This window comes from Pseudorasbora parva, chromosome 4, assembly GCF_024679245.1.
Source record: "Pseudorasbora parva isolate DD20220531a chromosome 4, ASM2467924v1, whole genome shotgun sequence".
Lineage (NCBI taxonomy): Eukaryota > Metazoa > Chordata > Actinopteri > Cypriniformes > Gobionidae > Pseudorasbora > Pseudorasbora parva.
In genome coordinates, this window is record NC_090175.1 from 42,119,064 (window position 1) to 42,176,511 (window position 57,448).

The 57,448-nt window shown below is 36.9% G+C and overlaps 3 protein-coding genes and 1 non-coding gene across 8 annotated transcripts; 2 read left to right on the forward strand and 2 right to left on the reverse strand.

Moving 5' to 3' along the window:
* Positions 1-5,209: 5,209 nt before the first annotated feature.
* Positions 5,210-23,762, forward strand: klf3 (Kruppel like factor 3 (basic)). Of its 2 annotated transcripts, none has more exons than XM_067441854.1 (7): positions 5,210-5,385; positions 13,861-13,912; positions 14,792-15,202; positions 17,891-18,050; positions 18,204-18,345; positions 20,368-20,516; positions 21,828-23,762. In XM_067441854.1, exons 2-7 carry the CDS (start codon positions 13,880-13,882, stop codon positions 22,007-22,009), a joined length of 1,077 nt encoding a protein of 358 aa, XP_067297955.1. In that variant the 5' UTR covers positions 5,210-5,385; positions 13,861-13,879; the 3' UTR covers positions 22,010-23,762. The 2 variants fall into 2 exon arrangements, with proteins under 2 accessions (XP_067297955.1, XP_067297954.1); XM_067441853.1 differs by lacking the exon at positions 5,210-5,385 and adding an exon at positions 5,392-5,544.
* Positions 23,763-24,835: 1,073 nt separating this feature from the next.
* trnap-agg (transfer RNA proline (anticodon AGG)) lies at positions 24,836-24,907 on the reverse strand. Its single transcript has one exon. It is a non-coding gene; the product is annotated as a tRNA-Pro (tRNA).
* Positions 24,908-25,285: 378 nt separating this feature from the next.
* On the forward strand, positions 25,286-36,951 carry fam114a1 (family with sequence similarity 114 member A1). 3 transcript variants are annotated; one of them, XM_067441855.1, is made up of 13 exons: positions 25,286-25,435; positions 27,833-28,147; positions 28,548-28,632; positions 31,260-31,441; positions 31,670-31,804; positions 32,019-32,171; positions 32,280-32,445; positions 32,796-32,881; positions 33,159-33,365; positions 34,970-35,109; positions 35,192-35,264; positions 35,988-36,041; positions 36,414-36,951. In XM_067441855.1, the coding sequence occupies exons 2-13, from the start codon at positions 27,839-27,841 to the stop codon at positions 36,543-36,545; spliced, it is 1,722 nt and encodes a 573-aa protein (XP_067297956.1). In that variant the 5' UTR covers positions 25,286-25,435; positions 27,833-27,838; the 3' UTR covers positions 36,546-36,951. The 3 variants fall into 3 exon arrangements, with proteins under 3 accessions (XP_067297956.1, XP_067297958.1, XP_067297957.1); XM_067441857.1 differs by having other exon boundaries at positions 32,280-32,406; XM_067441856.1 differs by having other exon boundaries at positions 27,833-28,138.
* Positions 36,952-37,047: 96 nt separating this feature from the next.
* On the reverse strand, positions 37,048-51,476 carry si:dkey-192k22.2 (uncharacterized). 2 transcript variants are annotated; one of them, XM_067441859.1, is made up of 12 exons: positions 51,105-51,476; positions 47,677-47,865; positions 47,195-47,566; positions 45,994-46,095; positions 45,764-45,835; positions 44,932-44,979; positions 43,632-43,679; positions 43,448-43,486; positions 40,793-40,819; positions 39,631-39,690; positions 39,085-39,141; positions 37,048-38,969 (listed from the first exon to the last, which is right to left on the reverse strand). In XM_067441859.1, exons 1-12 carry the CDS (start codon positions 51,181-51,183, stop codon positions 38,926-38,928), a joined length of 1,137 nt encoding a protein of 378 aa, XP_067297960.1. In that variant the 5' UTR covers positions 51,184-51,476; the 3' UTR covers positions 37,048-38,925. The 2 variants fall into 2 exon arrangements, with proteins under 2 accessions (XP_067297960.1, XP_067297959.1); XM_067441858.1 differs by having other exon boundaries at positions 37,054-38,969; positions 47,677-47,868; positions 51,105-51,474.
* Between the last annotated feature and the right edge of the window lie 5,972 nt (positions 51,477-57,448).

Here is a 57,448-nt window from a genome sequence, read left to right on the forward strand (position 1 = left end):
CAATTGACTTGAGATAGACCGAGACCTCCACTTCTCTTCCCAGGAGGTTCTTATTCTTCAGAAACGGTTTTGGGTGTGGTCCAGGCTTTATCTGTCTTCAATAACCTTTTAAAGGGTAAGCATTGCTTCAGGGATGGGTTTTGGTCAGGTCTTGGCCACGCGTAGCAACATGAAATCAGAGCTGCCTTTGTGAAATATTTCAAAATAATAAATAACAGCTGTCATTCCTAATGCTCACCTTGTCATAACGGCCTATTTAACCTTTTGCGTACATACTTGCATGTGACAGAGATAACTTTTTAACCTGCATTTTGCTAAGAGCATCCTACTGGAGTTGTATATCCTAAGGAGAACATGTGAACAGAAAGTTGAGAAGTTCAGCAGAATATATAGAACACTTGTAGAAGATGTCAAGCCAGGAGCAGAGTAAGCACCTATAAAGTTAGCTTGAACACTGAAACTGAATATTAAAAAAAAAATCTAACATTTTTACATAAAACAGCAGTTTTCATGCCCAACCAGAATTAAATCCCTCTCTCTGACCTGAGTATTTGAATTAAATTATTCCATTTGTATGATGATTTTCATAAATTCTTACTGCTTGCAAACTTATGTGTGGTTGTAAATAAACTCTACAATGCCGTTTTCTCCTGGGGGTATCACTTTGTCAACCAAACCCCTTAGGTGACAGTAGTATAGTGTGCAATTCATCATTATAATAAACGGTGCGTTGCTGTGAAATAACTATAAAGTCACTGTTGAGGAGTTCCTGCTGACTAGTCAATTTCTTTCATGAAATTAGAACAGGTGATATCTGTTTTATCTAAAATGGTTACATATGATATTTGAAAGTTTCCATTCATAAACTAAAGTGTTTGAACACTAAAAAACAAACGTGTAGGATTTCATTTGAAACCATTTTCACTCAAAAAAATACCAATTAAATCAGTAGGGAATACCAAACACACACACACACACACACACACACACACACACACACACACACACACACACACACACACACACACACACACACACACACACACACACACACACACACACACACACACACACACACACACACGTTTGTTTTTGTGACATATGGGGACATTCCATAGGCGTAATGGTTTTTATACTGTACAGACTGTATGTTCTATCCCCCTACACTACCCCTAAACCTACCCTTTCTGCATTTTTACTTTCTAAAAAAAACTCATCCTGTTTGATTTATAAGCATTTTGAAAAATGGAGACATGGCCAATGTCCTCATATTTTACCCTCTCCTTGTAATACCTAGGTCATACCCATGTCATTATACACATTTGTGTCCTCATGTCACAAAAACATGCCCCACCACACGCACACGCACGCACACACACACACACACACACACACACACACACACACACACACACACACACACACACACACACACACACACACACACACACACACACACACACACACACACACACACACACACACACACATACATTTTGGCCTCCATGTTTTATAGGACTTTCCATAAGGATTTTTTTATACTGTACAAACTGCATATTCTAAAACTAAATATTCTCTAATCTGCTTTCCTCATCGAGACTAATGCTATTTGACATCTTGAGTCATATGATATGTATTCATAGATATAATTTTTCAAACTTTCTTGCTCTGCGATTTTTTGCCAGCACAATTGTAAAACGGGCAGAACCCAACACAACATGTTGCATAAAGTGATGCATTGTCTAACAGAGAACCCAAAGAAGAAAAACATATCCCTTTACTAAGCGGCAGTGCCAAATACTTTTTGCCCATTGTTCTGTAAGACAGAACTATAGCTTTTGTTTGACACATTGTGATTAACTGTTATACGTATTTGTGCCAATGGCTTGTGGTCTTCATGAAAAATTTTCAAGGATACATGAAAACATTCATTGGGTATTCAAGGATACATTCAACTGTACATTATGAACTTTCCATTCTTGGTGTTGATTATTAGTGTGTTGTTTTGAATGTGTTCACTTTATTGTCAGTAATTCATCCATTTCTGTTTCCTTTTTTTCATTAAAAATCTATAATGTTTAAACAAATCCAGTCAAGGACTTTCTGTAAAGCTCTTTAAAACAAACCTGTATTGTGAAAAGCACTTTACAAATAAATTACACTTGACTATTAAGAATCAAGCCAACAAAAATCAGCACTCATAATAAAACAAGTAAATACTACACCGTTTATTTGCATATGGTCACGATTCAGATCTTTGCACTTTATTTTTGTCACCATATTTTTTGTGGACTTCTCATTTTCGTCTTTTTTTTTCGACATAATTTCTGCTGTGGGGTTTTTTGTCAGTTTCAACAGAACATTCCACTGTGCATGTTCATGTTTTTTACAGAAAAAATAAAGTGGGTGTTTGGTTTCATAATGTATATGTGTGCCAAACGTGTTTGTGCTTGTAGATGCACTTGTGTTTGTTCAGGTATTCTATATGTTCAAACGGGTATTCTCTATGTTCAAGTTTTTCAGTATAATAGGTTCATATTTAAACAAAATGTTCACTTCTTTATAAATGGATTTTATTTATAATCTGAGCTTCTTCAGATTCCTCAGAATACAACTATGTAAATTGACTCCAAAATTACTTGTAAAAATACTGATCTGCTAATCTATGTGTTAAAGTCATTTTGTTATATTGTTATTGGCTCACAAAGCCCTGAATGAAATGAGATAAGAGCAAATGTTCCATCCTCCATGACATCATGAGATAGACTCTCATTGGCTGGAAGATATGAGCCTATGATGACATCATGTCCTTCATGAGATCATGAAAATAACTTTCTAAAAATATCTGAACAATCTATTTTGGGCTCACAGAAGGTGTAAAGCAATTAACTAATTTCAAGAGTGTTTAACTTTTATTTTGAACGTTTTGGTTGGCGTAAACCAGATGAAAACACAGAGTTTCTGGATGTGTATAATCTTTTCTATTACAGATTTTTGCCCTTGAATGACTTGATTGACCAGAAAATATTCTGGGCAAGGTGTTTACAAAGAGAAATGACGGTGCTCGCTATTGTTTCACTAATTAATCATTGAAAAACTGGATGTCAGTATCAGAATTCTGAAATTCCTGTCCACACACACACACACACACACACACACACACACACACACACACACACACACACACACACACACACACACACACACACACACACACACACACACACACACACACACACACACACACACACACACACACACACAAACACAAACACACGTCTGGTTCATTGTGGGGACTCTCCTTAGACGTAATGGTTTTTATACTGTATAAACTATTCTATCCTATTCTGTCCCTGAACCTACCCATCAAACATTCTGCATTTTTACTTTCTCAAAAAAAACTCATCCTGTATGATTTATAAACATTTTAAAAAGTGGGGACTGCTGGCTGGTCCCCAAAATATAGGTGATCTCTGGTTTTACTATATCCTTATGGGGACATTTTGACCCCACAATGTAATATAAACAAGGACACACACACACACACACACACACACACACACACACACACACACACACACACACACACACACACATAATTATATTACAATTATATTGTGACTATAGAGTTATCATAAAAATGACAGTCATAATCGTTTCACACCCTCATGAATCCACACACATGTGCACAGCAATAAATGAAAGTAAAATACAAAAGCACTGTCGTTTGTACAGTAATGAATGCATGCAAGCAAACAAATTTGTGTGCTTGGAGTTTTGCCAGTTCCACTTCCACACCCCTAACTGACAAAAGAAAAAGAAACTAAATTCACAGTTGTGTAGTATTGGTATTGCAGGTGTTTGCCAAATAGAGATAGAGAGAGGTGTGTGGGTGCAAGGTGAGAGTGTTGGGGGCGAGAGTCGTGTAGGGGTTTATTGTTATGGACAAATAGATAAGGTTGGATTAATAACTACACACCTTTATGTGACTGACAAAATCATTGTATTTTATATATATATATATATATATATATATATATATATATATATATATATATATATATATATACACACACACACACACGCACACATATATATACACATATATACACTGTAAAAAAATATTTAGAAAAAAAGTTACCTACACTGTAAACATTTTTGGTTGGTTTTTGTTGGTTTAACTTAAAAAAGTAAGTAACCTGGTTGCCTTAAAATTGTGAGTTTATTGAAATTAAAACTTTGAGTTGATACAATTAAGGAAATTTGTTTAATAAATAGAAACTCAAAATATTATTGTATCTGAACCACATTAAAAAATTGATAAATCATGAAAATAGCACAATTTGGCAAGTTTCACTGCGTCATCAGAAATAAAACACACACAATTACCCTATGTGCTGACAAAATCTTTTAATAATATTTTAATAAAGGTTGTCGAATCTCAAAACATGTTCATTGTATTAACTCAAAATTTTAATTTAGGTGAACTCAAAATTTTAAGGCAACCAGGTAACTTTTTTTCTAAATAATTTTTTACAGTGTAGGTGCCTTAAAATTTTGAGTTCATTGAAATTAAAATTTTGAGTTAATACAATGAACATTTTTTGAGATTCGACAACCTTTATTAAAATATTATTAAAAGATTTGGTAAGCATATTGGGTAATTGTGTGTGTTTTATTTCTGATGACGCAGTCAAACATGCCAAATAGTGCTATTTTCATGATTTATCAATTTTTGATAAATCATTTATTTATTAAACAAATTTCCTTCATTGTATCAACAAATTTTTTTTTTTTTTCAATAAATGGTGTTTTCATTGGTTATAAAAAAAATTGAAAATCGAGGGTAACGCAGGCAAAAAAAGGCTTACTTTTTCTGGATTTAAACATTCTTGGAATCATCTGGGATAATAGGCCTAAGTAAACAAGTCAACAAAATATATAACATTATTTTAGTAGTTTTGGGATATTTGATTCCAAGGATCTTACATATTGTGCCTTTAACAATAAAAAGTGTAAGTCAATTATGTAAGTCAATTGTCTTCTTCCATTGTTGCAGAACTTGGCGACCTTTATCCATGCTTGTTAGATCTTTGAAACTCTGTGAGGCGTGTCTTGTCAGGAAGGGAAAGAGGAGAGATAGAGAGAGACAAACAGAGAAGGAAGGAAAGGGCGGAGAGGGAGAGGCAGGCAGGCAGGCACACACACCCAGCCCTTTCTCTCCTCTTCTGCCCCCTCCTGTCGCCGGCAGCACGTATCTGGAGCCAAGAGCAAGAGCGCGCCCGTGAGCGAGCCCCACCCTCACCTCCCGCGAGCGCCTCCCGCCCGGCCTTAATCATGTGATAGACGCTGAATTCACTCAGGGCACTTTAAACGCTTGGACAAGTAAGTTGTTTCGTAACTCTCGGGATAGTTTATCGGCGTCTACCTAAATGCAAGTGTGTCATTTGGATGTGTGTTCATGCTATCGTGATTCGGGTTGTTGCTGCCGTCTGCCCTCCTTCATAACGGCGCACTTTTGACTTGAGGAATATTTACTGAAATGTAAGTTACTCTCTTTATTAAGTACCATCGACTGTCTTCAGATTAGCAAAAACAAATCCCTCTGCTGCTCCTGCTGTTGTAAACTAACATTTTAGTCCATCTTGTAAATTAACTTTTTATTTAACATAAACTATGAATTGTATGCATGTTGCCTATTTCAATATCTCCTGGCGTTTTTAGAAAGTGTACTTTTCTACAATAGTTCCGACAAACATTTAAGGGTCAATGCCAATTATTGATGTCCAAGATGAATGGCAACGATAAATCTTTTAAGGATCTTGTTTAACATATGTGTCTAGCTCTCAGAAATTGTATTTTTGTTTTCATGTTTAAATGGAGAAACATATTTAGAACTTATTTTGTAGAAAATCTTCACACATTTTCAGAATAATCGATTTACTCTAATTTCGAGTGGTGTAAAAAAAGTATCAAAATAGTTTTTTCTTGAAAAAACGCAAGTGGAGCCTACACAACATGATCAATAAACGCTTTATAAACATTATAACATAGGTGTTTTAATAATAATACGTTTTATTAGGGTTACTCTTTTTAACCTGAACAACATATTTTGTCAAACATTTTTTTAAAAAGCCATTTATACTGGCTACTTTTCTTTATCAATCCTTGAACAGTTTACACCACCTAGACATTTCACAAAGTCAAAATGACTTGAATTGAGAATTAGATCAGCAAAGAAAAATTCAAGACATTTTTTTTAATTTTATCAACTTCAAAATAACGAGAACCATGTAATTATCATCTAATGTGTTCGGTTTAATTATTGTGAGTTGTATTAATATTGCTCTTTTGGCACCTAGTGTGTTGTTGCTGAGATTAACCTGGTACCTGTGCTGTCACTGATGTAGTTTTACTGATACTGTGTTCTTGGCTGGACTTTAACTTTATCAGCACAAGTAACTGACACAATTTACAGTCTCTCAGTCCATTTACGATCAGTGCCAGAGCATAAATGCAAATGTAATTTTCAGGCAAATTAAATGCACTGTACAGCCATAATGTGCGCAGCATCATTTTTGATTAGCATTTTCAACAACATTTATTTTGTCACATTTCTGTGTTAGGAAATTAAGAGAATTTTTCCGCAACTCCTTATAAGATGTTTAATTATTAACAATAACAGTATTGCATTAATACTTGGCAGGTCTTCAGTTAACGTACAGTGTTATGACACCTTGATTCAAGACCTACACATTTATTTTTGAATATGCATTAAAGGGAAAGTTCACCCAAAGTAGGATTAGACCCCATTGACATGCGTTATACAAGCAACGGTTGGAGTTAAAAATCTTCATTTGTGTTCTACTGAAGAAACACCCCTGGGGGTAAGCAGATAAACATCACATTTTCAAATTATCCCTTTAATTTGTCAAGGCATTCAAAAAAAAAAAAAAAAAAAAAAACCATTTTTAAAGTCAAAAATATGTCTTAATGTGGTAGGCTACCACTCAATACGACAGTATCAAAATCATTATTTATCATGGCTTCAAGGCCATTTCCGGCTATTAATTGCTTTGGCTATATTTAGAGTGTGTCTAAGTTCAGCTATTCATAATTGGACAGCCTGCTTCTGCAATTTAGACTGTAAGATTAGGTGTACTGTTTGTGCATGGTTGACATAGCATTTTAGATGTAAAAATCAAATACAATAAAACTCATAGTCCAAGTCCCAGGGTCAGCTGTATTCTGAGCTTTGTTTCAAGGCTGAGGTTTGCGTCAGACATTCCATCTGGCATATGGAGCCTCTTTTCCTGTTTTCTGCTTTGAGGGGAGGCTGCCTAGGGGGAGTGAACAGACACACTAACACACACACGCCTGGACCCTCCACCCACTTACACGACTCTTTTCTTGGATCAATACTCTGATGCTATCGCAATACACACACAAACAATCCACTACAAAAGAGGATCGTTTTCAGAGCCGCATTCCATTGTTAAAATGCTCTCTCTCTCTCTCTCTCTCTCTCTCTCTCTCTCTCTCTCTCTCTCTCTCTCTCTCTCTCTCTCTCTCTCTCTCTCTCTCTCTCTCTCTCTCTCTCTCTCTCTCTCTCTCTTTCTCTCTCTCTCTCTCTATCTCCATGTCTCTCTTTCTCCATGTCTCTCTTTCTATTTTTCTTTAGAAATTGAAAAAAGGCCAGAAAGGAAACTAAGGCCCCACATGTAGCAGAGCTTCGCTGTGTTAGTCTCACTATGGAAACAATAGTGGCCTTCTTGCTAAATTTGGTCTTCAGTCTAAATTTCAGTCTAATCTGATCTAATCTTTTAGTCAGACAGAGGCCTACCTGTAAAGTTTTCCTTCTTCGGATCTCTTTCAATCTCATATCTCAAAGTCAAACAAAAAAGGAACGTTTTAGGAATGTTTTGCTGACGTTCCCATTAAGTTATATAAACATCATTTTTTTTGAGAATGTTTTGAGAACATTATTAAAGGGATAGAATTCAGGAACCCTTGTTATTAGTGACACCGCTGGCTGTTAAGTGAACTGAAACGGCAATCATAAAAGTAGCGCAGGAAAACACGGGGAGAGAGGCTCGTGGGAGCTCGCGTTAACATCACATCCTTTTGATTTTCCCGGCAAAAGCATCCTTCGCATAAAAATCAGTTTTCAGGCTTTTGACAAACTAGGAAGCCGGGCAAGGTTCATTTTTTACGTTTTGTTAGAAGCTGTTCACACATTGCCATACAGAAAGCGATTCGTACATGAAAATTCTTAAATGTAGAACATTTAAACTTAAAAATTAACTTTGAAATAATGTTCTGTTAACATTAGTGGAGGAAAGTTTGTTCATTTCTTTGACAGAACCTTGCCAGAACATACAAAGTTCTGAACATCCCCTGTTAGCTGGGCAAGCATTTCTCAGGCACCTGGCAGAAAAACCTATCTGTTATCTGAGAGCGGCGGTCATTGACGGGTTGTGTGCATTGAACCAGTGCTGTTTAGTTTGGTTTTGGGTTTTACATGGCTTGCTATTAGATTCTGCACTTTGTAATTTTGGTTTTCATATTTTCTCCATGTCAGCAAGCTGGACCATTTCTCTCCTCTAGGAAACTGCATTAGAGCGTAACACTGCCGTTCTGTGGTTTTTGTGTGTGTGTATTGTGTGTGGTGTGTCTTAATGGATTTGCCTACTTCACTGTTCTGCAATGTTTAGTAAAGAGCGTGTAATTAATAAAGTATTACACATGGTAGATTGGCAAGAAAGAGTCGAACAGTCTGAACTACTCAACGCTGAGGTCAAGAAAAGAATAGTGACACTAACTCTAAAGAGATAATATGACATGACAGAGATATTAAAAAGCAGATTGAGTTATCAACTTACAAAAACTGCAATTATAGTAAAATTACGCTTTTAAACAACTTAATTTAATAACCTGTTTTAAGTTTTAAGACCTGTTTTTAATAGGTTGTAGAGAATGATAATTATTGGTATTTGATGTGTTGTGAAGTCTTGCACTAGTTGGCACTCCGTAATAACCAGCATCTAGAGGAGTGTGTACCAACCTCTGCATTTTACGGCACTGTTAAGTTTAATTGACGGTTGAGTTTATGTGTATGTGTTTTGTTTTGTTAGCAGTGAAAGGATTCATGATTAATGTACAGATTCACTTAACTCTGCCAGCCTGGAGGACAGTTGGATTGTGACTGTGCTCTAACACGCTTATCATAATGTCTTTGAAAGAACTTCTTCACCCCTTTGAGGAAAAGCACAACAAAATCCATGTAGAAAAAAAAAGAACACATAAAAATAGTTTATGCGATATAAAACGGTCTCTCTTATTTGGAAAAGGACTGTTTGTTTGACTAAGATTACCTAAGAAGGAACTTAGCAGGCTTTGATCCTGCAAACAAGTTGAAAAAAGCAGTGCTATGATAAGTAAATGCTACTATTTAAAAGTTAAAGTTTTTAGGAAATTAATACTTTTATTAATCGTGTGAATGAAATGCAGATTAAAAGTGTGCTTTTGCTTTTAAATGCTGCATCAAAGTATCCTGATAAAAATGTTTTGTGGTTTCCACAAAATATTAAGCTGCACAACTGTTCTCATCATTAATAATAATACACTGTAAAAAATTATTTAGAAAAAAAGTTACCTGGTTGCCTTAAAATTTTGAGTTCATTGAAATTAAAATTGAGTTAATACAATGACATTTTTTTGAGATTCGACAACCTTTATTAAAATATTATTAAAAGATTTTGTTAGCACATTGGGTAATTGTGTGTGTTATTTCTGATGACACAGTCAAACATGCCAAATTGTGCTATTTTTATGATTTATCACATTTTTTATGTGGTTCAGATACAAAAATATTTTGAGTTTCTATTTATTAAACTAATTTCCTTCATTGTATCAACTCAAATTTTTAATTTCAATAAACTCAAAATTTTAAGGCAAGCAAGTTTTAAGTTAAACCAACAAAAACCACCACTAATTTTTTACAGTGTAAGAAATGTTTTTGAGCAGCAAATCAGCATATTAGAATGATTTCTGAATGATCATGTGACACTGAAAACTGTAAAAACAATAATCATGTTGAAAATTCAGCTTTGCCGTCACTAGAAACTTAAATAGAAAACCATTATTTTAAATTGTAATAATATTTTTTAGAATGTTACTGTTTTTTTGCTTTTGATCAAATAAATGCACCTTTGATGAGCATAAGAGACTTATTTCAAAAACCTTAACAGATCTTACTGAACCCAAACTTTCCAACAGTTCACAGAGGCCGTTCTTACAGGAGCTTGACTAACAGAGTCAACCCTTATTTTCATCAAATTCTTAAAGATGGTTCATGAAGTTTTACCCAAGTGAGGTTAGTTCAACCAATAATAAACAATTCTGTTATCATTTACTTATTCTCATGTCATTCCAAACCTAAGTAACTCCCCCCAATCGATCCATCCATCCATTTTCCAAAACCGCTTGTAGGATCACTTTCATTATTGGCTAAACTATTCATTTAAAACACTATAGACATTAAAGGTGCACTATGTAGGATTTTTGCAGTAAAATATCCAAAAACACTAGGCCAGTGCTATGTATTTTATTCATTTGAGTTGTTGCAATATCCATGTTTCCAACTATTTGTAAAATCTGATAAAATTGCTATTTTAAATATTGGAGCCGGGGCTTCTGAGGGAGTCGCCTGTCAATTGCGTCACCACTGCATTACCCTCGGTTTTATTTTATATGCAGAAGCGCTTTACTCTTACTGCAGTGTGCAACAAGTGTCACAGTAGCCGCCGAGCGAACGCATAGAGTAACATCATTACGTCATTTTAAACACACTTAAATGTATTTAATATGATAAACAGAGCTGCGTTACCTGACTGGAATAGCGGAAATGGTGCTGACGACTGTTTCCCTTCATAATAAATGTCCCGCTGCTTGCGAGCCATGTGTTTGCGTAACAATCACTCTAGCGGCCTTGCTCAGCTCCCTCAACACTCGGTCCGGCTCTGTTTCATAACTACAGTAACGTTAATAACCGCATCCATGAACATGATTTCTGTCATGAGTCCTATCCCGATTCTTTTCCACCGGCTGTGAGGTGAAGACCACATGTCCCAAGATTCTGCTCTCAAACCTGGCGTCATCAAACTACACCTTTGTTTTGAATCGGCGCCCTCTAGCAGACAGGAAAGTTACATAGTGTAGCTTTAAGTTGGTGTCTAGTTACAATATCATCCTCTTAGTAAATTATTCAAACTGATGTGATGAATTGCGTTTAACTCATCTGTTGTGTCTTGTATCTCTTTAGCTATATGGAACTGATGAATGTGATTTCACCTCCATGTTCCTGGATCAACATCTTTGTTGAACATTCCAATCAACTAATCAGATTTAAGGGATAGGTTTACAGTTTATATCAAGATTAGGCTTAGGGTTGGGGGCTTGATCTGAATTTAGGGGTACGTTATTGGTGTAGGGTTAGGTTTAGGGGTAGGGATAGGATCAGCACTAAATGTTTCAGACAGGAATGCTCAAAAAAATCAATGCAGGAGCGTGTCTTACATGGCAAAGTTACAGTATACTGTTCATATGTGGTTTAAATTAGCATGTCTGTATTTGTGTGTGTATGTCTTGGACCGACTTGTAAGGTCCAGGAGACATTGCGAACCTGCTCCATCTTTTCCATCTCAGATAGGCGTACCCAAATTTAGAATCAGGCAGATAGGAATCTATCTGGAATTCTTTTTACAACTGTTTCTATTTTTATTTTTTACACATTGTATTCTTTTTCTTATGCATTTGTTATCCCTATTTTAATTCATTTCTATGTAAAGCACTTTGAATTGCCATTGTGTATGAAATGTGCTATATAAATAAACTTGCCTTGCCTTGCCTTTCTAGTTATTTTATAGTATATGTTATAATTATTTTCTTAACCTACTCCTGACCCTGGGGCCAATGGGAGTGCTTTCCATGCCTGTGTGTGTGCGTGTTTGTTTGTTTGTGTGCAGACGCCATTGTCTTTTGCAATAGTAGTCCTATATGTGTGTGTGTCTGAAATCTCTGAAAGACTGAATTTGCTGGGAGTATATCTGGACTCAGTGAACCAAGTATGGATTGTTCTGCGTGTGCGTGCATGTGCATGAGCATGTGTTTTAACAGCACCACCCTGGGTTAATGATTGTAAAAAGACACTTTACATTAATCTCTCTCTCTCTCTCTCTCTCTCTCTCTCTCTCTCTCTCTCTCTCTCTCTCTCTCTCTCTCTCTCTCTCTCTCTCTCTCTCTCTCTCTCTCTCTCTCAGACTTTGGACTGTAAAAGCACTCACATATCATTAAGTCAGTCTCACGGCTCACTGATGAAGTGTCCCACATCCCGTTTCTGCTTTACTCCACGCACTCCACTCAATTCCACTGAAAACCTGACAATGAAGTCCTGAGGGCCATTTTACTTTACCTTTTGAAAATAGAAAATGGTGGTACCTATAGCACATGTAGACTTTAGCACCTGCATCTTTGTGGCAGACAAAACGCACAGATAGGTCGGCAAAAATATTTGTCTGTTTTGTTTTTGCAAGACCAGATGCTCATATAAGATATCTGATGTGCTGGTGCTGTGGTAGACCTTTCATCCCTTGCTTTTAGCTTCCTTCTTGTTAGCTACTGTATATTATTCTAATTCTTTTGGCATTTTTGACCTTGTGGACTTTTACAAAATAAACTTTCTTAAAATACACTCTTCACACTCTCACTGGTTCATTTAATTTCAACTTATAACATCAAACAGTACAGGCAACATGCCTTTTTTTTTTAACTCTTTTAAACTCTTGTTTAATAGCATAACGTGGTGGGAATTACATAAAAAAAAAAGAATAAATTTGTAAAAACAGACTCTTGCTAAGAATCATTTAAGAGATTCCTCATTTCATTTCAACCATGCTTTGAATACACAAACTTCAGATTGTGGTGGAAATGAACTGAGAGAGTTTATTTTATGTGATTCATTTGTAAAATTGATAAGCGACAGTAAAAGCGACAGACAATTATACTGTCCTAAAATATTTCATGGCAAATAAAGTCTGAAGGACCATGTGACACTATGTAATGGCTGCCGAAAATTCAGCTTTGCCATTACAGGAATAAATTACATTTTAAAATATAATAAAATAAAACCCAGTTATTTTAAACAGTAATAATATTCACAATATTACTGGTTTTACTGTATGTGTGATCAAATAAATGCAGCTTTGTTGAGATTTCTTCCAAAAACATCAACCTTTTGAACACTGGTGTATATTAACAGTTTATTATTCATATCTTTATGATGAATTTTCATATTTCAAGACTCAGAATCTGGGTCTGAGACATTAGTATCTCAAGTAAATATATATAAGGCATACAAAGGTTTTCATGCAAACTTCATGTAACACAAATGTAATGAGTTAATTCAAAACAAAAACATTGAAGCTGAAGATTCCCCCTTAGATGTGGAAAGATCAGGGAATAAATCATTATCTAAAGATGAAATAGTAGCATTTAGAAGCAATTCTATGATGAGGCCTCTCTGTTCTCCAAGACCATACTGGGGAAATTGGTCAGGTTGGAAAAAGCTTCCTAATCGTGTCGCAATCTTATGTACAACCACACACAAACAGTGTTCATTGCCCTGGGCATTTCAACTTGCCCTGTATTTTAAGCGGTTAGTGTTTCAGCACCTCTCTCATGCTTCTCTGCTTCTGTGTGCTTGGAATGAAGAATGACTTCCTGGTGGCTCACGACATGCCTCTGATCTGGGATTTTTTCACACTAACTGATATACTACTGTTTGTTTTGTGTATTTCCCAGAATTCCAGTGGCAGCAGCCATGCTCATGTGTGACTCGATAAATACAGACATGGTGAGTACAGTTGTTAGGGTGAAAATGTTCACAAATAAATGAGCTGTAAATAAATGGTTGATGTGATGGTACAAACAATTAGATTGAAAATAAAACAAAGGTTACTGGAGTATGTTTGATAAGAAAACTGCTCTAAATTGTCACATTTATTTCAAAGTGTTGTTTGCAGATTCTTTGTTAAATTTACTAGCAAATTTGTGAGTTAAAATTGTTTCTACGCCAGTTAGATTCCAGTTAATCCCCCCACCCCCACCCCCGAGTGAATTACCCTAAAGCAGTTGTTTTGGACTAATCTGAAATGTTTCTTCACTTCCTGATGCTTGTCTAGTTCTTTGTATCCGGTTTACGTGATTTTAAAGAAAACAATGCTTCACTTTCCGTTTCCAATAACAAATCTGCCTTACCAACTAGCGCACAATGGGCTGCCTGGCACATGGCCATCTGAACACCCTGGTCTTGGGCCATCGGAGTGTTTGTTCAAGTGCAGTATCCATGCGCAATCTTGAATTCTGGGTAATAGCACGAGACTCATTTATAGAGACTAATAAGGATATTTTTGAATTGCACGAGTTTATTATTAGGATATTACAAAATGTATCTCTAAAACTCATCTCTTGCTTGCTTTCTTTCTCTAACTGCAGATGGACATGCATTCCTTTCTTATTAGGTTATGAGTTTATATGGGGTGGGAAGTTAAATTTGACTCACACTCAGTCATTCAAAGTTAGTCTTTTTTGTCAGTTTATAGTCCCCAGACTTAACTGCTGCTCAGCACAGCTGCTTTATATGAGTGCTTGTTTAATTATGTACATGTTAATGTGTAAATATTCTAGCAAATTCACAGCGTGTTTAAAGTCTCTCTCTCTCTCTCTTTCTCAGTCTTTATACCAGACTTACCCCATCGCAATTAAACCATCATCTGAGGCATATGGAGTCGTGTCTTCCTTGGTCAATACTACCGCAGCCCAGCTGTACCATCCTCACCTCCATTACTCCAGCTATCCAGCACACTATTCCTACGGGAGCCCCCCTCACACGCACCCTCACTCCCAGGATGTCCATAACTCCCAGAATGAACCTGTCGACTTAACCGTCAGCAAAAGATCCTCAGTTTCGTCGCCTTCATCATCTCTGGCATCATCATCGCCTCGAGCCACTCCTCCATCCCTTTATGAGCGCGCCAGTCCAGTCTCACGTCCTCACCTCAGCTCCGGCTCTTTAACAGGGAGCATTTCTGGGTCATCTCAGACAAGGCAGCTGACCCCACCAGTCGCCCTTCCCATTCCTACGGTAAGAATAGGGGTGATGCTTTACCGTTGGTGCCATGGTACTGAATATTTACCGTATGCCATGATATTTACATGGTAATACATGTGTAAAATAGGATTCTAGGAAATAGGATTACCATACATGAAAATAATTTATAAATGTGTCATTTTATCAGCTAGTTCACATGATATATGACACTCATTTACAAAACAAAACAAAAACAAAACATTAATTTACAGACATTTATTTAAATACACATTTTTAATTTATGATTTAAAATACATATTATTATTATTATTATTATTATTATTATTATTATTATTATTATTAATTCATATTTTAACAAAACTGCTTCAATGCTTATTAATATTTGAAAAGCTATTGTCCACCAAATAAAGTTTTTGTGGTGTGACTAACATGCATAAAAAACACTGTACAAAATTATTTTTTAAGTTTTTAAAATAATTATCTTATTCTCACCAAGACTGAACAACTTATAACTGCTTTCTATTTTAGTATATTTTAAAATGTAATTTATTCCAGTTTTTGCATCATTACTCTAGTCCTCAGTGTCCCATGATCCCTCAGAAATCATTAGAATGTGCTAATTTGGTGCTTAAGAAACATTTTTTATTAACTTTAATGTTGAAAATATGCTTAATATTTTTGTTGAAACTGATAAAACAATATTCAGGTTAATTTGATGAATAGAAAGTAATAAAAAAAACTGGATTTCCTTTTTTTTATTATAAAAATGTTATGTAAATGTAAAGTACTGTATCTGTTGTCACTTTTGAACAGTTTAATGCATCTTGGCTGAAAAATGTTCTTTTACAGACTCAAAACTTTAAAAAAAAATATTGTATATCATACAGAGGACCCCTGTAATGTATGTAAATATGAGGACCACCAAAGTACTCAAAACGAAATAATTAAATGAATAATGAATTTAATCCAACAAAAATGTAATGTACCAGTTTATTCTGAAGCAATTAGATAATTAAATAAATAAGTAATTAAATGTATCCATTGATCTTGTAAAATTCCATGTAAACATTTATTGTTTAAAAATATTACATAATATTCATTTTCACACACTAAACTTTTTTTCACAATAAGGATATTTCGCCAATGAACAGACAGTGGGTGGTGCTTGGTGTTAATTGGCTAATCCTTTCAGATGAACAGCTTCGGTCTAGCCAGGTGAACTGAAAGATTTGAAATGCTTACTGGTGAATATGGCTGTAGGACTTGAACAAGTTAAAAACACACTGCTTTCATTTGCAGATGAAATAGAAGGGAGTGTTTTGTTTAGTGATGCTCCGTTATCTGAATTAGACGACACAAAGGATCCGCTTGCGGTAATAAGTGCATCACAGGATCTAGAAATTGATGACTGCTTATGAAACACTTTACAAATGATTGAACACAGTTCTGGTAAGACATTTAGTATATAAAGCATATTATATAACATGTACTTTAGACTTGACTAGGGCTTTTCCATCACTAGGGATTTTTTTTTCAAGATGTCCTCGCTGCAGCCTTTAGCCCAATGTAGATGTGTGCTTTTTCCCTAAAAAGTTAAGGTCAGTTTTAGGGTTAAGCAGGTGAACTGTCCGATCAACACATTCACGCAAGAGATCAGATATTGTCTTATTAGCACGCTGCAGTTGCAGATACATTGCACATGGAAAAATGTGAACCTGGTGTTCCGTGACTAATGTCACCAACAACGAAAATTGATTTGTCATGTATGCCCACTCTTCAACTTTAAACCAATTAGTGCCAAGCACCGCCCACTGAATCTTTGGGGAAATTGTACTTGGGAAATAGATGATTCGTCAAATAGGCGTTATATGTAAATTCTGCTTATTATTATGAGAAAAAAATAGATATTTAAATCTACACTGTGTAACTTTTTTAGTTTATTCATAGCTAAAACACTTAGTTCTTTCAAAAATATATGTGCTCATTACTGTATATTTACTTATTTTAAGTAATAAAGTATTCTCTTAAGTTTATAATATGCCATTGAAAATACATACGGTTGAGGGTTTCAAATGCCGGTCGCCATGTTGCCCCTCCATCTTGAAAGTACATTAGCCAAAGAGGGACATATCCGTAAATTTAAGCTTCGCCTTTCGCGTTTTAACACTCGATGGCACCGTGTCGAATGTGAAGAGGGGGATTGCCATGTTAATCTTGGACTAAATCGGCCACCGTAGGAGTTAAAACGAAATCAGAATTGAGAGGAACATAAACTATTATTCGCTGGATGGTCATATACCTTTACACTGCTCGATGGGGGAAAATATCACACAGTGTAGCTTTAAAACAGTAGTGGTGTGTGAAAGAGGAAATGGTCAAATATGTTAATCAATAAATGTTGTGTTTTCATAGAATTTTACAAAATAAATAGATTAATATTTTATTAATAATTATTTAATGAACAATGAATTAAAATCATTGTTTAATAATTATTTAATTATTTCAGAATAAACTGGTACATTTCATTTTATTGTTTTATTGAATTAATTATTTGTTTAATGTTATTTCAATTTGAGCACTTTGGTCGTCTAGTAATGCCCTGACATGTAATAAGGATTAATGAAGGCATATCATCAACTATGTGGCTTCTTGTCTAAAATTTCACGGCCAACAGACATTTCTTATGAAATATCTTATCCATCTGGGTTTTCTGGTTTACAGGTGACACAAGTTTTGACTCCCTTTGTATCGAGTCCTGGCATCATTCCAGTAATTCCTATGCTGCAGTCGTTATCTGTGCTCTACCCCTCGTCCTTGCACATGCCTCCCCCCATCATGATTTCACCCGTCACACCTGAGGATCCTGCTCATCACAAACAGTGTAAGGGCATGACATACTGTATCACACACAGGCATAATCGCATTTGAGCCTTAAGCAAACTGTCATGACATTTAATGGGTGACAGTTTTATTAATATACCCTTACATATTTCTGTTGCGCATTTGATTGATTTCTCTCGTCTCTTGTCTTCAGTCCCTACAATGAAGTCAGAGAATCCGCCAGACAAACATGAGCTCCTCAAGCCAATCAAATCAGAGCCCCACCCTGAACATGCTCAGGATCCCCGCAGCCAGGAAATGACCTCATCTGTCATTACGGTCCCACAGAGTTATGAGTAAGTGCTGCGCCCTCAAACACTTAATGCTCACTTTGATTTTCTTTATTAAATCACCATTTCATTTGTACAATCACGGGTAATACTTGTGCATGTTCGCTATGAGAATGTTAATGAGAAAGTTGGTGGCTTTGCCTTTGTGCATGTGACTGTGTGTTTATTTGCGAGACAGGTCACAGCTTGTCACTTTAGAGGGTTTTGTAGCATGTTTTTACGCACTTACAATAGTGTCCATCTATGCTCATAAAAACAACCTACTGGATTCCATAGAAGTAATTACACAAAAAAGGAAATGCTGCACGTACACAGTTTCTATCTATCTATCTATCTATCTATCTATCTATCTATCTATCTATCTATCTATCTATCTATCTATCTATCTATCTATCTATCTATCTATCTATCTATCTATCTATCTATCTATCTATCTATCTATCTATCTATCTATCTATCTATCTATCTATCTATCTATCTATCTATCTATCTATCTATCTATCTATCTATCTATCTATCTATCTATCTATCTATCTATCTATCTGTCTGTCTGTCTGTCTGTCTGTCTGTCTGTCTGTCTGTCTGTCTGTCTGTCTGTCTGTCTGTCTGTCTAAAGAAAGAAACATTTTCTTCTCTGCATTTAAATAGAGGAAGAAACGGCATGACCTCTTGAAATAGGATCTCATTTATAGTGGGTTTGGCCTACAATTCTCTTTCAATCCTGAAAGTATGTGTGTGTGTGTATGTGTGTGTGTATGTGTGTGTGTGTGTGTGTGTGTGTGTGTGTGTGTGGGCTGGTAATCCCTACGTTATGGGGACAAAATGTCCCCACAAAGATGGCAATATCAGAAATCCTTGTCCTTGTGGGGACATTTTTTGGTCCCCATGAGGAAAACATATTATAAATCATACAGAAGGAGTTTTTTTGAGAAAGTATAAATGCAGAATGTTTCCTGTGATGGGTAGGTTTAGGGGTAGGGGCAGTGTAGGGGGATAGAAAATACGGTTTGTACAGTATAAAATCCATTACGCCTATGGAATGTCCCCATAAAACATGGAAACACTACATGTGTGTGTATGTCTGTGTGTGTGTATGTCTGTGTGTGTGTGTGTGTGTGTGTGTGTGTGTGTGTTTGTGTGTGTGTGTGTGTGTGTGTGTGGTCTAACTCATATATGCCTATATCTGATGTTTCTCGCTGTGGGTCTGATAAAATACCCCAGAATGCACTTCAGAGACAGTGTGTCTCCAAGTATTCCTCAAACCCTCACAGGGTGGGAAAGTATCAGTACGTGAGAGTGCATGCTTGAGAGTTGTGTGTATGTGTGATGTCTTACAGTGGGTGTGGTGTTATCATCCGTTATGGACATACTGTGTGACAGAAAGAAAAATAAGTGGTGAAATAAAGAAAATGGAGCAGTGTTTGCAAGGAAGGGTGGAGAGAGCACTTGATGGAGAGAGGAAGGGAGGAGGAAGGTGGAGTGATAAATTTATATTGGGTACGGAGCCAAAGAACAACTACTTTTAGGAACAAATGTCTGTAAGTGGGAGAATAAGTGATCTACTGTAGACTGAGAAGCAGGATGTATTTAATTACAGGGTGTATTTAGGCAGAACTTACAGTAAGAGGTATTTCTTTTAGGTAAATGCATGGAATTTTTGGAAATTGTAAGTCCAGTCACTCAGACAATCAACAGCTTTTCATCAACAAGTTGCATGATTGGATATCATTAATCATGCTTATTCGTGCGGAACGAGTTACGCGCTTAAGTGCCTTGTGAGCGGCTTTAATAAAGAGTCTTACTTCAGCAAGCCAAGCGCTACTGATAAAAAGCACGAAAGAAGCCCATAACAAAAACTAAAAAAAAAATGTTTTAATGGGGAGCTAACAAAGGTCATCAATACATGCAATACTCAAGGCTTTGAGGTCGACTGTATGTTATGACTCTGACCCCTGGTGGTTAAAGCAAGAGCTGCACTCCAAACAAAGACCATTAACAAATACATTCTTCTGCTTTTTTCTTTAACAGGGTAAACACACACTCTGTGATTGTACGTCGAAAGGTAGAATCTCCAGACCCATTGAAGAAGCGTCGAATTCATCGCTGTGACTTCAACGGCTGCAATAAAGTCTATACCAAAAGCTCCCACCTGAAAGCTCATAGACGCACACATACAGGTACATATATGCACAGACTTTTGTGCATACACACACATTACATGAACCAGATCGGTCACAAATATACAATGCCGTTCAAAAGTTTTTGATAGGTGCGTTTGTTATGTTTTTAGAAGAATTATCTTATGCTCACTAAGGCTGCATTTATTATATAAATATATATATATATATATATATATATATATATATATATATATATATATATATATATATATATATATATATATATCTGTCTGTCTGTCTGTCTGTCTGTCTGTCTGTAAAATGTAAAATGTAAAATAACTGTTTAAAATGTAATTATTATTATTATAATATCTATCTATCTATCTATCTATCTATCTATCTATCTATCTATCTATCTATCTATCTATCTATCTATCTGTCTATCTGTCTATCTGTCTATCTGTCTGTCGGTCTGTGTCTAAAAAAGTTTTATTATTATTGATATTATTATTATAATTACACTTGTTTACCCTCATCTGAAATGATACCCTCATTCTATTATGAAAATATATATACGTATTTAGGCTTGATGGTTAAAACAATTAAAACACATTTTTAAGAGACACTTTTTGCAGAAAATGTTAGGTTTTTCATAAATGCATGAAACCAAAATAATTGCAAAGACATGCATATATTTTAATCTTCTTTTTTTTTAATCATCTTGACTTAGAGATTATTATTCACATTCAGTGAGTAAAACAAAAATGTGCAAGAAATGTACCTTAATGTAACAGCTTGTCATTGGGGCAGTACCCTTAAAGTGACATATTTGTACCCTTTTCACCCTCAAAGGTGCATATAAGTACCTTAGAGAAGCAATATGTGCCTTAAAAAAGGAAAAGTTGTTCCAAACCTGTATGAAATTCTTTGTTCTACTGAACATAAAGAATATATTTGTAAGAATGTTTGTAATCAACCAGATCACACACCCCATTGATCTAGATCTGGATCTGCTTGATTAGAAACATTCTTCCAAATATCTTCAGCAGAACAGAAACGTATACAGGTTTGGAACAACTTGAGGGTGACTAAATGATGACAGAATGTTCATTTTTAGTGAACTATCCCTTTAGGGTACTACTGTGAACCTTTTAGGCGTAAAAAAGGTACAACAATGTCCTTTTAATGGTACTGCCCCAGTGACAAGCTGTCGTATCTGTGAAGGTAACATTTTTGCAACCAAATTTCAGACAGTGTTGAACCATATACATATAAAAATGTGAATTTACTCTCACACTGATACTATTAATACGGATGAGTAAATGCTCTTCTAAATGTTCTTTCCCATCTCTTTGTGTGATCCTTTAGGAGAGAAGCCCTATAAATGCATGTGGGAAGGCTGCACGTGGAAGTTCGCCCGCTCTGATGAGCTGACCCGTCACTTTCGGAAGCACACCGGAGTAAAGCCGTTCCAGTGCCCTGACTGTGACCGCACCTTCTCTCGCTCCGATCACCTCGCCCTGCACAAGAAGCGCCACCTGCTGGTGTGAGCTCAATTCTGCAACACGTGAACGGAGCAGGAATCGCACCTTCTATTAAGCCGTTGCTCAACAGGATCTTCATCTTCAGTGATGTTAAGGGCCGTTTTGTGTATCCCGTCCCCTTGCTGTCCAGCAAACCACGCGTATAGGCAGAAAGAGGGGAACTGATGGATTAAACGATGGTTGCTTCATGAAAAGAATTATTGTCTAAGTGGATTTTGTCAACGTTACTATGAATTTGGACAAAATTTCTGATGGATATGACCCCTATATAGACAAAAATGAACGGCATTTAAATTCAAGGCAATAGGCACCTTTAAGTCTTCTCTCTCTCCCTTCTCTCTGTACACGTCTCTATATCATTCTGTTTGGCCCTCTGCGGGTCAGAGGGCCCATTGTGCCAGTTACAGCACTACACAAACAAGCAAATGCACATTATGTACATTAGTAGCCAGTCACACACACAACTCAGACAGTTTTACACTTATAATGTTTTAGGTTGCAACTCGGGTCAAACCTGCACAATGTGAATTTTTCTCTTTTTTTTTAAATGTTGCTAGGATAAATGAATGTGTATACGCAGATCCTGTATATGAATTCAGCATGTGTGTTCCATGTTTCCGTGTAAGGACCAAATCTGATGGACCATTTGATCGGGTCTGTCAGTCGTTAACCTTTGACTTTTAAGAGTTAAGTTTTGACAAAATTTGTTTTTGGTTCCAAAAGTAGCTTCCGAGCACATGACTATTACTAACCTAGTAAAACATTGACATGTTTTATTAATTGTAATCAAGAATTAATACTGTAGTTTATTACCGTAAGTACTATGTACTGTGTAAGTTCTTGCAACTATGCACATGCACAATTGAATTTAGTAAAGAAATTATAGCAATGATTTTACCCCTCATACAATATTAAAAATACAGGTAATTATGTTTGAGAGGTCTTAAATGCTAATAGGCTCGATTGATCATCCAACACATACATGTTAGTTGCAAGGACTTATCGAATGCTTCAGTTTGCTTAATCTCGCCATTATTCATATTTGAATAATTTCTGTAATCATGAATATTCATATAATCCTAAATATTTGGTTGTTTTGTTGTGTTTTATCAAATCCAGTGTCTGAGGCGCAAAGGGTAAAATCTTTATTTCACTGAGGGGTGTTTAGGTGGAGAAATTTGATAAATGTGAACCATTCAATAAGGGGCATTATTTTTTTTAGAGTGAGTTCATCTAGGTTATGGGTAACATTGTCTTACTGCTAACAGTTTGGTTGTGAGAGATATGTTTAACGCATGAGACAATCGTGGATATATGCAGGGATGAGTATAGCCTACTCTCATTTTTTCCCTTCTGTTTGTAGGTTTTGCCAATCATTTTTACGTGAACAAATGTTTGTAAAGGGCAACTTGTAAACAGAAACAGTGCACTTTAAAAATCTATTTGAAATGGCAAATATCTATAAATGGGAGGCCATGAATAGCTTGAAGCTTTGGGCTACAGCTCCATATTTTCCTCTTTTTTATAGTAGTTGAACAGTTTGTAATAGACCGGTTTTCTAATTTCTCTTCTAAACTGAAGGGCATTTTTGAAGGAGGAGGAAAAGAGCAAGGAGCACTTAATTAAGAAAGGAAATTAAATGATTGAGATGAGTCAAAGGACAAAGCATTTGTTTATTGGTCTAATATAAACCGCATTAATTTACACTTCACAGAATGAACTAATCAGATAGGATAATGAAAATATTAATAATATATATATATATATATATATATATATATATATATATATATATATATATATATATATAGCATATACATTTTTAAAGGAATAATATGACTGAATGGGCATTTTATAGAAAGCATGATAATGATATATTTTTAATCCAAAACAACTAGCCTATTATACATTTTTGTAAAGATGTGAATCTTTTGTCTTTTTTAATTTACTTTTTTTCACAGTTCAAGGGGAATATTATGCTGTGTCATTATATCAAACTGTGAATTGAAATACAAATTGTTCAGACACTTTGTATTATGTAGATTTAAATATGTTCATTCAATATTATCATTCAATAAACTTTTTATGGTGAATATTTTGTATAAATGTGTTGTCATTGTGTTTGATTTCAGGGGCGTGGACAGAAATGTAATTTTATAATTCGTTTATGTTATACAAATACGTGTGCATTAAGTCCTCATGGATTAGCCTATACAATGTAAACAAATTACAGAATAAGGCAGAAAATATACAGTACCAGTCAAAAGTCTGGAAATATTCATTTTTTAAAATGTTTTGTAAAAGTCTCTTCTGCTAATTAATAGAAAAATGCAGTAAATAATAAATTAAATAAATTAAAAATATCACTCTTTCAATGAGCTGTTTTATATTTTATTATATTAAAAAAATGCATTTTTATTCCTGTGATCAAATCTGAATTTTAGTAGGCTAGAATTTTAGCCTAATTACTCTAGACTCCGGTGTCACATGCTCCTTCAGAAATCATTTTAATATGCTGATTTGCTGCTCAAGAAACATTTCGCATATGTTGAAAACTATTTCATATGTTTTGTGGAAAACGTGATACCATTCAAACATTTTTGGTGTTTAGAAAAAAAATTGCATTCAATATAGCATTAAATTGCTCAAAAGTAGCTTTGAAGACATTTATAAAGTAACAAAAGATTTCAATTTAATACATTCTTTAAATGCATTGAAACGTGCGTTAGATTTCAACTAGTAGAAATACATCCTTAAATGCATCATATAACAAATAGAAACTGTAACCTGTGGTTTATAATTTCCTACCTGTTGCATAGGTCTAAAAAAGTAGGGCTCGTCCGGGATTTGAACCCGGGACCTCTCGCACCCTAAGCGAGAATCATACCCCTAGACCAACGAGCCAGACAAAACTACGTACAATGAACAACTGACAAAACTTAAAGGTAGAACATGAATGCACTTATAGTGCTTTGCCATTATAAACAGATTTACGGTGACTTGTATTTTCCCAGTGATAATAGTTTAACACTTATAATTTCCTAATTATTAAGTATTTTAATAATTATTATTAAGTATCTCATTATAGGCCTACTTCACATTCCCAGTTTTTTTTTGTCATTCACCAACTCGCCACCTTAAAAGCCGAGATCAAACAGATGAATAATACTTTACTACGTCAGTCCCAAACAGGAGTTAGTAGAGCAGGCTCAATCGGTTTCCTGGTTCAGTAGTCAGGGTAATGATCAGGACATAAGTCTATGGGCTGACTCCCTGATCAGTGCCCTGACTACTGAACTAGGGAGCTGATTGAGACGCATCCAATGTCTAATTTCAGCTGACGTCACCGGTTGCAGCCGCACGCGACCCCGCTGCCGACGTGGCGCGAGCTCGAGCGGAAGGGTTGCGCGAGCGCGACTGTCAGCAAAACTGGTAAGGACTCCATGAATGAACTTTATTTCAGAATAAATAATACATAAGTAAATTTTGCATATGTGTATGTTGCATTTTAGCGTTATGCTCATCTTTATAGAATACTTCCATATGTCGTGTTTGTTATTATTCTTTTCTTATTTAAGTTAAATTAGCTTCTGCTGTCGCATTTGAAGTGCTCGCAGGACATAGCCTATATGAAATACTTTAACATTAAGCAGATAAATAAGCTACAATAATAATAATAATATTAAAAATATGGAAACGAATAAACGATTTATAATCAAACATGGACGTTTGAGATCAGCTATAGTAGAAATATACAGCCTTGGAGATATCATAAAAGTGCATGCATATTTTTGTATAGAAACTGTAACGTGTAACCTGTGGGTTATAATCTGCTTTATATACAATATGTGTGTTACAGTTTTTCTCAGTCACTTTGCTAGACATATCTCGAATCAAACTCACAATTTGCAAAACAGTAAGTGCATTTCTTAAAACAATTTGTACAAATAGCAAAACACAATGGATAGCCTGCAAAAGCCACTCTCTTACTCAAAATCCTTAGTTCATCTCTCAAAAGTTAAATATCTAAATATCTGTGTCAATGAACATGTCAGAGCCATCAGAATGACAAGTCCTTGTGTCATTGTGTACGGATAAGACTGTCAAATTGTTCAGTCATGTTGTCAATATAACTGTTTACTCTGGAGGGACGTTCTGATGGAAACTATGGCTTAAGTTTTGATGACAATTATTGTCAATTGTAAGTTATATCAGTGTATGTGTGAGTGTAATTTCAAGAGAATGGAAAAGATTAAAATTTACACTCTTACTGTTTTTACTGTATTTTATTTGACAGAACATGTCATTGAGATACAGAAATAAAAAGACAGCACTGAATAAGACACACACACACACACACACACACACACACACACACACACACACACACACGCACACGCACAAAAACCTAAAGAAATGTGAACATAGGAAGAACTGTACATGCGGTGCTGTAGAAATATACCTGCTAGTTGATGCCTCATGAGAAGTACCTTCGTTAGAGAAAGTCAAGATTCTCCTGGGAGCAATTTACCAATTCAGGACAGCTTTAGAAAAAAGTCTAATGGAAATATAGAAAGTAAAGAAATATGCTTGACATATGACAACTTTTTCAACCATTTTGCATGTAAAGACTTATGCTATGAACTAATGCCCAAATGTTGTGGGGGGTGAGACTATTCAACAGAGACCCAGTATAATACATTTTGATCAACATGACATAAGCAACTGATAATGCAGGAAACAACAGAGTTATGTACATAATCATTTGCATGGATGTACCAAAGCATTTGCAACTTGTTCAAAGAAATGAGAAACTGCTTTTTTGATATGCACAAGTGACACAATGTGAGAATTGAACAGGTAGTTTTGAGAATTTGTACCAAAGCAACTGAGAAAAACTGTAATTTACTGAACATCTATTTACAAACTAAAGTTTGAACGTTGCGTGTACGTGTATAGACAAACGCTAGATGGCGCCGCAACCCGCATCAAACAAAGGCGTTTGCCAGTGCGGCACCATTCAGAGACAGTACTGCTGGTATTGTATGAATGCGTTACTGTGTGAATGCTTTCTTTTCACAGACACGTACACAGCCATACACATATTGGTTTAACTAAAATATTAATATAGTGATTTTATATAATAATGAAGATAGTTGCTAAACCCAAAACCTAAATCCTTCGTGCGCGCGGGGGTGTGTGTGTGTATTCACATGATGTTTGAAACTATAGCTTCATTGTGTTCAACTGTTACTACTTGACCAACATCACTGAAATAAATCTTTTTTTGTCGAAATTAAATTCCCTATTCAAAATATTTTTTTAAATAAAAGCTAATGGAAGCCCTAGCATAATTGGTGCTAAATTACTAAAACACTAATCCTCTAGAATCAAACAAGACCCATAGCCTACTAGATAATAAATAAATAAATAAATAAATAAATAAATAAATAAATAAAAAGCAGTTATAAAATTATCCTCGATCCTTTTAGCATTAGTCTCCTATACAATACCCAGTATTCTCTATACACAACGACAATCCAGTAGGCTATATCTGTATGTTTGAGAAATGAGTCTCAGAACATCATATTTTATAATGTGACTTAATATTTCACAAGAGAAACATCATTTTTCATTTCAGCATGTGTGTGGTATTTTTCTGCTGATCGTCTGTCACTGATACATTTCCAGTTATTTTTCAAACCAGTCAGAGCTCAGCTGTCTCAGGGTTCTGTCAGAAGTTTGTTGTCAATCATGACCAGCTGCTTATGTGGCTTCTCATTACACTTTGTTTGTTTAGCCTATCTGTTTTATTTTCATTTTTATCAGTGCACCATGTCGCAAGATGAGACTGTGGAAGACCTCACTGCAAAATCTCCCCCTTCTCTCCACCCGACTGCCTCTGATGAAACCGCCCCCATATCTGCAGTCAATACAGACGAGGTCCCGTATTTATCACAACTTTCACTGGGCACATCGACCCCTGACCCAACTAATGCTGCGGAAGAGCACGGTACAGCCAAAGGTACTGAAGAGAGCCAGGTACACCCATCAGAAGAAAAACCTGGGGGTCCGGTGACAGAGTGTGTGGAGTCAGTGAGCTTGGACCCAGATGTTACACAGGAAGAAGCACAGGTAACAGAGGTACATTTATTAGTGTTGAACGGTGTATGGTCAAAGTAATATTTTGCGCTTTAAAGGCAGCGTTTTTAGAAATAGGGCTTATTCAACTTCTTGCACATCAACTTCAACACATTGCGATTGTTTTTGAATCACTTTTACTCAGAAGATGCTAGCTGGCAACATAGGATTCCATTCATTATGCTAAGCTAAGCTAGCGGCGACCCTGCCAAACTAAAACAATGCATGCAGTGAGACAAAAATGCATTTGCCCACATATCTAAATATAGAAAAGAAGTTGAATAAGCCCTATTTCTAAAAAAAAAAAAAAAGTGGAGTGTTCCTTTAATACCATATCAATAACACATTGTTTCGTGAGTATTTTGTGACTGTATCCTGCGGCTGTGTGGATGCATGTTTTCAGCCCCTGGATGAGTCTACATCTAAAGGCTGGAGTAGTTGGGGATCCTGGGGGAAGTCACTTCTGACCACTGCTACATCCACTGTGGGTAAGACACCATAGAAATGTAGGGGATTTTACTGTTAAAGACCCAAGGATCAGAAAAGATGAATGAAGACCAGGGGTGTATTCCAGAAAGCAAGGTCAACTTACTGTCACTTATACCTTGAACTCTCGGTGGATTTACCCAAACCTTGCTTACTCGAGGTATGCTGGTTCCAAAAACGAGTCCAGGAGTAAGTTCAGACAACTCAGAGTATGTTCCCGGGTAATACACAAGACATTCTCAACAGCAGGGCCATGCACAAAAAAATCTCTAGCAACGTTTGCAGTATTTTCTGTTTATTTTGATTAATAAAATAATTAACCATTGTTCATGAGATCCCATAATAATTTTAATAAAGTTGTATCGTTGTAACAACTAAATATATTTGTATTATATGATTATTATCATATTTTTATTATAAATATGATGTTGGCTCTAAGATGGACACCCAACTTAAGATATTTACCAGCCGAATCTTAACCATGTCATGTGAACAAATGGAAGTCAGTCAGCTGTTTATCATCGTGTTAAATATGCCTTTTACCCCAAATACCATACTTTTACATATTCTGTTATTAAAAAACTGTTGCGTATGATTTACATAAATCATAAACAAGACCTTTGTCTCAAAATATATTTGCAACGTAAATCTCCAATAAAAAAATAAAATAGAAAAAAGATCAAAATAGCCCAGAATCAACTTTTTGGAAGAATAATTAGAACAACATAAATTTAATTAGCACTAAAGCCTAACAATTGTATTTACAGTATGATTGCAAAAGGTTTGTTATTCATTCTATTAAGATGATATTCAATCCCCTTATAGTGCCCCTTTTTTTGGTTTGGACCACTGCCCCTCAAAATATCTGTGCACGGCCCTGCTCAACAGAGCGTTGAATCGATGATTCGCCATGGAAACAGACGCCAAGAAAGAGTGCGCCATTCTACTTCACCTTCTTCTTTTGTTTAACAGCGATTTTCATAACCTACTTAGTGCACATCTGTGTACATTGTAAAATGTCACATAACCTGCTTTCTGGAATACCCCCCAGGAGTCAGGGGTTCAATCAATTAAAGAAAAATGTGACTAAAGGAGAGTTTGCAGTTTCATCCGAAGTCAGTTTCAACACTCATATCATGCCCTTCCCTATCATACACCCGGTGCAATGCGGCACAAGTTTAAGCCCAGTGCAGTTATCATATTCACATTCAGTGCCATGTTGTTTAAATAGCAAAAGCACTCATGCCCATCTGTTAGCCCATGGGGCTTGATGGTCTGAAAACGAGGTGTGTTCAGGCGCATTGTTGATATGTTGCTTTTTTGAGGCAACTGAGAACAACTGCGCTGTTGACCAATAAAATCCTGGTCTTAAGTCAATAGCGCAGTATTTTTGTGTGTTATTTAAATGCCGCGTTAATGATATGCGCCTATAGGCAGGTGCACAACCCACATACACTCTGCTTGTTACACACAGCAGTGCAAACATTTTTAAATATTAAAAATAAATCGATTCCTTTCTGGAGAAGCATTTAGTCTCTCCACTCGCAAATTCCGCCAAGTAAATAGAGAATATGCCATGGTGCAAGCGTGACTGGCTTTTAAAATGATTGAGAGATGATATTCTGATTGGTTTATTGCACGTTATATGCCCAAAACACACCCACAACTCATTAAGAGGCTAGGTACAACCCTTTTGGAATATGCGCCTGTCGCACGAACTGTTTTTTTTCTGTCGTTAAACTAGCAAAAGTGGATTTGGACACACCCTAACTGTGCGATGTCCTTCCGACCAGACTCAGATCTTTAAAATAGGGCCTAAGGAGTTTGTAGGCCATACATTCACAAATCCAGTTTATCTTTCAGATGGTCATTCCACCTCCCCTGCCAGTTGTTCACCTTATGAATGTCAGGTCCCGTACAAAAGTGGACCAGAAACACAGACACACACACACACATACACACACGTGTTGTGTGGGGACAATCCATAGGTGTAATGGTTTTTATACCGTACTAACTGTATTTTCTATCCCCCTACACTGCCCCTAAACCTACCCATCACAGGAAACATTCTGCATTTTTACTTCATCAAAAAAACTCATCCTGTATGATTTGTAAGCCTTTTGAAAAGTGGGGACACGGGGAATGTCCTCATATTTATATTTTACCCTCTCCTTGTAATACCTGTGTCATACCCATGTCATTATACACATTTGTGTCCTGATATTACACACACACACACACACACACACACACACACACACACACACACACACACACACACACACACACACACACACACACACAGCTTTTTCGAGATTGTAGTTGGTTAAGCTCTCGCTCTAAACAGGAAACTTTGCCCACAGCGTACTGTACAAGTAGGCAACCGACTGAAGTGACCTTGGATGTGAAATAGTAAAGACACATATGAGATTTAATTTAAAGTCCAGTCTATGACTGGATCATTATTGCTGTGATTATTATGGCAACAGTTCTTCTAACCCTAACTGATGGAGTGTGTAGCTTTTCATTTCTTTAACAGCAAGACACACCGTGGCCATGTTCCAGGATATCTGTTCTATGAATTTGGCCTTGCAGAGTTTCAATTCTTCAATCTTTTGATTGTCCTTAGGTCAAGGGTTAAGCTCTGTGAAAGAGAAAGCAGGTGTGGCGTTCCGAATACGTCAGAGCTCATCGTGTGAGGAGGCAGAAGAGGCCCATGAGCATTCTGGGACAGAGATGGCAGAGCACGTTCATTCAGAGGACGTGCACAGAGGAGTACTGTCAACCATCAGCAGCGCTGTTCAGAACACTGTGAGTCTGCACAAGTATAACACACTTCATTAATCTTAACATGACTTACCATGATCACTGACATGTAACGAAATCAGAACCTACACTTGATGATGCATTTGAGATGGCATGAGTTTCTGCTGAAAACTTGTCATTGAATCACCCTAGATGAATTCATCTTTCTTGTCCCTCCATCTTTGTCACATTTTCATGCACTTTTTTTTCCTTTTCTCTCTCTCGCTTTCTCAGGGAAAGTCAGTAATATCAGGAGGACTTGATGCTTTGGAGTTCATTGGAAAGAAGACCATGCATGTCTTGGCAGAGAGTGATCCAGGCTTTAAAAAGACTAAAATACTGATGCAGAAAACAGTCTCTCTGTCTCAGGTACACATGATGTAACCCCCTAGCCTAATGTTACTCTACCATAAGCTACAGTACAGAGGCTATGCTATATTGTGATATTGTGGTGCCTACAACCATTGTTCCTTAAAAGATACTTGCAGTGTTGAGTTTAACAGTATTGAGTTTAACATATTTTCATTATGTTTTTTTTCTGACATTTGCATGTTGTATGTGCTTATGTTGTGTCTGTCTACAGATGTTAAAAGAAGCAAAGGAAAAGGAGAGAGAGAGACTGAGCAGTCAGATGGTCACAGAACCAACCGCCCACTATGGGATCTTGTTTGATGATTACCAAGGCTTGTCTCATCTCGAGGCACTGGAGATTCTTTCCAATGAGAGTGAAGGAAGGGTTAGTAACACTCACCACATACTGTACATTCACCCATAGTACCTGCTACTATACAAAAACAAGCCAAAAAATCCATATATGTTCCTCTGATGTTTCTCTCTATTTCAGGTGCAGGAATTCTTGTCCTCTTTAGAAGAGGAAGATTTGGAAGCTCTGAAGAAGGAGCTGATTGCGATTAAAGAGATCTTCATCACTCACGAGGAGGAGGAAGCTGATGCAGCCTCAGAGGAAAACGGTGATCTTAATTCACAAATTCAGTGTTCCACTCCTCTCTGTGAGTCTTCAAATGCCAAAACACAATTAGACAAATCCGGATCACAATCAAGATCCCGTGCGGGATAAATCTCTATTACAATTTCTGCATTAATTAACATTAATCAGGTAAAATATATATTTCAAATCCAATTACAGATTTTGACTTAAAATGAGTTATGTAATCATAAAATTATTATAATTCTGCTTGAAATCACCATACAAAAAGCACTGGAAAACCCAATATTAGCAAATTTCATTGAGCAAACATTGATTTGAAATGACAAGCGACTCAGTCAGAGCACTATAAATATTTCAGTCCTCCTCATTTTTGCCCTTGGGTATTAAATGTATGTGATCTGTGTGTTTCAGCTGCTGATGGAGAGGAGTTTGTCAGTGTTCTTACTGAGCTACTCTTTGAGCTCCATGTTGCTGCAACTCCAGACAAACTGAACAAAGTACACACACACACACACACACACACACACACACACACACACACACACACACACACACACACACACACACACACACACACACACACACACACACACACACACACACACACACACACACACACACACACACACACACACACACACACACACACACACACACACACAAACTCATGCATTTCAACATGCAACACAAACGCGTAGTCACGCTCTCTCCAACGCACAAACACACATATGTTATTCACAAGCACAAACACTAATCAAACTGTGTGCCCTGCAGGCCCGTATAAAAGCTCATGATTGGGTGCGAGAAGTGGAGCAATCAGGGGAAGTTGTCAAGAATGTAACAGAGGAATTAAAGCAAGAGTGCTCTACCCCGTGCCCTGCTCCAGAAAAGGGGGAACACGAAGAAGAAAAGAAAGAAAAGGGAGAAGAGGGAGAAAACTTGAACGATAATACAAAAGACAGAAACTCGGATGCTGTTGAGGTGAGATGTTCTGAGTATGTCTTTAAATCTGAATTTTATGTACTGTATCTATATATACTATTTTCTTATGCTCTCAGGGGACTGTACACCCAGAATGTGTTCTGCACAATTTTTTCCATAGTTTTTCTCATAGACCGTAAATTAAGTCGGATGACGTGTCTCCTTTATTAAAAGGAAGCCAAAATATCCCAGGAATGGTCGTTGCAAATTACGTAATTTGAATCCTGGGCCACAGAATCAAGGTATCAAGGTCCCTCCCATATTCCCGCTCCCACAGACTCGATCACAAGCACAGCTGTCAGTCATTTACATTTACATTTAATCATTTAGCAGACGCTTTTATCCAAAGCGACTTACAAAAAAGGGGAGAGCAATAGAAGCAACGAAACAAACAGGGCCAACAACCTGTAAGAGCTGTAAGAAGTCTCAATTAATTAGCACAGTACACGTACAAGTTTTTTTTTTAGTTTTTTTTGTATAGCCTTCTACAATAGCCACCTACAACAAAAACTCACATACGCAAAATACCGAACACTGGATTTTGATAGCCACGATAACAACCCATTAGGACTAAGGCTGATGTTACACGCCATTTTTTTATAGCATCGAACTAAAACCAAACTTGAAAAACACATGAACACGCTGGTGGCCATTTTCCACATTTTCACATGCCGCTCACGTTAAAAGTTGTTCAATATTTAAAAAAAAAAAGCGTGGGTATGTTTTTTCTTCCACTGTCTTGCATTTTATCTGCACATTAACTGTGTCAACCGTGTTAACTGCACATTCTGTGTCAACCAGGCCTTAGGTTGTATTTGTTTGAAAAAATTGTTAATATATTTTAGTAATTTATTCCTGTGATGGCAAAGCTGAATCACTAGTTGCTAGCATCTACTTAAAGGTATAGTTCACACAAAAATGAAAATTTTGCCATAATTTACTCACCCTGAAGTTGTTCAAAACTTGTATGAGTTTCTTTCTTCTGCTGAACACAATTTTTTTTGAAGAAGAATGATGGTAACCTACGGAGCCCTGCACATGCAGTAAAAAACTAGTAGGCTAAATCGTTATTTACTATTTTGTTCCCTCGATTTCTCAATAGTGCACACGTTTTACTAATTTGTTCCCTCGTTTTATAAATAGTGCACACGTTTAACTAATTAGTTCCCTCGATTTGCTAAATTGTGCGCATGATTTATAAATCAAGGGAACGAATAAGTAAAACGTGCACATTATTTATAAATCGAATGAATGAAATAGTAAAACGTGCACACTATTTACCTTTTTTTTCTTGCATGTCATGTGCAGGGCTCCGTAGTAACCAAACAGTTAACTTCCAAAGTATTTTTTTCCTACTATGGAAGTCAAAGTTTATTTTCAACTGTTTGATTATTAACATTCTTTAAAAAAAATCTGCAGATATATTTTTCTTTTTCAGGATACCTTGATGAATAGAATTTTGAATTGCAATTATTTGAAATCTTTTGTAACATTATAAATATCTTTGCTGTCACTTTTGATCAATTTAGCGCATCTTTTGCTTTCTTTAAAAAAAAAAATGCATGTATAAACCTTTATTTTAATGTGTATGTTTGTGACTGTAGAAGGTGTATCTGTCATCAGTGGGCAGTCTTGCTGAGGTGACCGCTCGTAGTATAGAACAGCTACACAAAGTGGCTGAGCTGATTTTACACGGACAAGAGCTGGAGAAGCCAGCCTGCCAACAGGCCAGTATACTGGTCAGGTGAGATTCTCAGCTCTTTCCATAAGACGACATTAATACAAGTCATTTTATTAGCTGCTTAATGACTTTTGTGTATGCCCAGGTTAACTAGTGCCATGTGTAAGGAGGTCGGATGCCTGGCCCGAAAGTTCTCGGACACATTACTTGCTGTAGGGGTGAGTCTGACGGACCTGAGCTCAGTTCATTATAAAAAACATAGTAACATAACAAACCCCTATTTATTTTCTTAATGTATTTTCCTGGTCTTATTTTGAACTTTTCACCAGTGGATGTTTTTGCAAAGAAAGTTAAATTCAGTTAATGCCCTCTTATTTTTCAGCTTTCTCTCACTTCCAATCACTTGCCATACAGATATTTCATGATCCAGTCAGTTCCTGTCAGATAAATCATGTCCCAGCTTACTTATTTTCTTGTTGAAAATGCTGTTTCTACTGGGGCAAGAGCAACATTTACAGAGCAAACTAAAGTTTGTAGCAATGGAATGAAGTCACAACATAACATAATGGACAGTAGTATCTGCATGTGTTTCCAGTGCATAAATGTATACATATTTTAAAAGTATATAAATAATATAAAATTAACACTGGTTGGCAGTAATTCAGCACTTACCCTTAGGTATTTTGCTCCAGTGGGATTGTGCCAAAATGTACATACTGTACTGTTAGTTGGTTTTAATAAAAGTATATATAAAAACAAATATATATATATATATATATATATATATATATATATATATATATATATATATATATATATATATATATATATATATATATATATATATATATATATATATATATATATATAAATAAACAAAGTTCTCCTGAAGTTTAAAAATAACATCCTTATGTTTTTTGTCTCTATTTTTGTCCCTATAGAATCAGAGAAAGGCAGAAGAAGTAAATCCTCTAGTGGACAGTGTGATGCTGGAGGTAAAATATGATTATTTTTTTATAATGCACAGCTAAACAGCCATAAACTCAGCCCTGATGTCTAGGCAAAATTTTGCACGTCAGTGAAAATGTAACAATAGCCCAATAATAAACTAATCTAGAACATGAAGATGTCAAAGATATGAAACAAAACACCTTGCTATCACTGTTGACTTTGCTTACATGATGGAATGTCATGCATCTCACAAGTTATTTTGGCAAAACCTACATGTAACCAAATTTAAGGTTATTTCGGCTAGAAGTGGAGTACTCTTAGCCAGACTATAGTTAGCCAAGACTGTGAAATGGCGGCTATTGCTTGCTGGGTAGTTATGATAATGACGACCCTTCATCCCTGTCCTGTTTCCCCAGGGTTGTAATAGCACTACCTACATCCAAAATGCCTTCCAGCTACTGTTGCCTGTTCTTCAGGTGTCACACATCCAGACCAGCAGAACCGTGGTCAAGCCAGCCCCAGAACCAACATCCACACAAACAGAATGAGGGGCACTGGTCTGTGCGATTCTGTCTGTGTTTGTCTGTATATGTGTATTTGTGTTTAGGTATGTTGCTTCAATATGAGAGCTTAAACCAAAAAAAGTGCAATTCTAGTCTATATATAGACTCTTATAAGACATAATTAAGAAAATAAGATTGAAACTCCTAACTTATTTAGGATGCTGCTTTTCCTCTTTATACTATGTCTGTTCTTTTTTTTTAAGTTACTTTACTAAAAATGAAGATTATTAATCATGTGTTGCATTGCCTGAGCAGATTTGGAGGTCCAACTGTCATTCGCCTAAATTAATCAATCACTAAATTACAAAAGTACCAGTTTTTATTTGAATAAAATGGACCAAAATGGACATAATCTGTAATATAAATATGAAACTAAAGACTGAAATGATCAGTACAGTGTTGTTTTTGTGTGTGAGTGTGTGTGTGTTAAAATTTTCAATTTTCACTGTCCTCAGTACATCACATGTTGTTCATTAGACAGTAGGTATTTATTGAAAAAGGATACTTTGTTTTAAGATGAAGTGAAGATTAAAGTCAGAAAGGAAGTGTAGATTAAAAGTTCTTTATGGAAACATAAAATACTAGTTTTAATAGTCACAAGAGCTTTAGACAGGTGTTATATACAGACAGAAATCACATTAGTGTAGCCATACTGCTAGCTGAATGGGTATTAGAGAACCATGCAACATGGTGTATGTTTTCAGCCTAGTCATAGCAATGTTCCCTCCACTGATCTATATACCGGTAAAATGACATGTCATTTATTGATCAGTGGTTCCCTCTAATTGTTTTCAGCACTGGTCAAATAGACATTGAGTTGAGACTGTGAGACCAACATAATAGCAACATGTGATACATATTTCCTGTGGTTAAGAATTATCAATAACTAGACTGTTCAATGCAGGTCTGGGGAAGGACCCCACAAGAGCAGTTTAAAAACACGAACAATGTTCACTAGATTAGTGAGGACACTGCATAGACTTTCATTGATTTCGATCTGGTTAATTGGATAAGTTGGATAATATTTTCTATCCAACCCCTACCCAAACATAATAATGCACACTAGGTTTAGATAAAAACATGTTTGGCCAATTTATGCCTTATAAACGTGTTTGGGGTTATAGTAAAATGACCTCACTAGTCATAATATATACAAGAAATACAATACAAGGAATGTTTTCATTTTTAAGATTCTTTTTTTCAATAATTCGGCATGTTTATAGTGGAAGGCTGGACGCTGTAACGTTAATGAAGTTGAGCGCACAAAGTTTGATGGTTTGAAATTTAAAAAAACATTTATCTTTAAGCAATGGTTAAAATGGTCAAATTTATCGTTGTTCAGCCAATTTTCAGGAGTTTGCGTGATCAGAAATTTAGCTTGAGGGCAGTTTTAGCATCTGGTTAAAGTTGGTCACGTGAGTTGGTACCCATTGCCCACAACGTTGTTCTCGGATTTGTTCATGTACTCGGACTCGGAATTACGTGTTTCTATTGTAACACTATCAACAAATCAATCGGTAGCCCTCAGATGCTACTGTGTTCATGGTACAAGTCGGCGCTCTCAGTGAACGGAAGTGGGAATTTTGTAATTAATGCTGCCTCACGTGCTATTGGAATTACCGTATATGCTAGATTCCTATTGGTAAAAAATGATGTAATGGTAATTCCTATATGGTGTCATTAGAGGGTATGTGCGTGACGTCACCTTCGGTTGGAGTGACTGCAGTTATGCCCATTGAGTGGCAAAAACATTGAGTGGCAGCATTGGGTTTCTGCCGTGAAAAACACAAAAATGATTCTAAAATGGGAAAGAGATTTGAGATTGACGGTACAAATAGATTTGACAAGAAATCTGAGACTGATGAAAGCTACAGAAAAGAGAAGCAAAGGTTTTCTTGTCCTTTTGGGGTAAATTCAGGCACATATAAATGTCAGGAAATGCGACTCCTGGCTCCATGTATATATCCATGGGTCCCCAGATCTTTGGTAATTTTTAAGGAACACTATAGAGACTAGCCTTTTTTTTAAACTGATAATAGCAGTTTCCCCCAGTCCGGCTTGGGGGGGCGTGCTCCGGCGGGAAAAGTCATGTCATGCATAGCGTTTTTTTTGTGGGTGTGCGTGATTCACCTGAAAACGTGCGTTAGGCTGAGGTTGCTTTGCTTCTGCTTGACAGGTTGCCTATATAAACGTCAAGCTGGCCTGCTGTCTAATTCCTTCACTTACAACCCTGTGGGTTATTTATTTTCGGGATAAATCATATTAAAGTTAACCTGCCCCTGAGGTGTTTTAAATAAATAAACGTTCCATTTTATAAAGTGTCTCTGCTGTTTCTCGTAGATTTAAAGGGTTAAAGCTCTCCATTTTATTCATGACTGGAACAAGAGTTGCTTCGATGATGCAGGTAAGCTGGAGAATGGAACAAGAAAGAAAGGAGAAGATGTAAAAATGACATATATATAAAATTAACAAATCTGCCTCTTTATAAATAGTTCATGAATGAGAGGCTGGAAACGTCACTTACTTGATGGGTCACAGTTGCCTTGTGCTGCCAGATGTTGGAGCTGATGTGATTTAAAATCTGTAAAAATGACAATAAAATGTATCTTGTAGAATTCTATTCATGCAACATCAGTCTTGCCAGGAGGCCATCTGTAGTGTAATTTATTCTGCCCCAAGCAACATACTGGCATCAAAGATCTACCGATCATCAGCTTGTCATCATCACTGTGACAGGATGAGACGTGCAAGATTGAAAGAGGGTAATAAAAAAAGATTCAAAGACTGTTTCAGGATATACTGGATAGGAACTAGTAGTGACAACCAAATACTAAGAGTCAGACATCAGACTGTTTTACATCAGGACATTAATGTGGGCATCTTTTTGAAGTATTAATCTGCTTTGTAAAGTCTCCACTTAGATTGGATTCAAAGCATACCAATGATGTTTAATATTCCAAACACATTAAAAACTTGAGGGTTTGGAGTTGAGGCATTTTTTAAAATTCAAAATAATAAATTATCACTTTTATACAGAGAAAAACTAGACTCATCCTTTATTTATATTTACCTTCCTTTGTTTCTGAGTCATTACATTGCTCCTCTTCCTCATTTTCACCTGATGAGGTCTCTGGAATCAAGTCAATTTTCAAGTCAGCTTTATTTGAAAATGTCTGTTTACAACAATACACATTGCATAAAGAAAATCATGATGCTAATGTTTAGAATATTTTATATTTTATTTTATTATACCCTATAATACCCTTTTCAAAGTTTTGATTTAGCTTTTTGGGTCAACTAGAATAGGTTTTCATGCTTGATTTTTCAAAACACATCATATTTTACATTATTGCAGCACCTCTCTTCCCAGTCTGTCTAAAATGCTCTTGTTTAGTTCTGGTCTAAGCCCCTCCTTTCAAAAAGTGCGGAGTGCTTTGATTCGAGTGTGTTTCGGAACTGTCACGCCCATAACCGCAAGTTTCAACATACGGGCTGTGTCTGAAAAAGCTGAAAGCTTTAGGCAGCTTATTTGACTTGAATTACTTTGCAGGCAGCATTTGCACACAAAGGCTTTTCACAAAACTAGTTTCTGACAGGCCTCTGAGGCAGAGTAGTGGTTTAATGATCTATAACACAATAGAGCCAGCTTTGGTGATCTCTAGAAATTACATCAAAAGTGGAAATCATTGGTCAAAAATACATTTACACAAAAACTGACAAGCAACTGCAACTTTCAGACACCATATTATTATTATTATTATTAACTGTCACACAGGATTGTGGGACCACAAAGGCTGTGAAGGATACATCTATGTTGCCTTCAAAAATCGATCAGATGAAAATATCTAATCTGAAATAAGGAGACGTGCTCTGATGTCTTCCTACTTTGGAATGCAGCCACTACTTACTAACTTTTTGCGCATGAATTATTTAAATGAGAAATGTTGTGACATGTAGGATATGTTCCTGAAAGAAAACCAGACTACAATCAAGTCATTTCAGGGAATTCAGAATTTGCTATACAGTATTAGTTTTATTTGACTATATGCGGATAAGGTTGGATGTACTATATCCAATTTTAAATATATTGTTGGGTTATAATAGCAGGTGAGATTTGCTATATTTGTGATATGTGTATTCTATTTGTCTATTTAGTGTTATTCAATGACACTGTGATATTTTTTTATGTTTCTTGAAAGAATATATAGAGGTGTTGTGTGTCTCATTCATACCTGTAATCTCAAAAATGGGTGACAATCCTAGAACAAGAGAGACCATTATAAAAAATAAATAATCACACATAGCCTACCATTAATCAGAATACATAAATACACTGTAGGAGACAGTTCTTCGCTATATATAGTATATACTGTATATAGTATATTGGTGTGTGTGTGTGTGTGTGTTGAGACAATGTACAAGTTGAGACAATGTACAAATTGTGAATAAAAACAGAATGCAATAACATAGATGACATATCAAATGTTTAAACTGAGTATGTTTATGGCATCAACACATCTTAAAAAAGATGGGACAAGGCCATGTTTACCACTGTGCTGCATCCCCTCTTCTTTTTATAACAGTCTGCAAACGTCTGGGAACATAGGAGACTAGTTGCTCAAGTTTAGGCATAGGAATGTTGTCCCATTCTTGTCTAATACAGGCTTCTAGTTGCTCAACTGTCTCAGTTCTTCTTTGTCGCATCTTCCTCTTTATGATGTGCCAAATGTTTTCTATGGGTGAAAGATATTGAGTGCAGGCTGGCCATTTCAGTAGTACCCAGATCCTTCTTTAACGCAGCCATAATGCTGTAATTGATGCAGTATGTTGTCTGGCATTGTCATGTTGGAAAATGCAAGGTCTTCCCTGAAAGAGACGACACCTGGATGGGAGCATATGTTGTTCTAGAACTTGGATATACCTCTCAGCATTGATGGTGCCTTTTCAGATGTGAAAGCTGCCCATACCACACACACTCATGCAACCCCATACCATCAGAGATGCAGGCTTCTGAGCTGAGCGCTGATAACAACTTGGGTTGTCCTTGTCCTCTTTAGTCCGGATGACATGGTGTCCCAGTTAAAAAAAAAAAAAGAACTTCACATTTTGACTCGTCTGACCACAGAAGAGATTTTGAGTTTGTCACAGTCCATTTTAAATGAGCCTTGGCTCAGAGAAGGCGCCTGCACTTCTGGATCATGTTTAGATATGGCTTCTTTTTGACCTCTAGAGTTTTAGCCGGCAACAGCAAATGGCACAGTGGATTGTGTTCACCGACAATGTATTCTGGAAGTATTCCTGAGCCCATGTTGTGATTTCCATTACAGGAGCATTCCTGTATGTGCGATCACGGCATTCAGTATGGTTTGCCGGCCTTGACCTTCACGCAAAGAGATTCTCTAAATATATTTGGATGATATTATGCACAGATGACGATAACTTCAAATGCAATTTTTCTCTGGGAAACTCCTTTCTGAAATTGCTCCACTATTTTTCGCTGCAACATTAGAGAAATTGATGATCCTCTGCCCATCTTGACTTCTGAGAGACACTGTCACTCTGAAAGGCTCTTTTTATATCCAATCACGTTGCCAACTGACCTAATAAGTGCAAATTGGTCCTCCAGCTGTTCCTTGTATATTCGTTTAACTTTTCCGGCCTCTTATTGCTACCTGTCCCAACTTGTTTGGAATGTGTAGTTTCCATAAAATCCTAAATGAGCCAATATTTGGCATGCCATTCACTTTCAGCATTTGATTTGTTATCTATATTCTATTGTGAATAAAATGTTTATGAGATTTGTAAATTATTGCATTCCTTTTTATTTTTTATTCACAATTTGTACAGTGTCCCAACTTTTTGTAATCAGGTTTGTATATACAACCTCATCCAGTATATATCAGATATGGTTGTCTACACACACATTCATTACACTGTAAAAAAAAAATTCAGGTCTCCAATTGAAAATTTTCAAGTGACTGATCACATCTAAATTTTTCAGTTTGCCGAATTAAATTTCTGTGAATTAAATTGCATCAATTTACCGAATTTCAATTCGGCCAACTAACAAAATGTATAATTTCACAGAATTTCAATTCGGCCAACTGAAAAATTTAGATGTGATCAGTCACTAGAAAATGTTTTATTTTTTATAGTGTACAAACATTTCGATTAATGTATATGCTGCAGGTTTGTAGGAATAGGTTTGTAGGAATCCAAAATTAGATTTTAAATGACTTTCATTATTCCAGGAAACAAAAAGAGTTATATCAGAATGCAATAAAATTAAATGGTGACCATGGCTCACAAAATGGCACACAAAGCTAACATATGGCTTCAGAAGTTTTGGAATAGTCACATATATGGTGCTTTTATGTCTTTTTTTGAACTTTTTTTGAACAGTTTTCTGGTCCCCATTACCCCATCCACTATTTGGTAATGAGCAGCGTGAACATTCTCAAAATGATGTTCCACAGAAGAAAGAAAGTCATATGGGTTTGTAAAAACTTGAGGGGAGTAAATGATGACAGAATTTTCATAATGAGTGTTCCTTAACTGCAACAAAGACACTTCTCTTGTAATTATTGTACATTATAGGTACGTCCTAATTTTTGTACTTATGCACTATTTTGTGTCATTTTGTAGTGTATTTAGTGTGTTCACAGTAAATAAGTGCACTTTAAATGCTGTCTCAGCTTTATGTACATAGTGGAGGGTGATGGGCTATCAGACTCCGATGTTAAATGACAAAATACATTTATAAAATTCATACTCTACATGGCTGAATGCAGAAGTTTGTATTATGTTGTAAGTGTATTATGTGCATATAGTGTGTGTTTTTGGGACACTACGTATATCTCTCTGCATAAAGAAATACAAACACTTACTTGTCTTGTACATAAGGCCAGCTACCTTTAAGAGGTTTTCTGTGAAAGTATAGATTGAGAGTTAGGTTGGTTTAGAGTTAGTCAGTGCAGGTTAAAACATAGGTTACTTTACAACATTTTGATAAAGCACAAATCTCTTCTGAGTAAAAAGAGTGTCTTATGATAGAACATGATGTTTGTTTACCTTCTGTTCTGTTCTCAGTTAAAGAGGTCTCAGAGAATACATCATCATCTATATGAGAGAGACAGAAACATGCCAACATTTAACTGTAACTATGAAACAAGTATAAATTATATAAAACTATATAAAAATAGGACACATTAGCAATCTCTACATATAGTGCCTTGTAAATATATTCTGATATTTAACTTGTATTTAACATAATAACAATAATGATAAAAAAATACTAACAAATGTAAAAATTAGTTTTTATTTTTATTAGTTTTTATGTTTTTTTCCCCTTTTTTTTCCGTCTATGACAATGGTAATATCATCGTATTCTTACTTGGAGCACCATGTAAATATCTTGTTATTATGAATATGGCAATCATACACCGATCAAGCATAACATTATAAGGTGGAGTGGATAACACTAATAACCTCTTCATCACAGCACCTGTTAGTGGGTGGAATATATTAGGCATGAAAAGACGGCCAAGGCTCATTGATGCACATGGGGCTGGCCCGTGTGTTCCGATCAAATAGGCGAGCTACTGTAGCTCAAATTGCTCAAGAATTTAATGCTGATTCTGATAGAAAGGTGTCAGAATACAGATTGTTGTGTACGGGGCTGCATAGCCATAGACCAGTCAGGGTGCTCATGCTGACCCCTTTCCACCGCTGAAAGCTCCAAAAGTGGGTACGTGAACATCAGTACTGGACCACGGAGGTGTCCTGATCTGATGAATCACATTTTCTTTTACATCACGTGGATGGCCAGGTGCACATGTATCGCTTACCTAGGGAACACATGGCGCCAGGATGCACTGGGAAGAAGGCAAGCCGGCAGAGGAAGTGTAATGCTTTAGGCAATGTTATGCTGGGAGACCGAGGTTTCTGCCATCCATGGATGTTACTTTGACACGTACCACCTACCTAAGCATTTTTGTAGACCAAGTACATCCTTTAACAGAAACTGTATTCCCTGGTTGCTGTGGGACATGCTGAACAAACAAGTCAGATCCATGGAGGCCCCACCTTGCAACTTACAGGACTTAAAGGATCTGCTTCTAACATATTGGTGCCAGATATCACACACCTTCAGGGATCTAATGAAGTCCATGCCTTGACGGGTCACGACTGTTTTGACATCAAAATGGGGACCAACAAAATATTAGGTCATAATGTTATGCCTGATCGGTGTATACAAATACCTCTGATACCATTCCCGTATGGTACTGCCACGGTTTATTTACACAAATGAAGAACATTTGCTTTACAAGGACACATTTGCCTACAAATCACAAGACAAACACTTGCTTACCACTCATGCTGCTTATTGCTATGGACACATCAGGGACATTGCTCATTACTGAAAACAAAAATTAGAAAATATATTACCTGTCACATCTGATCTGTGTTTGTTATGCTTGAGTTGGACTTTGAGTTAAAGCTACACTGTGTGATATTTTCCCCCATCTAGCGGTGTAAAGGTATATGATCATTCAGTGAATAATAGTTTCTGTTCCTCTCAATTCTGATTTCGTTTTAACTCCTACGGTGGCTGATTTAGTCCAAGATTAAAATGGCAATCCCCCTCTTCACATTCGACACAGTGCCATTGAGTGTTAAAACGCGAAAGGCGAAGCTTGAATTTATGGATATGTCCCTCTTTGGCTAATGTACTTTCAAGATGGAGGGGCAACATGGCGACCAGCATTCGAACCCCTCACCCGTATGTATTTTCAATGGCATATTATAAACTTACGAGAATACTTTATTACTTGAAAGAAGTAAATATACAGTAATGAGCACATATATTTTTGAAAGAAATAAGTGTTTAAACTATGAATAAATTAAAAAGTTACACAGTGTAGCTTTAAGTTTCTTTTCTCAGTTGTTTCCTTTGTTTTCTTTGTTCATGCTCTTTTGTTGCCATGGCCTTTGATTTTGTCCCCATGTGTTCCACCTATTTTCTTGTATATTTTCTGCTTTTTATAGTCCTGTTTTTGGTTCAGTCTTTGTCTGATTGTGTCGCTACATTATGGTTGTTCTGTTTGTGTCTTGGTTTGATCTTACCCTGAAAAGTGCTATTAGCATAACCATAGAAAATGTTTGCGACTATTTAAACGTTATAATTTTTTTTTGTCACTCACAATTTTCTGTTGGCTTGCTGAGCTGATGCCCACTGGCTGAAACCTGCCCAAATGTGAACAATTGGGACTTTCCTAAAAAGAAAAGATCAAAATGAGATTGATCTAAATAGATTGATTCAATGTGCTGTTCATATGCATAGTCAATTATATTATGGATTCCAAACTGAAAACCCCATTAGTCAAAGAGCTGTTGGGCCTGACTAAAATTGTTTTGTAAAAGTGTTACTCACTACGTTTGCTCTTGAAGATCAGGCAGCCCACACTCAGTAGTGTTACTACAACCACAGCCAGTACCAGAGCAAACCACACTGAAGTGATCACACACCAGCCCTCTAAGAACAAGGATATGAAGTACAATATCAACAGACAATTTAAGAGGACAGTGAAACTTAATACATGAATGAAAACATAAAAAACAATACAGCAATTGCTTAAACATCAGAAACTCCAAGTTTACACTCTTAAGACTCTTGCCAAGTTACTCTTACATTAACTTAAATGACCTTGTATGAGTCTGGCAGTGTGCCGTCTGAAAGGATTTGTGGTTTTAGATACGTCAAACAATGAATAGACTGGCTTGATGTATTGCCATAATATATTTATCAAAAGTAAGGTTGAATTATGAAGTCCTGCTGCTGTCTCCTTCCATGCCCGAATCAATAGACAGGATGAAAGACAGTCTCAGCTCCTCTTCAGAGGGAATTTATGAGGGAGGTAGAGATACTTGGGTGAGAACGATTCACTTTTTTTATTCTATTATAAAATGTATTGTATTATAAAATGTGTTAAAAAAGTGTAAAGTTAGGTATAAAGCAATTATTTGTTATTTTTGCTCATAACTTTTTTTCCTTACAAGAAAAGTCAGAAAAAAAGCAATTATATAAATATTCTTTACAATATATTTTACAAATTGTTAATGACACACACACACACACACACACACACACACACACACACACACACACACACACACACACACACACACACACACACACACACACACACACACACACACACACACACACACACACACACACACACACACACACACACAAAGAAAGAGAAAACACATAAGACAATACCAATATATAATATGAGAACATTTTGTATTTTGGGACATTTTGCCCCCTAAAGTAATAAAATCATTATTTCGGAGTGCTCTGAATTTTTTAAGGGTTTTTTTAAAGAGTTTTTTGTGCTAACATTTTGAGAACATTATAAAGACCAGATAACTTTGCCTGAACATCTAATTTAGAAGTTTACTCGAAGAATATTTAATTATAACACCTTGCCAGAATGTTAGACAAAGTTCTGATATTTTGAATTATTTTTTAACATTACTAAACCTTTGTTTTATTATCATTTTTTATTATCATTTGTCTTGTGTTGTCTCATCGTTGAAGACAACAGCATTTTCTGACGGTTTCTCACCTTTTTCTGTTTGTGTAGCTGATAATGCAGCTGATCTTGCTGTTTCATTGTGCTGCTGGTAGTGAAAGAGGAAACTGCTGCTAGTTGTTTGGCACTTAACCTCATGTGTTGCTGTTACTTGGGAAGATATTGTAGTTGTTTTGAGCAAAGTGTTTTGTCTTGGAGGACTAGTTTTTTGTTGTGTGGGTTCTTCTGTGGAAATGTTCAGATCTGGACATTTGCTGCTGTCTGGTGGGAGGTAGCAGTAGAATAGTCTCTGGCCATTTTGTGGTCCAGTGTATTGACCAGTGCTGTTGAGAAGCGCAAGTACACTAATGTTCCATCCAGAGAGATTGCCTGGCTTCATTGTCAGAACCACCATTACATCCTCTCCTATAACATGTACAGCATGCGAAAAATAATCATTATTGGTTATTATAGACAATAAACAACAAGCAGCAGTACACTTCACAAATAAAATAATAATAAAACAGCTATCCCACCTGACTGGGAAGTATTGTTTTGGAGAAGCCACAGATCCATTTCAGGCTTACACAGATACCATCCTTCATCCCATCTGTGTTGACTGCTGGCATTTATCGCGCATGGAGGGTCAGCCTGACCACATACTTGTGCATTACTTTCAGGTGTGCAAGGGTCAAAAGGCTCACAAAGAAACTGAATGTGCAATTCTTCTGGGGGGAAAAAAGAAGAAAATGTATCATTAACACTTTCAAGGCACAACAAATATGAACAATGTCTTTACTACCTTTCTGGGCCTTGAAAGTGTTAATTTAATTGCTGTCTAGAGGTCAGAAAGATTTTGCTCTCGGATTTCATAAAAAATATCGCCATTTGTGTTCCGAAGATGAACCAAGGTCTTTCAGGTTTGGAATGACATAAGGGATAGTAATTAAAGAGTTAGTTCACCCAAAAATTTAATTTCTTTCATTAATGACTCACCCCAATGTCGTTCCACACCCGTAAGACCTCCGTTCATCCTTGGAACACAGTTTAAGATATTTTAGATTTAGTCCGAGGGCTTTCTGTCCTTTGAATGTAAGTGTATGCCCACTTGCTGTCCACGTCCAGAAGGTAATGAAAACATCATCAAAGTAGTCCATCTGTGACATCAGTTGGCTAGTTAGACTCTTTCGAAGCGTCGACAATACATTTTGGTCCAAAAATAACAAAAAATAAGACTTTATTCAGCATTGTCTTCTCTTCCGCGTTTGTTTTCAAATCTCAAATAAAGAATCAAACGGTGATGATTCATATCGGCAATGTCACGTGATTTCTGCAGTTTGCCACGGAAGAGAAGACAATGCTGAATAAAGGAGAAAAGTCATTTTTTTTTTTTGACAAAGGCAAAGGTAAAGGCATGACCTGAAAACACGCCAAACTGAACACGCTGTGAATCTATCCTGCGAGTGTGGTCACGTTTACCTCAGCTCTCATCACGAGAGCTCATTCAGCTCATCACGAATGTATGTAATTTGACTGCTGCAGTTTGAGCTGTGTGACACTCCCTCAGCGGCTAAATCACACGAACAGACACGTTCCGTTCTTAATTGTAGTGTCTGTTCTCTAATTGAACTGATTTTATGAAAATGAACACGGTCGCGGTGGGAAAGTTAAAGTGATCCAGTAATCTAGTAGCGGTGGCCTTGGGAGTGGCACCTCGTAGGGCAGCAAAGCAATTGCTGGGAATTGTTTCATCCCCATGAGACAAAAATACATTTTCTGTCTTTTCTTAGTCTAGAAAGCACCAAATAAAAAAAAATATTTCACATTTCTACTACATTAATGACCCAGTGTAAATACAGATTCATCTTCCCAGCGCTGAAGTACTAGCCTGACGAGCCAGACCCACATCAAGATGTTTGGTCTGGAAACTCACCATAGACAGGGCTCAATCCGAGGGGCGGGATAAACGGTTGTCTTTCAAACTCCCTCTGCACGCGATAGGATAGCGCTACAACCAACCAGAGCAATGAAGGTGAAACAGAGCTTGTTGATAGATTAAACATTCTCCGTATCTGGGCGGCAAAACTCCGAACACATCTTCCCTTTTTAAGAATGACTTCAGTGCCGTTCTTTGTTCTTTTCTCAAAGAAAAGCTTAACTCCAAGTCTTCCAGAATCGCGGTCAAAGTTGATTCGAAAGACCGCCGCCGTTCGCCAGTTTCTGTGTTTACTAGAAGCATGTAAACGCAACTCGGCCGTTGTCATTATGGCCCCGCCCACCGACTCTATACGCGATGTGATTGGTCCGGCAAGAGTTAGGCGAATACAGCTCAGAAGGGTATTGAGAGTCCCTAGACGACACTTGCGGGCAGATTAAATTTGCTGCCGCTAGGGTGCATCTAGATTTCTAGGCTACTGAAGTACCCCTTTGAAGTCACCATAAAATCTTAATTCTTCATTTGATGCAATATTGCAGTATTGATTATAAATAACTTAATTTATATGTGCATATCTTTTATTTTTTATCCATGTGCCAGCATGTAATCTTATTCAAAATAACTTCCCCTCCCTCTGCCAGCAACATCTCTTCTCTGGTAATGTGTTTCCTGTGGCCAGTGCCCAACATTGGCCTGTCCCCTTTTTCAGCTTTGCTTGTTCCAAAAATATTTTTTCCATTCACTTTTTTTCCCATAGGGAAAAATATGATTGGTTGATGTGAGCGGCAAGCTGAGAGACAACGGTAAATTTGTCAACATTTTCAGATAAGTGGCCGATCGTTTGGAGCATTCCTAGAAACTATGCGGAAAGGTTTTTCATTTCCATGTTTGACCTGAAAGCATGTAAACTTCCGTGCCCCGCTGGGAACTTTTGGGACAACCTATGGGGAGACAGACCCCTGGTAGGATTCCACTGGACTAAAGCACCTTCTCACTTATGTCGACCTTAAGATTTTTCCACCCAGACACATTTAAATGAGACACATAGTCATCAGGTCTGATGCAATTTCCTGTTTTAATGAATGTCTTGTCTTATCACACCACCACTTTTGTGGACAGAAGTTAAGTGTCAAATTTTTTTAGTTTTTAGAACTAAAAAAGATTTTAAACTCAAAAACTGTAAAAATTCAGTAATAAAATAATAATTTTAAGAATAATATTAAGTTTATGGAAAACTAGTTAGTTTACTTTGTTATGATTTCTAGACAGTTGTACCTGATATAAGAAATGTCAAATCATACTTGTCATAAAAGAGGTATATTCAAGTCATTGTATGAATTCATTTATTTTGTGTATTATTAATGATTTCCTCAAATTAATGGATCTTGTCTATATCAAAAAAGCATTACTTAAACTCCACAAACACTAACAAAAGAGGTTTTAATAAGTTAAAGCAGAAATTAAGCTACCATTTGCTCACATTTGTACATCTTAGATCTGATACCTTTGTCACGTGTGTACAACTGTACAACAGTGGTTTTCTGTTACTGCTGGCAAGTTAGCATGCCTTCATGTCTAAAAGTTAGAGACCACAAGCCAAACCAACCTGACAGTTTTGTACTGCTTGTATAAAATGTATGGCTGGTTAAAGCAGGACAGATATTTTATTCAGAGACCGTGTCTAAAACCATACAAATAAATGTCTATTGGTACTGTGTGAAAAGAATCCAAAGTTTAACCCTACACACACACAACATTCACGTGCAAACTCAGTGGTTTTTACCAACTCAATCCATGTCCAGACCACAATGGTGTTATCACCTGCGACAGAGTGCCAACTGGTTTGGCCTATTTTAAAGTTTGATGTAGTTGAAATTTACACACACAGAAGATACTGTTACAATGCACCTCATCGTATATCTCTAAAAGACAAGGACAATTACTGATGTATACTCATGCTGTCAATCATACAAACATTTCCACCTGAAAACACATTTCTCTGAAACACGTGCTCTCACTTTTACTTACTTGGAAAAAACTCTGGTAGGCACAAGATGAAGGTGAGAAAGAAAACGATGCCGAGTTTGATGGCACCTGATCTCGTCATGGTAAAAGACGGCGAGGACGGCGGCTCTGTAAGGTCGCCAGCTTATCAAATTGTTGATTACATATTGGAAATCTCACACGATCTTTCATCTCACACTCTATCTAGTCCCACATTTAGTTTAAAATAATCCTTAACCTACAGATATTTCAAGCATGACTCTTTCAAAACGAAACGTTTTTACCACTTCCTGTCTGTCTTCCTGTTTTGTGTAATGAAAGCAGAAAAAGCAAAAAAAGACATTTAGCTTGGTAATGTATTTGCTTCAAATCAATAGACATTAATTTAGAGCTATATGTTTCCCAACCTGTCTAATGCACACACCCCTTCCTCAGTTAGGCTAAATTGCTTTATTGTTGAGATCAAATTTGGCTAAAGGGGTATGTTAAGAAAACACATACAAACGCGTGCGCACACACATGTTGGTCTATGTGGTTTACAGGGACTCTCCATAGGCGTAATGGTTTTTATACTGTACAAACCGTATTTTCTATCCCCTTACACTGCCCCTGCCCCTAAACCTACCCATCACAGGAAACATTCTGCATTTTTACTTTCTCAAAAAAACATCATTTAGTATGTTTTTAAGGCCATTTGAATTATGAGGACATTTGATATGTCCTCATAAACCACATTTATAGTGTAATACCAGTGTAATACCCATGTAGTTATACAAATTTGTGTCCTCATAAACCACATAAACAGGCTCACACACACACACACACACACACACACACACACACACACACACACACACACACACACACACACACACACACACACACACACACATGTCGTGTTTTCATGTTTAATGGGGACTATCCATAGGCGCAATGGATTTCATACTGTACAAACTGTACATCCTATCCCCTTACACTGCCCCTGCCCCTAAACCTACCCATCACAGGAAACATTCTGCATTTTTACTTTCTCAAAAGAGAAACACCTTCTGTGTGATTTATAAGATGTTTTCCTCATGGGGACCTAAAAATGTCCCCACAAGGACAAGGATTTCGGATATTGCCATCTTTGTGGGGATGGCAATTTTGTCCCCATAACGTAGGGATTACCAGGCCACACACACACACACACACACACACACACACACACACACACACACACACACACACACACACACACACACACACACACACACACACACACACACACACACACACACACACACACACACACACACACACACACACACACACACACACTTAAGAAAAAGCAGAACCCTTTTTAGGTTACATAAAGGATCATGCTTTGAAAGTGTTATCTTAATTGTGTTAAATAACCTTTTTAATAATAGTTTATTTTCATTAATATTAGCAATATCTTCATATTATTAATATTTTTATTAATATTATTTGTTTGTATAATTTATTAATATTATTATTTTAGTCCTCTGGCTGCATGGTCTTATAATTCAAACCCGATTCCAAAAAAGTTGGGACACTGTACAAATTGTAAATAAAAAAAGAAATAAAATAATTTACAAATCTCAAACTTATATTTTATTCACAATAAAATATAGATAACATATCAAATGTTGAAAGTGAGATATTTTGAAATGTCATTCCAAATATTTGCTTATTTTGGATTCCATGAGAGCTACATATTCCAAAAAAGTTGGCACAGGTAGCATTAAGAGGCCGGAAAAGTTAAATAAATATATATAAGGAACAGCTGTAGGACCAATTTTAGGCCAGCTGGCAACATGATTGGGAAAAATCAGAGAGGGTGACATTGATAGACTTGTAAGTAAACGCCCACGGCTAGGATTGAATAAGAATAGCATATTTCATGAGCTTAAGCTCTGCTGTCAGTCCACATGACGGAGGGGAGAGATTGATTGGACTATTATTTTTATATTACACGTAGCCCGCAAGATCGGACGATATAAGCGCAAACCGCGCGCACACACACACGTTCGGCCCACACGCCGCCCTTCAGATGTTGAGAGAGAGAGAATAGCAGAACAAGAACGGAATACTAAGTGATTCATCGGCTTGCTGGTCTTTGCGAGCCCTGGCCCATACGTGTCTGAGTCCAGCGTGCTAAGTTATGTTTCTGTTAGACACGTACACATAAGCAAAACGATCTATAACAATGCAATACTATCACATATCAAAACATGTTTTACTCACATAAGTGTGTTGCACAATTCCTGTCGGATCTAAATCCAGCATCGACTGGAGATTTGTTTACAAACGATTCCGCAGTGAACTGAGCCACGTGAGCTGGAACTTCATCAAAAATAAAGTTCAACCACTCATTCCTAATATTAGGATCAGAAGGAAGCGACTGTGTTCTTCCACAACCAGGAATAGCGCAATATCTTAATCTTCCTCGGAATGAAATTGATGTTGACCAGCTAGCACGAGCCCTCCATGAGTCGGTGGGTGGGGCTACTGGATTACACTGTAGAGGCGGTGTTTCGTCGCACACTGACGTCAGTATAAAGCACAGGACCGTTTGCTGAGCCTGGTATCAATAAAAGCTTTTCTTTGACTAACAAGGACGTTTTCAGCTCTGAAACTTACAGAATATTCTTATATTAACATTACCTTTTATATATCAAAAGCTCAAGGGAAAGTTGATTCCTCAATTCATCACCCCCTTTAAAATATTTGACTCATTTTTAATCTGTTGACAGCCCTGAAGTTTTGTTGCAGTTTCTCTCTTTCTTTTTTTGGTGGTTTGGCAAAGCAAAATCAAAATGTTTCCAGGTAGCTTCTGGCTCACACATAGGCTACATAAACCCTTGGCAGAGTGAGTGTGTAAGGCTGTGTGTGATAGAGCCTGAAGGACATTTCTGCTGCAAAGCAAATTTGATCAGGGAGAGAAGCATTCGTTTATCATGGCAGGGCAGGAGGAAGGTTCTCATCAGGACCCACACTGGGATTAGGAGAGCTCTCAGCACCAAGTACCTTATCAGCATCATCCAGTGAGAGGACTACTGCTGCATTTAAACCCTTTGAGCTGTCTGCTGGGGTATTTTAACTCACACCAACATATGAGTTAACAATATACCATTCAAATGTTTGGCCTTTTTTAATGTCTTTGGAAGTATTGAAGTATTTTAATTCTCCCCAAGGCTGCATTCATTTAATCAAAGTACATATTTGTAGGGGGAAGGGTGGGTAGTCTGGACTGGACTAGATGTTCTGACAAACTTACGTGAAGTGTATGCAAAATACATCGCCTATACTTTCCTGGTGTAGTGATCGCCGCGTGGCCACTGCCTGGTTCTTCTGGAAGTTCAGGGGGTCAACAGGCATCTCTGGTTGAAAACCAACAAAACAGAAAAATATACACCTGCCTACCGCACCAGGTAATTCAAAACTAAAACTGAAATGCTGAAATGTTGACCCGGCAGACAGTGGTGACTTAGAATGATGCTCTGCTCCAGGCCCTGTCCTAACTGGCACACTTCATATGCACTTTCGGTATGCGTTTCCATTAAGTCCAAGAGACCGCAAGATATCCCATTTGTCATTTTAGGATTCAGAGGTGCTTTAAAGGGGTGATGAATTGAGAAATTAACTTTCCCTTTGATATATAAAAGTTCATTGTTAAGAATATCCCGTAAATTTCCGAGCTGAAAACTTCCTTGCTAGTCAAAGAAAAGCTTTTTGACGTCAGAACCAGAAAACACTTAAAGGGGGGGTGAAACACTCAGTTTCAGTCAACGTCATGTCAATCTTGAGTACTTATAGAGTAGCATTGCATCCTGCATATCTCCGAAAAGTCTTTATTTTTTTAATAATTATATAAGAAAGATGCGCTGTTTCGAGTCTTTCCGAAAAAAGCCGAGCGGGTGGGGGCGTGTCGTGTGAGCGGAGCTAAATAATGACGTGTGCTCGCTGCTGCTATGTTGAGTCGAGTGCGTCGTAAAGCTGTGTCAACAGCGGGAAAAAAACGTTATTCAAAATAAAAATATGGCTTTTAATCAGATACAGCCATACATCTATGATCCGGAATCAGACCCAGAGGCTGCAGTTGAACAGGAGCAGCAGCAAAAACGACTAGAGCAGGACATCTGTATGTGGGACAAGTTATACACTAACTATATAATATGCTTAGCGGCTTGTGTTATTTACATATTTATACTTGAATTATATCGTCGTATTTTTGTCTTTGAAGGTGTACATGTGGGAAGTGCAGTTGTGCACGTGTGTTTGTGTGTTTACGCGTGGTTTGTGTAGACAGTAAGCGGACTAAAAAAAACACAGACATTTGAAGCAGTCTCACTCACCCTTCTAACGTTGGGACTGCTCCATCCTTCAGCATTAGGCGATTGGGAAAATCCGGCGTCGAGCTGGGCCTTGTTTATGAAACAGTCGGCACCGAAATGCAGCGAACAGATATAAACATTCGCGCAACTCAGTTGCTGATCCGGAAAAGCAAATTACATCCACTGTTGCCTTAACGCGGGGTTTTTGGCAAATCTGTGCAGGACTGTCTTGGTCTGGCAACCAAAAACGCACTTTTTTGGTGACATTGTTATGTGCACATCACCTGTCCAGCATCCTACAAGCCAGCGCTTTGATGGGCGTAGCCTGTTACTTTCGCTCTCTCCCTCTCTCTCTCTCACGCGCTTCCGGTAGAATTGTCCGTAAGGCCCATACAAGGAAATTCCGCCCCCATTAACGTCAAAGGGGACGCATGATCTCAAAAAACTTGCCGAATTTTATGACTAACCGGAAGTAGTATTTTTGACAAAGAAATACTCCCATCAAATGTCCACCTTAACTTTTGAAACTTTGTCTATGTTTAGTATGGGATTCCAAGTCTTTAACAGTGTAAAAAGATCAGTATGCATGAAACAGCATTTCACCCCCCCTTTAATCTCAGAATATGTCGACCCCTGACGTCATTGTGTGCTGAAATGCCGCCTCAACAAATAAATATGTATGCCTGCATCTTTAGCCACACCCATTGACTTTGCCCTCGACAGTAATGCAACATTATGTTTTCATTCTAATGCCTGATCTGAAATGTTTTTTTTGTCAGTGTAAATCAAACCAGTGACTAAATGTCAAATTGCATTATTTCTCTTAGTAGGATGAAAATAATCTGTTATTTAACGGTGATTAAATTCCATAAAGAAAGTGATCAAAGAGCTCCCTTTGCAATTGTTGGGGCAGCGCGTGCTGCATCTGTCAGTCAGAGAGTTGTCACGTGTTTATCAGTGACTCATTCGTTAGTGTACAGAAACTGAGTTGCAATGAGGAGATCCTGCTTTCATGCGCTCAACAAGTGTGTGATGGGCTACAATAATCACCGCCTTTCATGCCACGTTCTTAATTTAATCTAAAAGATCTAAATATAATGCCATAGATCCAAATGTAATGTAACACTTTTCACAATTAGTTAACCATCAAAGTTGTAATAGTGAAAAATGTGATACATGTGAGAGTAATACTATTTCAAATGAAAAGACGTTAGCCAATCAGAGCAGTGGACATTTAGACTGAAGTCTTATAGCAGACACCCCATTCAAGTGTTCAGAGCAGAGGATAAAATCAAGGGGGTAATCTAGTGCTCGGAAAGCGTTCCACCCATAGGGGCTGCCATTGCTAACCAAGCCATCACCTGCTGTTAGCATCCCATTGACTCCCATTCATTTTTGAGTCACTTTGACAGTGAATAACTTTACATCTGAGGCGTTTAAAGACTCCATTTGTCCATTGTTTATTTCTAAAGAAACACGACAATGTATAAAAGGCTCCATTACCTTGTATCTTACACTATCGCCCCGCAGAAGCTGTTTTTGTAAAAATAGGCTAACGATTGCGTCATAACCAACGTGACTCTGTCGCACAGTTGGGAAATTACCGTATAGACCTGCAGAGACGCTCGCAGGCAATCTTTTACTGTCTATGAGACAGTCGGGGGGACGTGGAGACATAAAGTCTGATAAAGTCAAGGGAGAAGAATGAGGAGAAGCCCATAGTGAGCCAAAAGCAACGGGAGAAAATATTTCAACAACGTGATTCACATTTCACTTTCCACAACTTCTAGAAGACCTACAGCTGTCAGACAGGTTGCTCACGTCACATCTACGTCCTCAAGCTCAGTCTGAGCCTGCGCAGTTCGCTCAGTCATCAGGAAATGAGTGCTCCTTTACTGACCTCACTTTCCGCCGTTGAAGTCAATGGGATAGCTCTTTCCATTTCTTTTACTGTCTATGGTTAATATCAGGGTAGGAAAAATGCCCTTTATTTATAAATGATGACCGTGTAAAAAGCATTCTAACATT

Coding starts and splice junctions, on each gene's coding strand:
- klf3 (XM_067441854.1), top strand. CDS start 13,880: ATGCTCATGTGTGACTCGATAAATACAGACATG. Junction 13,913..14,791: donor ACTCGATAAATACAGACATG/GTGAGTACAGTT, acceptor TCTCTTTCTCAG/TCTTTATACCAGACTTACCC. Junction 15,203..17,890: donor TCGCCCTTCCCATTCCTACG/GTAAGAATAGGG, acceptor TCTGGTTTACAG/GTGACACAAGTTTTGACTCC.
- fam114a1 (XM_067441855.1), top strand. CDS start 27,839: ATGTCGCAAGATGAGACTGTGGAAGACCTCACTGCAAAATCTCCCCCT. Junction 33,366..34,969: donor GAAACTCGGATGCTGTTGAG/GTGAGATGTTCT, acceptor TTGTGACTGTAG/AAGGTGTATCTGTCATCAGT. Junction 35,110..35,191: donor CAGGCCAGTATACTGGTCAG/GTGAGATTCTCA, acceptor GTGTATGCCCAG/GTTAACTAGTGCCATGTGTA.
- si:dkey-192k22.2 (XM_067441858.1), bottom strand. CDS start 51,183: ATGACGAGATCAGGTGCCATCAAACTCGGCATCGTTTTCTTTCTCACC. Junction 47,869..51,104: donor CCTACCAGAGTTTTTTCCAA/GTAAGTAAAAGT, acceptor TTTTCCCCCCAG/AAGAATTGCACATTCAGTTT. Junction 40,820..43,447: donor TGGCCTTATGTACAAGACAA/GTAAGTGTTTGT, acceptor CTCTTGTTCTAG/GATTGTCACCCATTTTTGAG.